Source organism: Mycetomoellerius zeteki, unplaced genomic scaffold, assembly GCF_001594055.1.
Source record: "Mycetomoellerius zeteki isolate Tzet28-1 unplaced genomic scaffold, Tzet1.0 scaffold182, whole genome shotgun sequence".
Classification (NCBI taxonomy): domain Eukaryota; kingdom Metazoa; phylum Arthropoda; class Insecta; order Hymenoptera; family Formicidae; genus Mycetomoellerius; species Mycetomoellerius zeteki.
In genome coordinates this window covers 1624069-1696157 of record NW_017256778.1, presented here as the reverse complement: position 1 = coordinate 1696157, position 72089 = coordinate 1624069, and the positions used below count along the sequence as shown (strand labels likewise).

Sequence of the window (72089 nt, the reverse complement as noted above, 5' to 3'; positions counted from 1 at the left end):
TAGAATAGGAACTATATAAGCTGTGAATGTTAGCTTTAAATAATTTAGAGACAACTAAAGTTAAACTCCATGACGAAGTAATATCGAGAATGAAGTAAAATAAAAGTCAGAGATGGATGTAAATATTTTCAGTTATATAATAACAACAATATTGGGTCGATTTTGTTAGTTCTCTCGAAAGGTCAATAATTTTCATCTTGGAAGATCAAGAACTTTCTGTATACTTAACAGTGTCTTGCGCCATGATGCTGCGCTTATTTTAGCGCCGAGACACTACCGTGTCTCCAGATATATGTATTATTGTAAAAAATATCCATCTACAATATTTTTTTCCGCTCTCTAAATTCTTTGGAATGGAATCTTACTCTAAAGAGTAAAATCTCACTCTTGAAGATTGAAAATTCTGCTTTTTCAAGAGTGACAGAATTTTTACTTTTTAGAGTGAGATTCGCACTCCAAAGAATTTAGAGTGAATCACTTATTAAATATAATAATTTGAGCCATTACAGTCTACCAAGAAGAAGCCTAATATTGGGATTTCTGTATCTGGACCGGACGAACATTTCTTCGCATTAACATCGATCTATTGACTCATTGGAAAGCACCGAGAGAAGAGTGTCACGGCCGACCCGAATTGACGGCACGTATACTTTCGTCGCTAAGTCCGAAAACGTGAGATGAATCTGCGGATTAAGCGACATTGAGTCCGATATTGCGAGCGACTTTTCATAGAAAGTGTTGGGCGATCGTGTGCCATAAAATATACAATTATACCAGTTTGGAGATTTATTACACACGTGAGCAAAAATAATCTTATATCAAACATTTTAAAAACTTCATGTCGTTCCCTTACTTCGAAAGTCATAACTAAAAAAAGTTTTAGTTTTTTAGAAAAGGGGAAAAATTATTTTTTAATTTAACAGGAAATTATATTGATTAATCAAATAATATCGGCAAAAAGAAACTCTTAGAAATATAATCAAATATCATTTTAGTTTCACAACTAAAAAAAAACACTCTTTTTGATGTGTGGCGATTTTGATATTCTAGAAAATTATAACAAATCCAAAATAATTCATCAAAAATGACATAATTCAAAATATCATCAACAGTTTATATTTACCTTGATCAGCTAAAATGACTAAATTCAAAATAAAACAATGTCTTCTTTAAACTTCAATCACCAAACCTGTCTTAACTTTAAACGTTCTTTGTAGAAGTGAAAAGGAGACTCTTCATCCTCCTTTTACAAAAACGACTCAAATGTGTCATTCTTGTAAAAATTATGATCTCTTTGAAAACCTTAAGAACGAGTGCTATTTGGCTTTTTTTATAAGACTTTTTTTATAAGAAGTTAAGTTATTTTACTTTTAATGATTGATAGAATAATCTTTATCTAACTCTTTCATAATAATAACCTTGGTAATAACTAAAAAATTACATTTTTTTAGTTGTGTCAGTTATGTTTTGAAATAAAGGAATAAAAGTGTTAAATATGTATTAAATTCTCGAATTAGGATCGCTTTTTTTGATGGGATGTAGACTTGCATTAAAAATCGATCGTGTTACTTTTTATTCGTTTATCCTATCATCTTCCCTGTATATTACGATTTCGATATGATATACTTATAAGCTCCTTAGCTTTGCCAAGTTCAGGGATAATTGCATCGCGATGTCGCGTGCCTCGTGATACTCATCTGATAGATCGGATCGCGCGATAAATGAGGTAATTATTCGCCGGTATACTAGTTAATTACTGCAATGTATGTTAACTAGTGATGACGCGACGATGCACTTGAATTTTTACGATCAGCGCGATGTTATCCACGCTTTTATTTTTCGTGTACACGCAATCGAGAGCAAAGTAGATACGTTAATAAAGAATCGTTCCGATGTTATAAAACAGGATCAACGATCATGAACAGTGCTCATAATATTATTGCAAAGCGTGCACCTGCGAAAGAAAAACGCTGCTCTTTAATATTTCTATAGCGTCGAAATTTAATGAGAATTATAGTGGTGTTTATATAGGGTGTGTGAAACAAATCTTGTAATGATACCATAAAAATAAAGAAAGTTACAATAATTATATCGTATCGTTATCGTATATGCCATAAATCATAAGTCATCAAGTAATTAGATTATTATGCGTTCTCCATTTAATTATTACACAAAGTTATTGATTGACAATAATTGATGACAAAATTATTTAAAAAATTATATTTTAATGCTTTCATATATTAATTTGTTGTAAGTAAATGATAATATAATCAGGCAATGATGATAATAAGAAATAGAAATTATTAATTATTAAAGAATGTTGACAGTTAATTACCGACTATTACTGTACATCAATACTAATTAGCGCGATAAATAAAACGTACGCTACTGAAACTTCAATGAATCGTCTTGGGAAGTTGACACCGCCATGTGACGGCAATCTACTTTGATCTAGATTGGTTTCTTCACTGTCGGATCTAGACGCGGATCCTGACCTCCGTTAACCGGGTATCAGTGACCTCGCCAGTCGGAACTGGAATTTACACGATCGTAATCCGATACAAGACTACCCGCGCACATTTCCAATCCGAGAGAATATTTCAACTTACTTTATTTAATTAAATTAATAGACGAGCCGGCATGTCGTTTCTCATAATAACTGAAACTGAAAAAATTAAAAATTTACTTAAAAATTCATTTTCATAAGAAATAAATGTTTTCACTGATCGATACTCTCTGTTGGTATTTTTATGTATTTTGTTATTATCTTCGTGCATATTTGAAACTTTACAACTTTAATTATTCAAAGTTTTATCGCTTTTTTATCCTATTATAAACAGAAATTGACCATCCGAGACTCTCCAAAGATCAGAAACGCATTTTAAATATACACATTGAAACAGTATTTTGACGTTATTACTCGTTAATTTGATTATTAATTGTATCTAATCGTTTCTGTTCTAACGATTAATGACATCAAGTTCCTAACATTTTATAGAATTATCTGTCCGCTGATGTCATGCTCTCAGCAGTTTATCATCGTTTCTCTGTTCATTATCTTTTATGAGGAAGACTCATCCCTAAAGTATTGCGAGCGATGAACAATAACTTTCAAAAATTCTAGTGAAAGGTAGACAGATATTGTTAGGCAGAGATTACAGAAAGAAAAAAAATAGATATAAGGATCCAGTAAAAGCATTTACGATAACTTGTAAGTTAAGTTAAGCTAAAGAAAGTAAATATCTATATATCTATATATAAACACTGAGAAAAATATTCTGATTAAACTAACAAAAAAGATTAGAATTTCTAGGTCTTTGTAATATTGTTCGGTTTTGTAAAGTGTTATCTTTGTAAGACTTTGTTTCAATGAAGGAGAGTCTAAATATATGAGGAGCAGGCTTTTAAAATGCATTTTGTCCAAAATTTCATTTTTTGAGTTTGAGATGGCGTAGTGTTCAGTGTTGAAAGACTCATATTATAAGCTACTCTGAGATGTTTAGAAAGCATTTTTTCACCATTAATTTATGTGCTAAAAAAACAGACATTTCAAAGTGCATAGTGTCTTTTATAACTAGAGAAAAACAAAATGCATTTGTTTAAAATTTTTAGCAACTGTTTAACAATTTTATTTAACATTTTACATTTTACTAATTGATATATTGTTTTCTGTAAAGCACGTAGTTTTCTTACTTTTCTTATGTGCTTTCTTTCTCGTTTTTTGAGAATTATAAATTACCAAATTTTGAAAGTCTACTCCTCATATACCAGATAATATCTCTAAAACTTTTATCGAAGCTTTTAAAAACATGTTTTTTGAAATTCCATGAACAGATCATTGTCGAAAGTCGTTACTTGAAAGTCATCGTTATTTATGATGGCTAATTACAATGATTAGTTATTTTGAATAAATTCTTCTTGCTTGTTAAGCAACCTTTGACATCTCTTTATAATCCTGTTAAAGTGCGTTCTGCCGAATTTTATTGCATAACACACATATTCGACGTGAATAAAGATATAAAAGCCAATAATTGACCATTCTTGCGTTCAATGACAAATAACAAGTATGCTAAATGGAATAATTTTCATTGCACAATAATATGTGTAAAGTAGTTTTATGAAACTGCAACTTGATAAATGGCCGACAATGTTAGTAACAATTAAATCAATATCGATGCAATACGTTAGAATTAAGAAGATGTCAACATAAAGAATTGAAAGAATCGCAATTTGTTAAATGTACTAAGTTTAATCGAAATAAAATGATTTTCAAATAAGATTCAGTCTTGGCCATCAATGTAAATTGTAAAACTTCAATTTATTATATTTTCTTAGAAAAAGCGGTAACAAAAGCCAAACAAGATATTAAAATTGTTATAAAAATAAATATCATTTTTTTTATAAAACTTCTTAATTTATTTTTTTTTAGATATAAAAGGTCAATTTGTAGAGGTGATTTATAATAAATTTATAATAATAATACTTATAAGTATAATAATAATTATATTTATGGTCAAGACTGTATATTAAAAAACGTGTCAACATATTATAAATTATACGATACTCTCCGCGAAATTCAAACAGTTTTTGTTCATCTAGACTACCGAGAAGCAAGTGAAGATATTTTCAGCAATTAAAGGGTTAAATCTGCTCTTCATATCGGAACTCGAGAAACTAATTGAGAACCGCGAAGTGCGCTCCACGAGCGCGTTAACAAGCGTAATTGTTCTTGAATACAAGGGGATTTAATTACACGGCACCTTCGTCCGCGCACTGCACCATGCGCAGTGTATCTGGTATTAATGACAATCGCAAAGGTAAGTAATTACGCAAAGAGCGGTCGACATATCAACAATCGCGCTTTTAGCCTGATTCCACATCATTTGTTTACAAGCAAACAAACCGAGGCAGACCGCAACACGCCGCAGGTTAATTAATCGGTCGTATATGATCAGTCTGTGTAACATTGTCCAGAGATCGACGTTGATATCGATCTGTCGCGATATTCTATTAGGCGCAGAAAATTCGAATACGAGAGAGCCAAAAACTTTCTAACAAAAATCTAAAGGCATCGACACGAAATACAGTACGATTTCGCGTTGATGGTGAAATTTGAAATTTAAATGCGTATACGTGTGGTGAAGTTTGCGACAAACTTTGAATGAATGAGATTACTAAAAGTGTTACGAATATTGCAAAATTATTCTACATAAATTGTAAGATTAATATTGATGAGAGTAATATTGAATAGGATTTTTCAAGAACTTCGACATCCTGAAAAGTACAGTTTTGAAATGTGTAAATTATTATTCTGCATTTTTATCGTACACTAGAAAAAAGTCTGGTAATAGATATTAATTATTAAACCAATAGTTAATAAATATTATTGAATACAATAATAATAATCAACTATTTAGTAGAATAGAATAGAAAGAACAGTTTTGCTAAATCTAAAAATTTAGTTAGATACAGATTTAAAAATAATTTTGTTTGGACCAATAATTATGTAGGACGTATAAACTGGATGCTGGAATGTTAAAATTTTTACAGTATTGTCGTCAATGCTTATAAATGTATTAGAAGTATCAAATTTTCTCATTTTATTTTAATTCTTTTTTAAAAGAGAGTATATCTCCTTTTTATTGAAATAATTTTCTGCCCAGGTTCTAAATCATTGCTAAACTTTTTGTATTTTCAAATACAATGTGTGTGTAGAAAAATCTTTATTTTTTTCATTCTGTTAAAAAATACATCCTTAAGCGTTTTAAAAAATCATTTTGATGATTCAACAAAGTATTTTAAAATCTCCATGTAACTATAAATTTTTAACACTTCAGCAAAACCATTCTTTCCGTCTAATAATTAGAAGAATAAGATATAATATTGTAGAAAAGTAAAATTGGGGGGTATTGGTTTTGAAATTATTTAAAAAAGTAAATTAGTAACCATCAAAAGTTTGGTAACTATCACCTAGGCTTGATTATTATCACCAGGTTTTTTTTTTCGGAGTAGCGCAGAATTTCGGAGTGTACAGGATAACTCTGAATCCAATCCATGTGGAAATATATTTTTTTCTCGTTATATTCGCGATCGTCCCGGGGAAAACCCCAAACCACCGGCTACCTCAATTTTCAGTCCCTGCGTAAGATACGTGACGTTCGCGATATCCGCGGGGACCAATCGTCGAGGACGATCGATTTCCGTCCGAGCGCCGGCGGCGTGTTTCCGCCGCGTGTTTACATCTGTGTATACATATATGTACACATAAACGAAACAACGCACTTACCACGCTTGCGGATTCGCCCGGGGAAGCGCAGATCCGTTGTCTCCCCTCTCTCGATTCTCGCTGATATCCGATAAAGCAATATCAATTTATCGCGTCTCCTCGCGTGCGTTCGTGTGGTCTTCCTCCTTTTTCTCCTCCTTCTCCTCCTCCTCCTCCTCTCGCTCGCCGCGTCGTAAAATTTCTCTCTTCTCTGATCCCGGAGTAATCCGCGTGCTCTCAGGCCTGCACTTTCTCACGGAATAGCCGAGGAAAAAGAAAAAAAACCGATGAGACGAGGATGCAACCGAATGTGTCACACTCGCGCACAACGCTTCCGTTACTGAGATCACACCGATCTCTTCTTCCTTCAGCCGGCGAACTTTTGTCCGTGTCACGTGGAGACCTGTTTCGGGCCCACCCGTCGTCTGCTTTCTCTCTTCCTCTCGGTCACTCTTAGTATGATCGAAGTAACGTCACTTTCTCTCTGTCCCTCCTACATTCGTCTCTCTATCGTCCGTTAAATGTCACAGCTTTATTTCGCTGTATCTTATTCAATAATAAACTGTCGCGCTACGTTCCATCCGATCCTTCCGACACTTGTTTACGAAAATGTTTATTTGAATGTATTTCCAGGTATTTCTGTCCCACCTCCTCTTGACTTTATTTCGCATTAACGTCCTCGATCGATTTTCTCGAGAACAACAAGTCCGCTCGCTCGATCGCTTATTCGCTCCCTCCAAATGCCTTTTCTTCTTTTCCCCTACTGTCTTCACTTCGTCCTCGTGTCAATTACTCTCGCACCTGTCCGGCTGACAGACCGACACCGCCGCCAGGCGCACTTTCACGAATCGCGCCGCTTTCGGAATCGCATGTGCGGAATCGCTGCCAAGCGAAACACACGGCGACACTGAGCGATTCAGCGAGCGCTTCGGGAAGTCGATCTCTTCGATCTTCCTCTCGCGATCGCTTCGCCGAAATTCCCGCCGACCGGAAAAGGCGCTTCCGCTCGGCCCACTCACACGATTGATCGATTTCTCGATCGATACTGCGAGCTTTCCCCTCCTCCGGACGTTCACACTGGGTCCAAGACGATCCCGCGACGTTTCATCGTTTCTTAAACGTGATTGTTCTTACGTTTCGTAAAAAAAAAAAAAGAAACAAAAAGAAGAAGGGAAGAAGAAATCTCTTCGGAGTAGCGAAATTTTTATCTTCCTTTGTTTTTTTTTTTAATACAGAACGCGTTTTTTTAAAACGAGTTCCTAATTCGGGGAGACTTTTTCCACGCGGAGTATGCAAAGCGGAGTTCCGAAAAGGCCGAATGCTCACAGAGCTACCTTCCGTTCGGTGCAGGCGTCGAGTGGCGACTGTCGTTTCTTCCAACGCTCGGCCTGCCTCCGGCCTGCCTGTCCCTTCCCCCTCCTCGAGACCATCGGGAACCAACTACACACAGTTCACGGATTTATGCTATTACCACACCGTGTTCCACCCCCTGCGGCCGGTGCTCTTCATCCACCCGTTGGCCTCTCCTTTTTTTTCTGAACTCCGATACTTTCTCGAAGCCCAGAAGGGCTCGGCGAAACTGCTAACCGATGCGGCCAAGCAGGATTTCTCCTTCGAACCATTCGGCATTCGAAGGAGTTTACTGAAATCTTGTTAAAAAATTGAGATTTATCTCCCTGAGAAAGCTCAGATTTTTGGGTATTTTTATTAAAAATTTTACGTAAGATTAGAGACTACTTTAATGCAATTTTCAAATAAATGAGAATTTAAGTGACGCAAATAAACTACCATATATTAGAAATGAGAAGACAAGAATTCTACATAAGACTGTATCTGTCCTTTTCTACAATAGAGTCACAAAACCTATAATATAGGATAGGAGTATAGGAAAGATATCACTACAGTATCAATAAACTACTCTCTCTCTCTCTTTTCTACTGTATATTATCTTCTACTATCACCTTGATTTTTTCATAAAACCTTGCGAGAGAGTCATGAGGACGTACGTAAGTATACATACATGTATATCATACTTGCTAATAGATTATACCGTTTTATATCAAGAAAAAGGATGAAAGAAAAAATGTTTTTAGAATAAAAATATATATTTTCAAGGATAAAAAAGAAAACCCCTGAAAATTTTAGATTTTTTCAAAATTCTGCATTCTCTGTACATAAAAACAGGTCTATTCTTTTCAGCTGAATTTCTTGTAGCGTCATTCATTTTTCCTCTTTTTCTCTTCATATTGGCAAAAAAAGGAAGAAAGATGAACGATACAAAATATTCAACTAAAAAAACAAATAATTAAACATATAATAAACGATAAGAAATATGTAAAAAATAAACGTACTTTATTCGTATATTAATTGTCTTCAATAAAAATATGAATTCTTGTAACATCTTTCCCCAGGCCCCTCGTACTAGAGCTTCGGATATATGATTCGATAAAATATCTCCCTTGAAGGGTCAACCCTCTATCCCCATAAATACGAATATCCAAGCGAAAAGGATCACGATCGTGCTGTACCGCGCGTCGCTGGCTCATGTGCACGTGTACGGTAATAAATACAGAAAAAAATCAGACGCGTGGATATATAGGGACATGACAATGATGGGGTTTCCTCTCGGAACCGGAAACCCATAAATGGACCTTAATTTAAAAATAATTATTTGTTTTAAAATCCGGACGGGGAGACGTATAAAACGTTATAAAAGCGCACGTGTCTCTTTCGCCATCTTCGAATCCACTATTGCACGTGCATACATATGAATACGGATTGAGAAATTTTTTCTTCTGGAAACCACATAAATTCTTACCTCAGATATCATTGTCTGCTAGGTAAAATCTTATCTGTTACGTAGAAAATCTTAGGGAAAAACTCTTATCTGTTATGTAGAATATTTTATCTGTTATGTAGAAAATACATTATGAAATACTCAATAACTTAATATTTAAAGATATAAAATCTATGTAAGTTTGTATTTAAAAAATTTACAAAATACCATGATCTTCAGTTGCTCCGCGTTTGAAGCACGTGGTCCCGCGTGGCCTTCTCTCATATCCGCCTATATATGCACGTACGTGCAACGCGAGACTTTGGACCCTCTCCTGGAATAAATCAGCCAAGGAAAATCTGCCGGAAGGTATTAACGTCGCGGGGCAGCCCTTGCGTCCGAGAGAGGGTTAAGCCCGCGCCCTTATCGCGCGTCCCTGAATCGCCGCGTGGTCCCAGGGGGGATTTTCTTGTTCTCTGCCTGATCCTGCCTGACGCGGACGATCCAACTGCCCGGCTGCAATCCTGCCGGTTGTACGACGCCAGTGGTAGATGTGGGACGGCGAAGGAGGAAGGTAGGGGTCACCGGGGAGCCGGGGGTACGGTTGGCCCTTATCGGAGGTCGCGCATGACGAGACAAGCTAATTGTGTTATCAGCGTGCAACGGACGCCGCCGCGCCTCCGCCGTCGCCCCTCAAGCTGTCGCCCTTTCGGCGTGCACATAGCACGCGTGTTTGTTTTCCAAACGGTGCATCTGTTGCAATCGCGTATGACGTGTACGCGTGACTCCACTCGCACGGGAATTTCTTCGACATTTCTAAAAGCACCGAAAGTAAACTTTGCGATATTTTGCGAGAAGAATTACTACACTAGAAAAAGAATTTGGTTGCATTAATTGGAGTTCTGATGGAAAGTGGACAAATTAGAGTTTTCTGGATAAATCTATTAGAATACTGATCGAGACCATTCTAACCAGATGTCTAATATATTATTAAACGTAATGGTATTAAAAAATAATTTTAAATAAAAAGAAAAACATCACAACTAATGGCCGCAGCACAGATTCTTGCATAAAGCATAATGCATAGTGCATAAGGGAATCAACCAATCGAAATTCTTCTTTTCCATGAAATGGGAGGAAAGGAAAGATTCTGATTAGTTGATTCGTTTATGTACTATGCGTTATGTGTTATGCAAAAGTCTGCAGCCTTAAAAATCTGAATCTGGATATTGTATGATTGTTTTTCTACATCATTTTTGTACATCAACCTCTATTACTGTTATAATGCGGATAAAGTTTTATTGGCATTGTAGTGGAGTATTCATAACATGCATTGTTGATGTAAACTTTTGTTGATGTAAATTAGTTTTTAATACCATGACGTTTAATAGTTTTGTAATTACTAAATGCAGTTTTAAATATTGTTTCAAATTGCAGTTTTAAATATTGTTTCAAATTGTATAAAAATCTGAAAAAATTTTTGTATACTTATGAAAGTTTTAACAACGAGTTTTTGCTATCGTAAAAGTCGGATTGTATTTTATATATTTTTTACAGATTTAAATTTACCTATCAGAATTTGCAATCAAAATATCGATTGTGACTTCAAAGTCTAACTTGGCCTTCGGAAGGTTGAGATGCCTTTTCATGCTGACGTTCGACGCTTATTTTCAGCGTCAAAATAGATTATATTATCAAAATTGACACTGAAAGTGCATGATAAAGATGTAGCGTCATTGTATATGTAGTTCAACCTATAACCGAGCGACCTGACACACACTGGAAGTAAAGTCAACTTCCAGAGTCAAATTGAGACCACGTAAGCACAATGACGCTGCTTTTCAACATGGGTTTTTGACAATGATCCTTTGTTTCACCGGAAAGAGAGAGGAGCCCTCGAATAATTCTTGTGATCGCGAAATACGGAGTCGAATACTCTGCCAGACTCCAAGCCGAGCTCCGTTACTTATCGCTCTAGGTAACGCGATTATTTATTTGTTACACATTAAGAGTTTAACGCAATCCCGACATGCGCGCGTGGCAATTACAGTAGCGCGCGCTGTCATCGTACGAGCGATCATTAAAATAATTACAGTTGTCGACGCGGTACCGTAGCGATAAGAAAGAGCGGCCGTCGGCGAATTATTATTGTTGCAACTTTGTTGCAACTGTCCACGATAGACAAAACGGCCACCGCGCTTTCCGCCCCGAGGATAAGAAAAAGCGCGCGAGGGAGGATCCGCGCAGTGTCCGACTTAATTACGGACGAGGCATATGGACCGGACCCCAGTCGCGGTCCACTCACTCGCCTCGGTATGAATATCGCATTAAGTCGTGAGTGAGAGATAGCTCTAGGCAGGGGTGGGCCCCCGACGGGAAACTACGAATTTAATAGAATAATAAATGGAGCTCTGCGTGGGCGCGCGCGGAAGAGGCAGCGGAACGACGTGCCCGAGGCACAAATCGATTCGCCAATCGTGATCGTCCTGTACAGAGCAGTCCACGGTAAAGTGTTTAAGTAAACCAAAAAGTGGAGAAACCGGGAAACCACTTCGTACAATTAACTGCACCGTGGCTCTTTCGTGATACTGTTAGAGGTTTAAAATTTATTACAGATACTTTGCCACTCTTTATTCGAATTTTAATATTGTTTTACTCGCTCGACAAGAACCTCATAACGGGAACCTTCTATATTTTGAGTCCTGAGTTAATTTTACAGTGGTTGACGAAACGTTTCCGACTAATGTAGTAATTTTAATTCATTGCTCAAATAACAAATCTTTACAAATAAAGAATTAGTATATAATATAAGTATTTTTATATATAGAGTATTTAAAATATCGTGTTTTTAAGTTGATTATAACAAGAATTTTAAAGCGACAGAGAGAGTTTTAAGCCTTGCTTAAAATCAAAATAATGTTGGTGCAACCGGGCCTAAATCAATTTCAAGAGCATAGCATTCCTTCTTTCTTATTATCCTACCTTCTGTCCATGTTTATATTTCCTCGTGTTTAATTTATAATATAAAGTGAAAAACAAATTGACAAAAATTATCGTAAAATTATAGTCTTTAAAATACTCCCTTATTTTAAAAGTGATACAATAGAAAAATCATAATTTTTATTACATGATTAAGTTATTAAATAAACATTATCCTTTCAATCATCAAAACTAACTTAATTTCATAAAAAATCATTAAAATCGTCACAACTCAAAAGGGTAGTTTAAAAAGAATCATCATAACTTACAAATGATGTTTTTTTTAAAGAAATGGTGAAAAAAACATAATAAAAATGACATTTGATTATCCCGGATGTGATAATATTTTTCGCAATGTAGTTCTTCAAATCGTCGATCGATCAAATTTAATTCGTAAAATTATTATTATTATTATTCCTATTTGATTGTGTTGCTCTCTGAAAATAATCGGCGTGCAATCACATATCTGAAGTAAATGTATTTGAAATAAATTATAATATTATATATAGAATTATTATTCCTAACTAAACACCTAAATTTGACTGTAGTTGTTTTTTATTACTTATCCATATAATCTTATTTCCAACTTATTACATTTGATTATGTTAAGAATGTATATATTCTTTTCGCCGATATTATTTAATTAATCAATAATTTTCTGTCAAGTTAAAAATAATTTCTTTCCGGAAAACTTAATTTTTTTAATTTTATCACCTTTAAGTAAAGAAGCGAGATTTTGGCAGTCACTGTATATTTTTTACAAAAATCTTTTAATCGTGAAACGAACGAGTTATTAATCGTATTTTCCTCATACACATCGTTTCTTCTTTTCTTTTCACTTTCCTGAGTCATTTTCCGATTGAGAAGACTGAAATCTTCGCGGTGTCGTCGCGGCATATAGGTCTGTGGAGTAATACCTAAATTAATAATTGCGCCTTCCCGCGCGCGCGGTAATTATGTGTGCAATCGCCGCGCGTGCAGGAGGGACGAGGGTGCGCTGCAGAAGCAGAGAGCGGCAACGGGGAAGCTCGTGGGTAATTGCATGCGCGCATTCCCGCGTATCAGTATGCAAGCATGCATAAGCGTGCTCACATACGGGGTCGGACTCTCTCGGTGCATTTGCCATAATGAATCCCGCCGGCACACGCGCGCATTTCCGTCCGCGCGCGCGCGCGCGCGCACGCTGGGATACACTCGTGAAGTACTCGTTGGAAACGTTAAGCGAAAACAATAATATAAATAAAAGATACGCACTACGCGTGTATTCGAACCCTGTGAGTGAGTTGTACGACGTGTAAATGCGCGTAGCGTTGAAAATTTATACATCGAGTCATATACGAGATCGAGAAAAATGTAGATCAGCGTCTAAATTTAACATCCATCGTAGGCTTCGTGTAATAAATGTCTTGGTAATTAACATTTAGATTAGATTCCTGGTACAATTAGGTTTTCTTCGAGATTATCTGAGACTAAATCTAAAATTTCATTATTAATTTCGTTATCAGCATGAAGTTTCTAATCTAATCAAACATATTTTATAAGGTAAGTATTTTATTTAAAATATATAAATTTTAGATTGGGCACAAGACAATAATTAAATTGGCTTGTACAATGATATTTAACTAAACAAATAAAAAATAAAACTAATTAGAATAGAATAGAATATTTATTCTCTTCAGCATATTTACAAAGCCAAGAAGGGTATATAGTTTACAGTTCTTCTTAATTCATTCATCCATCCATACCTTTTATACTTGCTTAATTGCTCATCTTTCCTACTTCCCCTATCCTTGTTATTTGCTATCAGTTATCATTTATACACTAAACATCTAAAAATAAAACTAATTAAGAAATCGTAGAAAAGGAAAGGATATTATTTTTTAATTTTGTTACTTTTATTAATTACTTTTTGATTTTATTACATTTTATTAATTTTTATCATCTTTATATAATAATTGCTTGAATATTCCGAAATAAAATTTGAGCAAGTTATTGTTGTTAATTGGTGATTAAACCTTCGATTCTTGATCAATTTGCAGTTGACAGTTTTCTTACAGAGGCAAACTCACAAAAAATACGCAAAAACGCGCGTTGCTGGTTATCATCGAGTACACGCATCATCGGGCCATTCGTGTGTACAGAGACTAGCGACTCGATGCATTTCCCATAATGAACCCGCTGGCACGTACACGCTTGTATACGAGTATTGCAGCGGGGGAATCGGGAGCGAGGGACAGAACAGATCGAGCTGTTGTGGAGTAGCCTCTGTGATGTTACAGGTTCAATGCATTAGTTTGCCTAAAAGGTTTGTGCCATCAGTCTCTAAATGTCCCTCTGTCGTTTGCCTCCGCGCTTCCCTCTCCCTTTCTCTCTTCCTCTCGTTCTCATACTCTCTCAATTTGCACGATCTACGTCCCTCGATCTCTCCCGGTCGTTACCGTTTTGCTCGCGCGAACACATTCTCCAGGGAAAAGGAGGGCGAACACAACCCCCGCCGGCTCATAGCGCGCGCACACACGCGCGGTCAACGATCGCACGTAAATTAAGTGCGTTGCATCAGCGGAATTTAGATGAGTTAGTGCAGCGCGTTAATTCGCGCTAATGGACAAGTTATGAAAGTTTAATTGTCGGTTAGGCACACCCGCGGCGGGTCAGCGAAAGTTGAGAGGATGAGAAACATATACGGAATTGACAGAGGGGAAGGAAAGATACTGTTGCTTTCCGCGCCTTTCGAGATTGAAAAAAATTTCCTGAATGTGGGCAAGCTTTCTTGCCGGATCATGTTAACAAATATGTACGCTATTAAATATCATAGTAACTACACGTGGTAACTCAATTCCTTGAGTTAAATAACATTTTGTTACTTTTAACTTTTATGTATGTCCAAATGTGAATCAATCCAATACAAATATAAAATGCCTATGTGAGCCTCTGTTATGGTTAGTGCATAAATTATAATTTATAATATATAATTTGCACTAAATAACCGGAGGTACATTTATTAAATGAAGCAGATGATTCTTTCATTGAAAAAAGGGCCTGATTGCATTAATTGGAATTCTAGTGGAAAATGGACAAATCAGAGAGTTTTTCATAGTGAAATCTTTTATATAATTGTATAAGATTAATAATTCTATACACTTTTTGATTTTCTATTTCTATTACAGATAAACTAATTATTTTATTTACATATAATTTTAGGAATAAGTACTTTTAAATGTCTATTTTATGAAACTTTTGATTTCGTCAATCAATAATACAATAATACAATTTTGATTTTTTACCATCTTTTGGAGTATTTCAATCCACTGTGAAATGTAAAAAGAAGAAGAAAAAGAACAAGGAACTTATCCATTATAACGTGCATCATAATCAAACAGATCAGAATTTATATACACGTCTGTTCCTATATCAAATATCCTTTGCTTTGATTGGCCATCTAGAAGAAAGAGGATTCCGCGCCAAGATCCAATCAGAACGCGCAGTATTGTTGTGTTCATTCAGATATTACCAATAAAAAATTCAATAAATTACTTTTTAAAAATTTAAATTAGATGTAGCTCAACATATGTGGAACTTCAACGTACATCAAATTCACTCGCCGAACGTCCATATTAACATATGCACTTATTGTTAGTAAACAATAAACTAAATTTGAGTTAAACTTAATACATTTTCTTAAGTTAAATTATTAATTCCACTGTTTTAGTTAAATTAACAATGCATTGAGTAAAAGCAGTAGCAATTTATAGAATTAAAAATAATTCAAATTGTATAGTTTGACATTATGAATTTAACAGTGTGCGTTCAATCACTGTCGATTTGAAGTTATGCGCAGTATATGAATCATAAATGCCTGAGTCAATGGTCATCTAAGGCTGAATTCCATGAATACTTTAGACTAATTCAACTCACACATGGTATCAAATTCATCATACACGATGCAATTTTTGTGTTATCTGCAGTGGAAAAGAGATATGCTTTACATTGATTCATTATTAACAGATTAAAAACGATTGTCCTGGACGTCATAATCCATACGATAAAATATTACAGTACATTTTAAAAATGCATGTACATTTGGTACAAACAATATTTGTTTCTGTGATAAGGTTTCCTATCACATAAATATTTTATATCAATAAAAGATAAAAAAGCCAAAGAGAGATAAAAAGCCTACGCAGTTGTTATTGCGCAAAGTTATTTATTTACTCCTCAATTTTATGTACCTAGAGAGAGAGAGAGAGAGAGACAATATTTTTTCTTCTATTTATTATAAATATACACTGTTTTTTAGTACAAGTGAAACATAAATAATTAAGAAAGACTGAGATGATATTTTTTACGATAAGTTCTTTGCAGTGTTTTAATGCTTATTAAGGATCGTTATTAAATTGACAATCGTCAAATTAATTTGTGACATTATTATTTCAGTTTGCGATTGCTTTTCAAATTTGACAATAATTTCTAGGCATAGCCTAGGTTAGCCTCTAATGTTAATCTGTCCTGAGAATTAAATTGATCAGTATTAGACCTCTAAGGATGAACTATTATTCTTTCCTAGACGAAAATTCAATCTATTACACACATGTGCAGATGAAATAATTCAAGCAATAATTTTTAACTTTTCTTGGATAAAATTCCGAACTATATGCACACGAAAGAAGTTTCAGGTAATCGAAGTTAATATGATTCGATGCAGCAATCAGCAGGCTCTCAAGTATTGATAGATGTATTCCCTAAGATGCCTTTTAGAAAGAAACGTTATGCAACGTGCTTTCCAACTCTCGCAATTTCGCGTTATCGATAGACCTTTAATGCTCCATGGAGCTGACCAGCTGTTTCGTGATTAGCAATCGCGATTTGTGCGCACTGCAATTGCGGCGATACGGCCGCGTGTACCGTATGCTGTTCTTTGCTTTCTCGCCCCCTACTCCCTTCTCAATTTGGTCACGTGCTTTGTATTACGCAAAGCAGAATCGCGAGATAAATCCGTGCTTATAATTTCTACAACGAGGTGATATAATCCGGCTGATCAACGCGCGGTCCGGAACACAGAGTGTGTGTTATCGTGTTATGCTTACTATGCTCTTTAAATTACTCCCAGACAACAAAAAGTGTCTAAAATCGGGTCATAAGACGTTTTTTGCGTCTAAAAGAATTAAAGACGTCTTATGTCACAATTTTAGACTTTGCGTTGTTTGGGCTGAGATTAATTTAAAAATGTTAAAGATGTAAAAGATGTGAAAAATACATTTTTGTTAATAAATTATAGGTACATTTCTTCCTAAAGGATAAGTCATCTTAAGGTAAAAAAAAAAATAGTTACGTCCTAATGACCGGACATGTGCGTATGTCCGGACGCGCATAAAATTTATTATTATTAACTTCAAATACTATTTTTTATTACCATATTATGGTATTTACACTCTAAATTTTTTGGAGTGAAATCTCACTCCAAGAGAATAAAAATGCAACCACCCTTTGAAAGAGTTAAAATATTTCACTTGTTGAAAAAAGAAATGAAAATTATTACTCTTTATCAAGAAATGAAATATTTTTTCTTTTTCAAAGGATGGTCGTATTATCATCTCGGAGTGAGATTTCACTCCAAGAAATTTAGAGAGAGAGAGAGAGAGAGAGAGTAAAGATTACAATTAAATTATAACATATTTAAAAAAACATTTTAGATTAATAATAATACAAACGAATAAAGTTTTGTATAAATAGTTGGACATAGGTACATCCTTGGTACATTTACCTTAAATGTATTATTTATTAGAACAGGTATTAAAAAAATCTTTGCGAAAAATCTATACATATTCCATATAAACTGAGTTGAAAAGTCCTGTACCATTTTGCAATTTTCGCAATAGTTAACAAGATATTAATTATTAAAAATCGCTGAGAATTGGTTTTCAATATTTTTTACAAATACTATCAATTTTACAGAAAAACAATGAAAAACAAAAATTGCTTATTTTCTTCACATTTTCTGAGAATTTTTTCAAAATTTTTTCAGAATTTTTTAATATCGCATTTTCTTATGAAAAATAGTTGCCAATTAGAAAACGCAGTACTAAAAAGTTGATAGAAAATTCTGAAAAAATTTTCTTAGAGCTCTATATGAGAAGAAAATAAACAATTTTTGTATCTTGCTGTTTTTCTGTAAAGTTGATGGTATTTGAATAAAAAATTATTGAAGATATTCGGCAATTTTTAGTAATTATAATAATATCTCGTTAACCATTGCGAAAATTGCAAAATGGTAAAGGACTTTTATCTACTTTAGTCCGCTCTATTTACTTATTAAGTTATACAAAAGCGTTTGGCAAAAAATTGCGGGATACACTGTATACATGAAATAATTGTACGTATCTCTTATTTTAACCTAGACTACTACATATCCAAAGCATATTAAAATCTGAGTGTAACACTTCTGTAGGTTTACTTGTGAGCAGTACAGTTTTCCGAGAGGTCATAAATACTTTTCTCGATGAAAGTGAACGTTTTACGAAGAACTATAAGCTTTACGAGCCCTTTCGAACGTTCTTAAATGTTCTTATAACGCTTTTAAGGATTTCCGACGTTGTGCAACACTTATGTTGAGCTTCACTTTTTGTAAAATTTTTTTTTCTTCTATATTTGACATTTTTATAAAGGTATGAAGACTTTGTGGAACTTTCATAATATATTTACAAGACTATAATAATTTATTTATAAAACTCACTACACGAATTGTCGCTATAATTTTAACAATATCGTAATAGATAAAAATCTATTTTGATTCTATTTACTTTTCACAGTCGATTAAGTGTTTAATCTTCGATATTATAATCGCTTCCTGCTATCAAATGAAAAAAACTTACATTATTATCGAAGATCATGTCATTGTCAGAGTTGCACCTTGCAGCTGCGTACGTTGCAATTGCAAATTGCAGCTCACGGTTGATTCTCGAGTGTCCGGTGGGTACAAACACGGAGGTAAGATACTTTATTGTTTTACTTATCCTTCGAGTTGCCGTTCAACGTATAATTATAATCGGAGATGACACATTACGCAATGCTGCAGCATGCGCATCCAGGGAAAAAGCGCATGCCTTTTTTTCTTGAAATTTATCGCCTTCTTCTGTGTAGTCGTCATTCTCTGGATAACATTCGTAGGGAGAGAGAGAACATGTGGATGCCCCGTGTAATTGCGCCTTTTGAATGGCGCCTTCGTTCCTTTCTCCACCGTTGCCCAGACGACCTTGGCGGTGCGATCGAACAGAAAAATCCGATTTGCTTCTTTTACCGATGCTATTACTGATTCGATAAATTCCCAGGGTAATCGTCGACGAGACGTCGGCGCGAGTAGGAAGATGCTGCACGAGGAAGAAATCAATTTTCCAAGTGAAATTTATTTCTTGCCGTCGCGGTAAAGATACGAGAGGCAAAAACGTCTCCGCTCGACTAAACAAGTGGCTCTTAAATAACTTTCTGTTACGCAATTTCTACTTGTATTTTGCCATCTTCCGTTATTACACGCGTTATTGCTTAACAGGTAATTACAAGTGGATATTATATTTAAAAAAATTGCTCTCCTAAAGAAGGATAAAAAACGTGTTAATTATGCGAGGTATCTCGAAGAAGAAATCGTATGTCGCTGGCATGCATCTATTTTATTGAAATAACATACAGTAGTTCAAGAAATGTAAAAGTTTCTCTGCTGCAAGGTATCTCTGCTGCAAAAAGATATTTACACATTACAGAAGAATGTTTGATATTTATGATCATAATTATTATAATAATGGCAAAATAATTATAGTTGGGAGTTCCATTTATAGTTATATCACGTTAGTAACAATAATTTATATCTACAGTTCTACAAAAAAATATGTAGTCACAACACCAAAAATGACTATAAATTATAATTATATTATAAATTATGGTAGTTACAACAATTATAATTTTTTCAGTGCACATGTATACATATCAAAGATTACACACACACACACACAAACGCATTAAAGAAAATAAACGAAGATTGGACGAGTTTTCGCAAAAGTATAAGTCAGAAGAACGTAATTTCAAGATATAAAGTAATTCAAAAAAAGAATTCTAAAAAAGCAAAGATTTATTTGCGCGAGTGAAAAATATGCGAAGATATCCCACATAGCGTAATATCACAGTAATATCATTTTTCCATTGCAATATTACTATGGAATCTAGCAGAAATATTATTGAAACATTACTGAAGTGTCATAGTAATATTACAATGTCCGCGAAAATGAATCACAGGAATATTACTGAGATATATCCCAGAAATATCATTGTAATAATATGTAATATTTCGGTGATTTTTACGTACAATGTTTATATTTATGTAATATTTATTGGGAAAAATTAAAACATTTCAAAGTATTTTAAAAGAATTTATTGAATTGATATTTTTAATGTTATTTAAAAAATTATTCCATATGATATTAATTAGAAAATAATACTGATCTTCAATACAAAATGACTATACAATATTATAATAAACTGAAAAAGTTATAGTAAACTAAATATCACTTATAAAATTATGTGTGTGCACATAATTATACATCAGTAATATTTCTGTGATATTATATTGTTATATGTAATATTTCTGGTATGTTGCAATATTACTGCGATATTACTGTTATGACATTACGTGCTATGTGGGATTCTCCCCCCTTGAGAGAAATTGGCTCTATCCATTTCCGGTCGTGTTTGTTATAATAAATTCGTCAAGTTGTGCAATGTTTTGTGAATCAAAATTGTTCAAATCCATCACTCTGTAATTCCCATTGTTTCCGTTGCGAACGATAAGTAACAAATGTGGAACCGGCTATAAACGCAGAGAGTTTGCGCGATGAATCAATCGGTTCGGCGTATTTCTTACTACCTATTGGAGAACTTGTACGTTTCGTTTTCACCTGCACAGCAGCCTTCTTAAAACCATCGGAGATTTCGCGCGAGATTTGCGCAATGAGTTATCCTCCCTTGTATTTATATCGCGAGGGAGGATGGAGAGGGAAAGGGTTGTTTATGTCTCTCCCTCGAGAAATACGAGAGGCAACGGGTGAAACACTGGCATGCGCGAAGTAACAAAGACAGGGACCCTGCACGGAGCGCGCAGAGATTCCCACGCGGAATAATATTTTCTTTTGAGAAAGGAAAATACGACGCGGAAGAAGAACAGACGCGCGGTCTTTTGGCCCGTGAAAAACGACTCGTTTAACAAAAGCAATCTCATGCTGATCTGTAAATCATTTGTTCGAATTATTTGAGAGTGCTATTAAACGTGATAATAACAAATCTTTATAAGCGGAAAAGATATCTTCTGTTAACCGCAATGCTGCAATTTGAAATAACTACAGTATGCAATCGAAAAGGATGAGAGAGAGAGAGAGAGAGAGAATTTTTAAAACAATTTGTGTATTTTTAATTGAGAGAGAGAGTAGTTCATTGGCAAAAGTTATTATTTTCACCTCAAATTTTTTTTAGCAAGAGCGAAAAAGCTTGTATAGTATTTTTTATTCAAATTATTAATAAATCCTTTTTTCTCAAAAATTTAAGAAAACTTCAATGTTTTGATTAACAAAATGTTTATAATATAGCATAAAAGTACAATTTTTATATATTAAAATAAAATGCATTGACTGGTTTTGCAATTAAAAAAATTTAAGCTGATTATCTTACTTAAAAAAAAGTCCGATAAGAAAAAAAATTCCTTCATTTTTAATTGTGTTTTTGATTCTAATTTTTATATGTATACAGATAAATTAATATATTTATCATAGAAAGTTAATGTATTATTATTATAATATCTTAAGCAAGCTAGATAAAGGAAATAAAATAATAAAATAGACGCTCGAAGGTGTATGGATGGATGAATGAGGATAAATTGGTAAATTGTAAATTAAGTCTCCTTTTTGGCCATATTGCTGAAGTGAATAAAATTATTCTATTCTATTTTTTTTTTATATATATTATACCTCACATATCACACATGAAAACTTATAATAAATCTGTTACAAATAATAACATATCATGTCTTATTATAACAATCTTCAAATAGTATTCTGTACAATGAATGAATTCAAAATAAAAGAATTAAAAACACAAAAAATTTGGTACAAAGTGTCTGCTATTTTTATTAAAAAATAATATTTCATAATCCTTTTATAAAAATCTAATATTGACTAATACTGAAAGATAGTAATAATTACTTATTTGAAGTATTAAAGACATTGTTTTTTAGTATTCTAAATAAGTAATTAATTACTGTCTAACTGTCTTTCAATAATAAATTGGCCGGTATTATTTGAGCAGTATTAAAGTTCTGTAAGGGAACTGATGGATACAAATGCATTTGCAACAGTAAGGATTTAGGGCTTTAACTTCTTTACACTTTCTTCACTACAATAGTAGGGATTTAACTTCTTTTACAATTAGATCCATTTTTCTCTTTAGACTTTATAGGATTTGTAATAGTTTCAGTTTACAGTTTTAAAACATACAATTCATAACTAAGAAGCTAAGGAGATCCAAGAATTTTTGGAGATAGGTGTTTTTGAATGTCAACTACTTAATTATGCGATATCAATTTATATTAATTTAGGTTAATATTCCACAAATTAACAATAACTCTTTACAAATAGTATATTTATATGTTCTTTTATTCACACAATTCAGCATGAGTGATAAACTTATGATCTGTTCGCGTTACTTGAAATCCTAGAATATTTTTGCATTTAAAATGAGATGGATATATATTTGGACGTTGAAAAGAGAGAAAGCGAAGACGCTGAGTGCAAAAAGTGCATGCAATGCGAACAGACCTTTAAACAAAAAAAAATATCTATTTGATTCATCGATTTTTCCGATTAATTCGAATCCATCGGTAGTAAAAGTGCATTTCGAGTCAGCCTTGATTCAGCTTTTTACCGGACAAAATCTGTGTGCCGCTTTTGTAACGGGTTAAGCGACCTTCTCCTGGCTTTCTCGTTTCGTGCCTGCGGGAGTTTCGTTGGTCCGCGGGGTTATTTTCGGTGGTTGCCGCCGCTTCGCAAAACTGCATTTCCGGTATGCGCTCACGGAATGCACCGACCGCCGGCGAACCATACTGTTTTCGATCGCATTTTCGCATCTCTTGCCGTCGTCGCCGCCGCAGTTAACCCAGTTACGACGACGGTGATTACTTATTGCTTTATAGCGGGGTCGCAGTTATTAACACACTGCCATTCGCCGGTATACTATCGTATATACGCTGTCGAACACTAGACTCTTTGTCGGCGAAAGAATTTTAATATTAACGCCACGCGGCATCGCGGCGCGGAATTGCGTCGTCCTGGCGCAAGTCGTTCAGATCGGACTCTTTTATTTTACGTGCAACGTAAATACGGACTTAGCAATCAGCCGCTCTGATGTCACGCCGAACGATGTCGTATATACGTCAATTAATTCTTTCTGAATTTATTTCCCTGGCAGCTCGTTTTCACAATAGGCAGATCTACCGCATTATTTCCTTATTAAGAAAAAATTCTTATTATATAAGAAGCTGAAAGAAACAATAAAATTTAATATTTTACAAAAAAATACAGTTTTATCTACAAAATGCTTTTTTAAAAATTTTCTTACAAATGTAATATATATATATATATATATATATATAATTTCGTTAAGGTACAAAATCATAAAAATAAAAATTTTTTTTAAACAGCCATATGAATGTTAAAGTAGCTTTATAATACTTTTTTTATTTTTTGTCGATGATTTTTCACCAAGAGAGTCCCAGTAATATAAAAATTGTACAATTTTGAGCATTATGAAAATGTTCCCTATTTTTTGTTGAGTAGTGTAAATTAATATAGAATCCTAGAATACGTTTCCACGATTATACGCATAAAATACATCAAAAACTTCTCTAGCCTAATGTACATTAATGTTTTCGTAGAAATAATAAACGTATAATAAGCGTCGTTATTCGTTCACTTTTTCAGAAATGTTTTATTTCAGAAAAACATGTATTTTCTTGGAAAAATACAAGTGAGTTTGAAATACGAATAAGCGTATCAAATGGTATTAACACAGTAATGTTCATTTCTACTAATATAAACAATTTAATCTCTTTAACTCACTCTCAAGCTTTTTTAAATTCTTAAAACTAGAAAAATATAAACAGCAAATTAAACCGAGATGAAAACTAATCTACACTGATAGCTGATCTACATAGTATAAGAATGGACATAAATCGGATTTAACTATAATCTTTTGGACTAAAGACAAGATCACGTTTGAAAGTGAAACGAATTCCGGTTTCAAGAGATTCAACCAGGATATGGGGAAAACCGTCAATGAAAGTAATTACGGTGGTGAGAGATATATAATTTCCAAGAAGATTATATTTATGACTCACCGCTTAACATCCGGATATTCGAAAAAAAGCGTCCTAATGCGTTTTGAATTTCTTAGAGCGGATCATCTTTTTTATTACTTATCATTTTTCTAACAAAGTTTAACGGATACTCGGTATATTTCTAAGACTTCGTAACTATTTTTATATATAAATACAAAATTTTGAAGAATAAATTTTGAAGAATAAATGAGACAATATTTTATCGAACGTTTTAGAATTTATTTAACAATATAGATTATTTTTAAATAATGGCATTTATAGAATTTCTTTAATAATATAAATCATTTTTAAATACTTCTCCGAAGAAATGTTTACAAGATATTACATTTATCGAGAAATACATGTACATTCTTGAATTTAAAATTCTTTAAAGGAGCATGATTGTACGCATGCGAAGTTCGAGTCGGAGTCGAAATTCCTCCGGGCAATTAATTAACTCGTCTATTAATTACTACCGTTAAGTAAGAGCAGCATTTAGAATCAAAGAAGCACAGTACTGAATGGAATCTTTATGACTGCAAAAAAGTATGAGAAATCAGATCTGGTGTATTTCAGCAAGCTTATAGAGTTTTCCCTTGGGATACACTGGATGTACATAGTTTTGCACCGTACTAGTTGCGTGTAAGCGCTACACTGCACTGGAGTGATGCACACCATAGTGTACATTACTTTATTATTACGCTAAAATCTTGCTCCCGATTGACTTCCATTTTCAAATTTTAAATATCACACTGATTCTACGCCGTCCCTTTGAGACGGTGTAGCAAAATCCCATTTTGTGCAAAAAATTTGCACTATACCGTAGCCACGGAAACACGGTACACCGAATGAGCTTACCACCAGCCATGGACACACAGTACCTGCACTGTTTGAGTTACACTGGTGGACGATAGTGCAGTTAAAAGAAAATGCTATTAGTTTACTTTGGTCCGTTCTCTCTTTTCTTGTTCAATCACATCGAAATGCACCGACTCGACATACCAACTTTTTATCTTCGTAAAGTATATATTATAAAATTCATTGATTTTACAAGGATTTTTCGAATGTTTGCTCTAATCTAATTAAGAGAATTTAATTAATCAACTTTTCATATACTTTATCGATATCAGATTAATTTTCTTAGACAGTCGAAGTTATTTTTTGAATTTTTGTGAACTCAGACGTGATTCGCGATACGTCGACGGAGCTCATGGAATCATCCGCGATGCAGGAAACAGGAAATCCTGAGTGGTGAAGCCGAGCAGAAACGTCGAGAGAGCACAGAGCCTCCACTGTCTAGGAATTCTCGGTCTGTGGAACGAGATGAAGCGAGCGGTAGCGGTGACCAACCGCCGCGACCAGCTGCTTTCTCCCTGCGAGGAGGGATGCAAATGAGGGAGTACGCGTGCATACCTACTTATCTTCCTCGTGTCTTCTAAATAGCTCGTCGCAATGCGTACATCTCAGTGGTGCATACGTGTCGTTTTTATTAGCGCCACGGGCTCCCATTAATTACCAGACACTGTCAAAGTAAGAACCTGCGTACATAAACGAATATTTAATGAAAATTACACGGAGAGCTAGAATGCACTGTGAAAAAGTACGAATGCATCTTCCAACTGACGTAGAATCAAACCTTGTTTGACGAAAAATATATTTCTAAGTTAGAAGTAGTTGAGAAAATTTTTGAAAGCTTCTCAAAAATGTCTGAATCTTCTTCTATTTGTTAAAAGGAAATTATTAACAGAAAAAATTTGAAACTTAAAAGAAAATTAATGAAATGTACAGCCTTTCTGTATTTCATCCTATTTTTCTGCAAGTCTCGGGATAATGAGAAATAACTTATATATTTAAAAGAATATTTAAAAAGACAAGCAAGGATGTGTATACATCTGACCTCTTCCTTAATTTAAATAAGTTTATTTGTTATATTGGATATTTTATATATTATTAAATATTGTTGTATATTATTATGTAAAAACAGTGAATTTTGTGCTTAGTAATTTAATTAAATAAAAATCTTATCGAGTGAGTTTGATTTATTAAATCAGTCCTATATGCAATATATTAAAGTCACAGCCGATATGAATTCTCGATAAGCTGATAAACAAATTAATATGTTGTTAATCCTCGGACAGCGGAAATCGTGATACTCTCACGCACGGCGAACGCAGAGTCAAAAGTGACCCAAGAACGAAATTGTTTTAAAATTTAAAACGTTTGAAAAACAGTTTTTTATTATAATATGTAGTAAATTATTTCAAATATGTAGAAAGGGAAATAAAAATACATATTTATCATAGAAACAAATATCCATTTATTTTCTTCACAGTTAGTGATACACTAAGATGAGACAAGACGATATTTAAAAAAATATTATCTCGTCTAGCAAAAATATTGAAAAATTAATTCTCGCCTCGATCTCGTTATCGAGATCGAAAATAAATCTCGTCTCAATTTCGATATTCTCGAAAATATCGACGTTTTTACAAATTTTTCAATTTAAAAATCTCTGATTGACTGCGTTCAGCGGAACACAACAGTTTTACAATCGTATTATGATTATCTGCTGAGATAAAATCATATCTTTAAATCTAAAAATATAATCCAATCAATGCGAAGAAAACTTCCAACAGTTGCAAAATAAACGTTCTGCTGAACGCAATTAATCGGAAGAAGGCAGCGTGTACAATGAACGGCGCGCATAGACATAATATAGATAAACCATGCACTGCCATACGTATGCCAGACAAGGATATCGATGACTAAGGGTTGGTTTATAATAGACCGTAAGCTGTTAACTTTTTCCGTAATGTGTAAGAATTGACCAATCATAGTCGAATGAGAAGAGAATAATCGACTATGATTGGTCAATTCTTATAGATTACGAAAAAAGTTAACAGATTACGGCCTATCATAAACCAACTTTAACGCGTGTGAAAGGGTGGGAACACAATCTGACAATGAGTGTTCTTTCTCTCTCTAACAGAAGAAAATGGGGGAAACGTTAGTGGGGGGTATAATATAGACATAGGGTTAGCCTGGATCTACAATAGGTCTTTAAGCCATAAGAAATGGACGAATCACAGTCGCTTATTTTCCTCGCATTCGGCTGTAATTGGTCAAATTCTTACGGCTTAAGGCTTAAAACACCTATTGTAGATCCGGAATTACGGAATTTTGTATGAGGTAGCCCTAAGTCTCGAATATTGCATGCATCACTATTCACAGTTGAAAAAAGTAAACAACTCTAACTCGCGGATCTCGCGAGACCCTGCGTTCGCCGGTGGAAGGTTAAACCCGGGGAAATATAAACGCCGGGGAAATATAAACATGGACAGAAAGTAGGGATAAGAAAGAAGAAGGAATGCTATGCTCTTGAAATTGATTTAGTAGGATAAAGTTTTCGACATTCACCTGGAAAGCTAACACAATAGATTTCAAATGGATTTTTCTTTTAATGATCCGTATTCTTACGCAAAACCAAGTATGTTAATTAGATAATTAGATGTATGAGAATATAATATTAATCATTTGAAGTCTAACAATTAAAAGATTAAAAAAGGGCCATTAGAAATCAGCGCTGTAATAAGTGCGTAAAGATTGATGTAACAATATATCTTCGTATAATTTATATGCATTAATTTATTAATCGAATGTTTCGGCTACTTTCTAACCATCTTCAGCGATAGTGACGTATAAAATTCAAATTTAAAAAAACATGTATTCATCCTGTGGTTACACTCCTACACCGAAATTCCATAATCAGTTTGAATGTTGGATGGTCAACGGTATTTTGACCTTAAAATTAATAATTGAAAATTAGAGTCGAAAAGATATTAATAAACTTACAGAAAATTGATGTGAAGAATCATCTCAGGAGCACGTCAAAAACAAATTAAGTCATTACATGAATACGAATTGCAACGATAGTTTTGTACATAATTGAAACTTTAGACAAGACGACGATAACTAATAAATTTTATTAGCATGTTCGAAAATTAGGGCCGAGATATGCATGATAATAACTATCATGCATATCTCGGTCCTAATTTTTTTAATTATTTGCTTGTATTATGACTTGCAGTATTGTGCGTGTCTCCTTAAAAATATAAAATACAAATTATATAGCATTTTTAAAATCCCTCCATACTGTACAAACGATAAAACGTACTGTACACAATAAAACGTTTTGAATTACAGTATATAATGTTTCTTATGTACTTATGTTTATTACATATATATCTTCAATAAATATTTGAATATTTTTGCTTGATCTTTTAATTTATCAGATATTGCTAAGGTAGTTCATACCCATTTAGACTTATTCATCGACTTTGATGAAACAGTCCTTCGCGGTAAGGCCATTTTATTTATAAAAATGAAACCTGGAAATAGCAAAATAGTTAGTAAACATTTCCTTTTATTTTGAGCAGTTTCATAGTTTCTTATTTGTAATGAATATATAATACTGATCAATTAGATTTTAGATATACACGAAATCAATGAAGATAAAGAGAACATAAGTGTCACAGACTATAGATCTGGTGAAAACTTAAACTATGCCATCACTGATGTCGATCATTTTGGAAGTAAATTTACTATTTGGTTACCGTTGAAATATTCATTTGATAAACATAAATATAAATACGAATATGATATAGATTTACCTCTCGATTATAAGTAGGTATATGATGTTTTTTTCAAAAATTATAGATTTTATAGAAAATATTGAAGTAAATATTTTATATATATGAGGATATATATTTTGTATAATAGTTATAAAATTCAGATTAAGTATGAAACACGTAAAGGTTCTTCTGCACTGTATTGGTTGAGAAGTGACCAAACTTCTGATGGCACACATCCTATGCTAATAACAAACAACAAGGTAAATTATAAATGAAAAATAAGTGAACTGTAAATTCTATCGATGTGCACCATATTGGTAACTCTACATTTTTAGTTTACATATACTAGAACCATATTTCCCTGTCAAGATTCACCATCTGTCAGATTTACATACACCGCGGAGGTAAGATCTTAAGTATAGTTATTACTTATATTTTATACATATATATATGTATATAAATAATATATATGTATATATACACATATATATAAACATATATATACACATATATGTATCCAAGATGTCTCATCTTTATGACATTTCCTCTTATGAAAGTCATACTCTTGAAATAATTTTCAGTCGAAAGTCTTAACGTAAAAAATGTCAAAATTATAATAGTTTTAAATTAACAGCGATTAAAATTCACTAATCACAGAGATGATATTTCGCGCACTCAGGCATGACAGTATGACAAGTAGGAATAATAATAGCACAAGGGCTCTCTTTACGTGCCATGCAATATTTTTATTAGGAAATTGTTTCCACTTTTGTAACGAATCTATTTATATGTTACATATATACAACAGCAAAATATTAAGATATGTGTCAGCTGTTAAAATGGATTTATAACCAAAATTATTTATCTGGTATGGTAAACATTTTTATTTCGGTAGATAAACTACTTTTGACGTGAAAAGAAAAAATGTATTATTAAATTCATAATTAATTTAATTTGTTATTACTATTCCAGTTTTAGTTTGGGATTGCGTTTCAAATCCAATACTAATTATCAGCGTACAGTTTGGAAAAGAATTGGAAAATGTGTTTAAAAATTTAATGAGTGAAACGATACTTATGTGATTATTAAACTTTCATGATTAATCGCTGTTAATATAAAAAATATTATAGTCTTGATTTTTGTATCAGGATTTCTGTCTCTAAATTACTTCAAAAATACGTCTTCAAAAAAAATTCGGTACAAGTGGGACACCCTTTATACAGGATGTAGTAAATAAGTCTTTCTATCTAAAATATATATACGCTATTTTTAGACATGTGGAAATTATTTATTTACAAAAGTTGTATAGTATCAAAAATACTACAATATTCTACTAATAATTTTTCTGTGCATGCAGGCGGTTCGGAAATATCATGGTTATCGTCACTTTTTTGGAATTACATAGTTTTCTTACGCAATACAATTCCTCTAGAATTATATATTATATATATATTTTACATACAAAGGTATTAAGATAGAGATATGAAAAAAATCAAGTTTGCAAGATGTTTAATATTTCAAATGCAAATACGTAAGGATAAAGTATAAAACTCGTAAATCATAGATTTTTTTTATATTTTTGTACTTCAATATTTTCATATGCAAAATAACTACAGGAAACATTACGTAAAGAAAATAACGTAATTCCATTTCAAAAAGTGGAGCGGTTACCACGAAATCTCTGAAACGCCTCTATCTAGAGTAAAAAATTACTATTAGTGTACTGCTGCTTTCTGATGTTATACAACTTTCTTAATTAAATAATTTTTATATCTCCAGAAATAACGTGAAAATATTCTAGGTGGTCAGAGTTACTATTCCACCCTGTACAGATATAGTGCTTGATTAATGATTATTGATATTATTTTAAAAGATTATAAGGAAGCTTTAAAATAAAAATGATTTTTTTTTATATAGAACACAAAAAGATATTCAGGATGTCCTAAAGATCGGAAAAATGCTTAAGGGGAGATTCCTGAGATCATATTAAAGACGAAAATCCTAATACTAAAATGTCGAGGGAAAATATTTTTTTCAATATAATAAATATCAATAATTAGAAATATTAGTAATTGTATTTTCTCATACATAATCTTTACGTCGATATTTACAAAAGGCAATAATTAGCTTTCACTTTTAGCAATTTGCATCGTACCATATTTGAACGTAAACTTTAGACGATACAATTCACCATCTTTAAATGATAATAATTAAAAAATTGTTATAGCCTTGACTTTTTTTGGGATTAGAATTTTCGTCTCAAAATAATGTTACGAATCTCCCCTTAAGCATTGTTCCGGTCTTTACAGGACCCCTTATATTTATAATTTTATAATGATATTTTACATATATGCTATTTTAATTACAGAAAAGACAATTAAGGTAAATAACGGAATCCTGGCAATTATAATAAAGCTTTTATTAATTTCAATTTTTTTTTAGATTTCTGTACCAAAAGATTTAAATTTCGTTGCAATATGTGGGATTAACAGTAAACAAATAATAAATGTTGGCGACCGAAACAAACACATATTTTTTGAAATAATGCCGATGCCATCATATGCAATAATTATAATAGTTGGTTTATTAGAAAAGATAACACTTTTGCCACATCAAGATAACATCACTTTATGGGTCGAAAAAAAATATATTAAGCGAAGTAAAAAAACATTTGCAAATTTCAGTAACTTACTCAGTATTGCCAAAACTTTGTGTGGTCATCACTCCAAAGGTAACAAAGTTAAAATATCAACTAATTCCTATACTTTAAAAAAGATCGGTGTGGATTTGATACCATGAGGTGTCTATGTAAATATCAATGTGCACTGTGTTAGTATTAATATTATGTGGATATAATGCCATGGGGGGGGGTTATAAAATTATACCATAATGGCGTTGGCATAATCATCAAGGGATGTGAATCCCACACTACGTTCATGTTAGTATTAATACAAACACATTGAAAATTATTGTATATACAACATATATGTATAATATGGTATTAAATACAACATGGTATTAAATTCACTCGATATTTTTTAAAATATACTAAATTGTACCAAATTATATGTAAGGTATCTGAGCCGAGTAAGGCCCAGCACTAAATAAGGCTCACTTTTAAATTTATTACTTTAAAACTCACTTTAAGCCTGTATATGTTTAAAGTATATGTTTAAAAAATGTGTTATAGAAAGTAGATAAAAAGGGATCAAAGAATTGGAATCGATAGGAACACGTTTCTTTAATATAACAAAAACTTGTGTGTATAATTTTTTTATAACAATCTATTTTTATGACAATCCACTGCAAAATTTACCAGTATATACTGTTTCATAATTTATTATAATTCATTATAATATTATTCAACTTCCTTACTATGGAAAATAACTAATGAATCAATTTTTTATAATAAGTATTTTTTTAAGCAATGTACTTATTAAATAAGGCTTATTAAATAAGTTATGTGATTATTATTATTATAGTTATTATTATTTGTTTATTATGTGTGGAATTTATGCCGGAGAATAACGATTTTCAATACTGCTATCTTTTAAGAAGCCAAAATTGCATTCAAATTGCTAGAAATTTCCAAAGATTAAAGAGCTAATTTCAAACAAAATTAAAGATAATTGTAATATTTGAAACTAGAATAAGTCCTAAGGAATTTCCTTTCTATGATTAATAATCATTTTAAAACTGATTTAGAAAGGTAATGTTTACTTTCTTTAAAACGGAGAATTTTAGGGCACCTTTTGGGAGTGAATGAAATGAAGATTTGATTCTCACTTTTATTTCTCTATAAAATTTAAAAAAATATAATAAGTTAAGTGGGCCTTATTCGATACCTTATATTAAGTACCTTATAATGATATTTTTTGTGAATTATTAGTCTTTTAGTTTTATTGTTTTGTAAATATATATTAAAAATGATAATTGTAGAATACAATATATGTGTGCTTCCACCCAACATCCCAGAAATCGAACTACAATGTCTTTCCATGATATTTGTGTCATCAATGTTACTTAACGAACATTTCTTTATACTGTCCAGTACGGTTGCTCAAAAAGTTGCTCAGAGCTGGGCAGGAGGTTTAGTAACGTGTACAAATTTCGAACATTTGTGGTTAATTAAAAGTTTTAGTACCATCATATCTAGAGAAATTATACATCGTATGTATGATGAACATATATTTCGTTATGAAATGTCATTTTTGGAAAGAAAAACCATTAACGACCTGAAAATTAAGGTAAATTGTTAAAATTTCATACAAACGGAAAGTCAAAATACATGTATTGAATGGATAAAGATTGATCATAACAATTTACACTTTTACAAGATTACAGAGAATTACAGATTTTATAAATGTACTAATTTACAATTCGCGCATACATATATACGCATTTGTATTCCTACATGCACATATATATATCTGTGTTTCTACTTCATTATTTTTCTTTAAATTGTATTAATATTACAGATAAGTTTATATGGTACTGATTCTCAACAGAGACTAGTACCTAATTTGAACGATATTTTATCCAAAGACATCACGAAATATGTACCTGATGAAATAGGATATTTTCTTTTGAAATGCTTACAACATTACTTAGGACCAAAAATATTCGAACAATATCTTAAATCTTATATGAATAAATTTTATCTTAAAAGTATAAACACTAATGATTGGATAATTCATCTGTATAGTCATTTTTTTAACCAGCGTAAGGTAACATTTTATTGTGTAAATAAAGAATAAACTAGAATATCAGCATTTTTATTCATTGAATTATCGAATAATAACTTTTATGATTCTACTAGCAAATAAATTCTATATTGAGTACGTGGTTTTATGGACTGGACTTAACACGTATACATAAAATATATCCCCATCTGTTTTATCAAATAGAAAATCAATGTTGCCTGTTAGCGGAACAGTGGATCACGACAGAAATATCTAATAAACTTTATCCTTTGTTAGCTAAACTAAAATTCTATAATAATCTTGAGAGAATGGAATTCTTAACCTACTTATATGCATCGCCTACGATTCTACCGATTGCAAAACTAAAATGGCTACATTTTATGCTTCCACTTCAGGATCAAACTTTTCAAAATCGGTAAATACGTTTATGTATATCTATACTAATATTGATTTACAATTGAGCAGCAGTATCTTGCACACGCATTTCGTAGATGTCTTTTGCTACTTTTGTACATCAAAAATAAATGGTTGGAAATGGTTTATCCCGCTTTGGAATTCACCCGCGAATGTTGTGTACCAACGTTTGTGTGTTCAATATTTCGTGATTTATACGAATTGGAAGAGGCGCGTCACTTGGCGATCTCAGGATTTACAGTCATTGTGGAGAAGAAGTGTAAGATGCTTCCCCAAACCATAGAAGAAGTGGCATCCATTCTTAAAATTAATTTAAAGGATATATGTATATTAAACGAAAAATTATTCTGCATGTAAAAACGGGACAATGATTCTTGAAATCAAGAAGAAATCCAAATGAGTTGGTCGAAATGAAAAAAAATTTTTTTAATTTAACAATTGTTAACAAAAAATTAAAAAAAATTTTTTTTATTATACGATTTTTTTCTATTATATGATGTTTGCGCGAGCTTACAATTTAAATACGACAATCATATGTTTAATTTCATTATTAGTATGTTTAATTTTACTTAATGCACGAATTCAAAATAGAACAGAGATGACATCAAACGTATATCATGTTATAATACGTTTGTCACAGTGATCTTGATTTTCACAGATGAGAATTGTTTAATATATCATCGAAAGAGATATATTAGCAAGTTATTTTCGGAACACTTTCGGTAATAGTGCCAACAACCTTCTACATCCTCGCCATTCTTTTGTTAAAAGCGCGGACGTTCCATTGGAAAATTTCCAAAACGTCTTTCATAGTGTCGCATGTTCGTCAATCGAAATCTGATCGTAAAACTTCGTTTTCGCAGTTGTCGAACATTTCCTATCTGTTGAACTCTCTTCCGGAGCTGCGTCCGTTCATGAAACGATCGCGGGAATTAGCGTTAGCAATAAAACACATTTAAAAATATAAGAAAAATGCTTATGCAATTTTATTTTATCGATAACGATGTTTTATCGAAAGACGGCATTATTTCTTTGTTGAGTATCTAATTTAAGAATCCGTGCATTTCTCTAATGTTTATAGATGTGAAGAAAAATTATGAAGTTTAACTTGAGAATGGAGGACCCATGTCTGTAGTTAATAAGCATATCTCCAAAGAAAAATTACAATTTCTCTATATGACAAGATAGAACAAATGGCGGCAATTGTTTAAAAAATGGTGGGATTTCTAACTTTTTAATTTTTTCTTCTTGATATTTATCTCAGTCAGACTGACGTACATCACTCTCGTTAAATATGGCAGATCTATGCGTTTGGCTGCATTGGGACCGCGCTGGTACTTTCTCCTTCTAATTCTAAACTTCCTCGATCTTTATCCCGTCTTTTACCATATCGAAATGTGACAAAAAGACGAGATAAAGGTCGAGAAAGTTTAGGAAAGTATCGGCGCACTCCTAATGCAACCAAACCCATAGATCTATCATATTAGACGAGAATAATATATGTCGATTTTTTAACTGAAGGACATAAATATGAAGAGAAAGAAGATGAAAAGATTAAAAATTCCATTATTTAGAACAATTTTATTTATTTTACTTTTTCATAAAAAATAATTTTTCTTCGGGATATTAATCAAACAGAAAGACTATCAAGACAATTAAAAATTTGAATTAAAATCAGAACTGAAGTTGAAAATACATGGAAAGAACAATTTTGTTGAAGTATTTAGAAAAAACTAGATTTGAAAATAATTTTGTCTCCTATTATCAAAATAATTATACAGAATGCTTAAGCGTTGAGATGAAAGGATTTAACATTGTAGAAACCAATTTAAGCGTCCTATATAATTATTTCAAGGATCGAAACAAAATTATTTCCAGATCTGTATCTAATTAAATTTTTTAAGTATTTCAATGCAAAACCGTTCTTTCCGTGTATCATAAAAAAATTATTCTGTATAATAAAATTATTTTGAAATAAAAAAAGATTATATAATTACGTAATCATACTTTATATTTATTACATAATTTCTACATTGCATCTATTCTTTTAAATTATCTAAGAACCGGTTTTATTAACGTCGAGTAAGTAATTTCAACTGAGATTTAATTGATTCTCTGTGTTTGTACTCTTGACGGAGACAGCTTTAATTGGCATAAATTGATTGCGGATATCATTCCTGTCATTGTTCATTTGTCAGATAATTCGGGAATGTCATGTTCAGTCGCTACATTTAGGTTACACTGACAGGGAAATCTGCCGACAATCTGTGTTAATAATTAACGATTTAATGGTGAGTCAAGCCGAAAATAGAGAATCGATTAGGGAGAAAGATGAAGCCGAACTGGAGCTTCGCAGACTCCGAGAAATTGCCAGGCTTGCGGCTATACATTACAACGGCGAAAGAAAGTTTCAGAGAAGAACGGACCTTTCGCATGTCGTGCACGCCAGTTTACACTTTGTTCAACTTGTAAGGGATCAAACGTATTGAAAAATTTACATCGCTCGTGAGGTGGACGTAACTTAATCTTCTCATATGTGCACAATGTTTATTCCGGAGTGAGAACTGAAGCCGATAGGAAGTAATCACGCGTTATTTTCAATGTGAAAAATATAATTAACCTTCCGTCCGCAATCATATTTTTATTCCCTCGGTCTGTAATCTGGGTTTTTTCATAAAATTCAAATTTTTTTTATTGTTCTGGATTTTCAAAAATGTGAAAAAATTTAGGATTATTTTTCAACATCTTGCTATTACATAATTACTAAATAATTTTCTCGATTATTTTAGGAAGGAGAATCGGAATTAGCTCTTTTTTATTTCATAGAAAATTGAGAGTGAATCTTCGCTTGTAAAAAAAGATTCAAATTGTAGATGGAGAATTAAAAAGAAAAAACCTTGAATTGAAAGTACAGCTTTGGCCATACGTATATAAAGTTCCTTCAAAAATTGAATTAAGTATTCTGTATTTAATGAAAAATAAATTTAAAAAACAATTTTATCAAAAAGTAATATTTATTTTTATAACAATTTCAGTATTTTGTTTTCTTTTAATTTTTATTATTGTCAGTATTTTTTGAGGGAATAAATTAAAGGTTACTTCATACTTATTGCCAAAGTTATGTCAAAAGATACACGCGTTTATATTGTAAGAAGTAACGAATTTGTTATGTATTCTTATATGTACTGAATCGTTCACTAGGTAAAGTAAATTTAAAAATATTCTGGCACACGTACAAAATAAATGCATCATAGGAATATAATATTTCGTTATCGTCTCTTGCACACGATAAAAAACATGACACGTAATATCTTAAGAAAGCACATCGCTGTCGTTACGTGCCTCCATCCCAAGATGAAATAATTTTATGCTTGAAACAATGCGACCGACCCAGTTTTTCGATTGGAATTTCTTGCGCTGTGATTCAATATAACGATAATCGTGACATTGATATTTTTATTATGTAATCGGATACGACATGTACATCGAGCATCGGACACGCATCAGACGTATTTACGCGTGCCACGCGTGTACTCCGCGAATTTTAATCGCTTCAGGAAGAAAACCGGCGGCTCACCGTAGTATTCAATTACCCGCGTTCTATTTCAGCTGACGGTTTTGTCACGATCGGTGGAAACCTGCTAAGAGCATCGTTAACACAATACATAACAGCGAATATTGAGAATATCTCTTGAATGTCTATGAAAACTATAACTTACAGAGTCTTTTTTTCATATTAGCATTTTCTTCTCGTAATCTATATTTATTTAAATTAAATTAAATTAATTTTTTGCTTGATTTTTATAATAATAATAATAATAATAATATTATGATATTAGGCTAATTTTAAGGAGTAAGATAAGTAGTTTCTTTAAACACTTCTAAATATATAATATATTTAGAATAAATAATAAATGAGAACAAGACATGAAAAAATCAAGTGATAGCGTTTTTCACTGGTAAAATTGGTGCGCACTCAGTGCACATTAAAGCTGTTGTACACTAATCTAAATTGAATGTAAAAGTGAGATATCTCAATTAATAAAATACCTAATATATATTTTATCAAATACCACAATAAAATGTATTGAGGATTTTACAGTTTAATTTATTTCTATATTTTTATTAAACATACATCTTTACGTCGATTTGTGTACAACGGCTTTAAAGTGCACTAAGTGCGCACCAGCTCTGCCAGTGAAAAACGCTATAAGAAGAAATGCTGCGGTCAAAGACGTATTAGATGTGACTATATATACATAATGTTGTAATAATTCTATATAGTATATGTAATTTATTTTAAATACATTTACTTTTCGATTGTTTGCGCGCCAATTCAGGACTAATCAAATTGAAATAATAATAATAATAATCACAAATTAAATTTAATCGTCAATTTGAAATAAATGTATATTTGAATTAAATTATATATAGAATTATTATTCCAACATCTATCTTTGATTGTGTAGGTTTGATTCTTTTTACTTTAATATATTTAGAATTATTTTAAAAACTATTTGTTTGTTAATTAGCTTAATACCTTATCATATACTTATTTATTTTTCTATATTTATTTATTCATATTACTATATTTTTATTTTATTGAGAAGAAAAGATATTTCTGCGTATCTTGTATTTACTTTCATTACTGAGATTATTCTTGATATTTTTAAATTTACTTCACTTACTTTGATTGCTTGATAAGCATGTCGGAAATACCATACGATGAAAAATCTTTTTAGATGATGATGTCGGCTATCGAAATTTTCCATCATGTGCATCACTATATGAATCAATGTGCGCGAGAAAAAGACGACACGATTCCGTCATTGCCGGAAGAAAGAAATCCTATTTTCTTCGTGTATCCCATCTGCATGCTATTGAGCCTTGTTCTTATGATCCTCTGGCTTGTTAGAAAAATAGTTTCCGACAGACCTATGATAGTAAATTATTTTCCAAAATTGTTAGATGTATAAAATATGTATAGACAACAAATTTCTTAGCGGTTAATTACAATGGATACAATTCTTGACACAGTTTAAAAAACTTTACAACTGAAAAACTTGTGTTAAATTTAATAAATTTTACGTGTGTCTCAAACAAATTTTGTGTTAATTTAACACAAGATGAATGTGTTAAAAAACAAACATTAAAAATTAAAATAAAAATGCACTTTAGCTCAATTTGGAAACAAATTGTGGCACAACATATTTATTCAGTAAAATTAACATTTACAATGTATTAAATTAATATATGTTTATTTATCTGTTATTTATTTATTTTAAAACTTAAATTTTAAAATTATATTATTTCTATGTTACTTTTACTTTTTATGTTTTGTTCATTAATTTATAAATTGTCTTATTTTAACACTAAGAATGCTATGAATTTAACACAAGTATCAATTTAACATAATATTCAAATAACATGTTATTTGAAATAAATAAATATGATTGTGTATAATCACATAAGTTAACTCTCAGATATGTTAAAAATTAAATACATCATAAATAAGTTTTAACAAAGACTGGTTTTAATACAATTACAAAATGCTTTTTACTGTGTATCTTTGGAATCCTAATGCACAACTCTCTCTTTCTATCTAATAATAACAATCATATCTCATCGCTGATAAAATGACTAATTTCAATTATAAACTCAATATACTTTCTCATTACTCAGAATTAATTGTCACAATACAGATGTAATGAATAAAATTTTAACTACGCTAACTATATTAAATAATTATGTCGTTGCTGTGAAAATAAACCCGCAAGCCTCTCACAATATGCGCAGCAGGAGCTATTCTGATGCTTGTGACAGGAATAATGGAGATGAAACACGCCGATATGTACATCGACGTTACTGAATTTACTGACGAAGAAATACTGGAGCATCCTGTCTTTATTCACAACTTTGTAATGTGCATATTGTCGATCTTCGTTATGATTCTGTACCTGATTCAAGCGTGGGTTCTTTTCGACCAATGGCAGTGGGTGCGTGAACATATAACCAATTATTCATTATTACATATTATATAAGATATATGTATCTTTTTTTTTAAATTATTAGTTTTATTTATAGGTGGTATTTCATAACAGAAAACTAAGGAAAAAATAAAGATAAGCTTTTTATACACGCTTTTTATTATATTACATACAAGTAGGAACGAAGAATTTAAATGTTATACATAATAATTATATAATTTTTCGATGTGTGTGTATTTGAGTATGTGTGTATGTATGTGTGAGTAATCTTAACAATAGAATCGTCATTTTTAATATTTCATTCGATAGTATGCTTTGAGATATTGAATTGTTTAGATGCTTTTATATTAGCTAGGAATATCTTGAGTATCTCATATTACGACTTTCATACTTTGCGATTTCACGATTACCAAATCTAATCTTTACAGTTAAACAAATCATTATATCACGTGTTTTCCTATGAATACGATCTTACTCTATCACTGCATGCAGATTTTATTACCCAATATTTATTTTTGTATAATAAAACAAAATTTAAAGACTAACTTCAATAAAATTTGACAACATTTAATTTCACAAATCTTTTTTTGCAACGACTGCACGCACGATCTAATAATGAATTTTCTAAACAGGTTTCACACCAAGAGTAAAAAGTTCATGATAGAATCAAACCTATCCCATAATAGACGACTTTACCCTAATTTTTTTCAGTAACCTGCATAACCTTTTTTTAATCTCTCTTGAAATTCTTAATTAGATCAATACGAGACACAAATGTTTGTGGTTTTAGATTCGAAAGGAACAAGATACAAGTACATCAGATATGCGAAGTTCTGATTCTAGTATAGATACCAGCGAAAGCGATTATTCTATGATAGAAGAAAAGATCGATGAACACGATGCCGGAAAGCAGATTGGTGAACTGGCACCGATTCCTGCCTTGGAAGAATTGACCGCCCTCGCTGCGATCTCTGATAATGCTGTAAGAATGATTTAAGAAATTTACCTTTTACTTACAATTCTATAGTCGCCTTGGATCTTGATACAGGCCATGTTTTTCTGCGCTGAATGAAAAAGGAGTGTTCGTATTTAAATGCAAGATAAGGGTTTCCATTTTCAGTCTATAGAATCTACGACATATCGGCCGTTCTAGTTCTAAGGTTATCAAATGATCAATAGAATGAATCTCTAACTTATTTCAATGAAGGTGTACAATATTTGTGCATGAAAAAAAACATATTAACATATATAGAAAGACAACAATTCTGAAAAAGATTGTCCTGAGAAAGATAAAGATCGGTAATTTTTATGATTTGTAATAAAAATTTTAAAAATTTTATTTTCTCTTTAGGATGTGGATGACGAACCAATACTTTATTGCTGTTTCGTCGACTGGTACAATTATGTTAAAATGAAAATGGAAAACAAACCAAAACATGAGTTTCAAGTAATCCATGTCATGTGACATGCCTGGAATTATTTATAATAAGGATTATTAATAATTTATTAAGAATAGCGATTGCTGATATATTATTTTTGTCGCTGCTTTTCTGAAGTTGAACAAGTATTCATTGCGCCATCTTGAGAGATTCTGAAATATCAGCTAGCGAAGCTATTCAGCTCTGTGAATAAAACAGCTAACTTGTACAAATTTAAATTGTTATAGAATAAACAAATTTCTTTTGCATAATATTTGCTCACGTAATTAATTGTATTAGAAATAATTTTACTATAAATAATAACAATTTCTTTTTCTTTTTGTGGCTAACTTGATAAGATATAAATAATTAATTGAAATAAATAACAGTAATAATAATAAATGTATTTATGTTATAAATATTTCTTTTATAGCTGTTTTTAAAAAATTTCTATATTTAAAATACTTTATATTATCAAACGATATATTTAGAGCTGTTAAATTAATACTAATATGTAAGATTCACGAAACGTATAGTTGATATTAACAATGGATTACGACACGATGATAACCCGTAAACCCTTTTGCACCTCTGAAGAAGATATCCATGAAAGCTTCAAAAGTAGATACCTATCATTAATACTGTCATATTTTCATGGAATTACGATGATAATTTTATGATGTCAATATTCAATGAAGAACGTTTCGCGGAAATGACTCATATTAATAAGAAATAATTCCTACACGCGCGTTCATTAAAATCTTTTCCAGTGATCGAATCGTCCTAAAGAAATTAATACTTTATATTACTACTTCAACTAATTACCGAGGAACAAATTTTGATCAGTTTTTTGTTTCTCAATAAGTAATAGGTATTTCTTGATGGGTGTTTCCTTTTACACTGAAAAAAGTATTTTTTTTTTTAATTTCATCATTCTTCAATTTTTAGAAATTCAATTTTGAATGTCTTACGTAATAATATGAATTCGTAATATTGTAATAGGCGAAAAATATCTTACAATAGATACCTTGCAAATTTATATTATGTAAGTACAAAAGCATTTATTGTTTCTCTCTCTCTCTACATGATGCAGTATTGATATGGAATAATATGTCTTTTTTAAATATTATATAGAAAAAGAATTTTCAAATTATTATATCTCGAAAACGAAAAATCGTATAATAAAACAAAAAGAATTTTAAATCTAAAAGTTGGTACTTTTGCGTGGCATTAATAAAATTAAAAAAAAAATTGCTGCAATATCATACAACGTCATGACAACTCTCAGAATCATCGTTTTTGCAATCTTTCAGATGCCATTTTTCTCAAAATGTGTGGATGGTGATATATTTTTAATATTACATTCTTTTTCAGCAACTACAAATATATAAAAATCACCATTCAATTGAAAAATAGAAAATCTCGTTCCTCATTGTTATTATATCAGTAATATGTGTGCATTTAATCATATTTATATTTATATTACGAATTTATTTCCTATATAATAAAGAATATATTTCTACAAGAAGAATTTTACAAATACATTTGATGGATCATATTAAATTTAGCGAGAGACCGTAATGTTTTTAATTTATTGTTTTAATTTATTTAACCTTTTGTAAGCTAGCGATTTTATTTGGAATCGCCTCTTTTATTTTGTAAATTTCTTGCACGATTTTTTTGAAACTTGGTCTACAAGATAATTGATAATGTTTTATATATAATTATAATTGAATAAATAATATCACATTGTTAACTAATATAGCTCGTTTAATTTATAATCTGAATTGGCTTCTATATTGATTGTTTGTAATTTACACGAGCGAATTATAGTGATACTAATTCTCTTAATTTATAATATCTTTGATAATGTTTTGTTCAAATCTGAGGTCAAAAAGAAAAAAATTCGAAATAGTTGATCCAATATTATGGCGGATAAAATTTAAAAAAATAATTTGATTATATTATAAAACTCTCTAGTAGCACAAAATTCATTGGCGATACATTAGTTAAACTGGGGATATATTGCGCCAATATTGCGTCAATGAATTATGCTACTTATAGGATCAGCTTTAAGAAATTTTTAATTGCGAAATTTTTTCTTTTAAAATTCGACATTTTTAAGCTACAAACTCAGCGATATCAAAAACCTCCTAAAGCTAAGTTCCACAATAATCAGATTATTTTTTAAAATTTGAATTTTAAAATTCCGAAATCAGAATCAAATTTAGTAACCCTGAAAATAAGGTCCTTTTTAAATCTTTTTGTTAGAAAGATTGTTCCGGTCCTCAAAGGGTTGATATTGATATTAATATAATTTAACATAATTTAATTGCTTTTAATGCAAACATTTATAAGCTATGTCCGATCCTAATAAAAATTCTTTAATATCCTGCGATATCTCTATGGTGGATATATCGATCTCGCGAGGACTCGGCGAAAACTCATATTATATCGCAAGTAATCGGCGAAAGGAGGCTAATGAACGCGAACGCAAACGGTCGTGGGTAATTTACAGGCAAAAGTATAGACACGTATGTCTGTGTCTGTGAATGAGCGGTGGCGGAAACAAAGACAGCGAAAACGTAACACAAATATGCGAGCCAGACTTGTGTGTGGGATAGACTATATAAGTATATAAGGTATTTCGAGATCTCTGTGACTGCGTCGTATCCTTCGCGCACGTGGATAATACATGTTAAAAAATGCGCGTGCTTTCATATATCGGGCAACAGATGAATCTCATTATTATGCGTGCTCGTGGTCTACGCAACTATTGTTGATTTACATGGCGTGTAAAAAGAAAATTTTATTCTGAATTTTGAGACTGTTTGAATAATAATGAATTGACTTCTTTGAATTTTTAAAAATATTATCAATTGTCTGGGATTGATATTGTCATTTATTAAAAACTTGTAACATTGTTTGTTTACTTAAATTTAAGAAGTCATTTTTATAGAATTTTAATTAAATGTTTAATTTTAATAAAATCAAAAAATTAAAGTAAGAACCTTTTTTTAAATAATATGTTGAAATTATTCATAAAATGAATCAGCCTCGCATTTTTTAATATTTTTTTTAATCGATACGTCATCGCGTAGCAAATGCTGTGATGTCACGTTCAAGGAGTAGAATCGACGTAATCCTTGAGTCACTATTATCCGATTCTTGGGTTCTCTTTTATCTCACAGATAACGTTATCTCATACATAATTACATCATTGTAAAAAAGCAAGTAGTTACTAAATGATATCTTCGTATTTGCGATAAAACGAGTTGAAATATAAATTGTCATTTTAAAAGTCGGGCAGCTGATTAAATGTATAACAATGTATTATTTTTAAATTAATTAACGAGTTCGTAATTATTTGCGCAAATTTCAATAACATTTTAACTAACGAGACAATGTTTATTATTATGTGATGGATTACTTAGAGAAATTAATCTGGAACATTGTAATTTTTGTAATTCATAGAAATGTAAGTTTGATATGAAATATTTTAATTATAAAAAATGATATCAATATGTTTTAGTTACTTGAAGATATCTCGAATATATGTTTTTGTTATATATTGTAGTACTTTAAAATTAATTAATTTAGAATTTATGTAACGAAAAAATAAAATGTTTCAAAAACATATATTATTCTTTTGTATTTAATCTTTTTCAAATTATATTACAAAGAAAGTTTTACTTATTTTTTTATTAATTCTTTTTACTTAAACAAAAACTTTCATGATATCAAACTATAACGTCAAAATAGTGTCAAAATGATCACTAAAAGTTACTCTTCAATTAGTTGCGAGTTATTTTAACGCGAATTTAACGATATCATGACGTGTTATTCTGTTTGGGTAATTCTTTTTTTTTTTTTTTCAAATATAAATATTAACTCAAATGAGTTAAACTTTAAATAATCGTTTACGAAAATGGATAAATACGTCTTTATAAAGGAAACGTCGTCATTTCTTCGGCTTGTACGTGTGAGTCTTTACAATTTTGCTGACACGACTTTACCATTTTATCAATCACCATGTCATCTTACTAATCATATTTTAATTCCGTTCTACATTAAAACCCATGACAAAACATTATATGGTAGCATCCATCAAGCGGATTCACGGAGAAAATGAGCGCCACTGGACCATAGCGTCTGTATTCACTCGATGCGTGAACACCATGATGTGATGTAAAAGTCGGCGTGTTTCCGTCGATCGTAAAAATCGAGGCTAGCTGACGCGCCTGCACAATGCGTGGTCGGTCTTCAGCATCAGTCGTCGTTGAACCCTCGTCTCGCGAGCATCTACGACCGTTCGGTGAATCGAAAGCGTGAACACGTAAGTATGCTCTACGACACGGAATACGCCCGACGCCGACGTGCGTGAATGAATGAACGAGCTTCTTTCATGTTTTTCATAAATCGAGATCGGGAATTTTACGGTAAAGCTACGGACCGCTGTTTTAAGACGCACCCAACGCTTGCTCCAGGCTCTTTGTTTGTACTGTTCTTTTGTGTGCTGGTTTGCCGACTAGCCTTGACCGGTTGGAGTGAGATATTAGAATAAGACGCCAAACGTTGCTCCGTGTATACAAACACACAATAATATAGTACTATTTGTTGAAAGATAGAAATTGTCTGTAATGCTAAATATTTAATTTTTATTTCTGAAAATATTTTGAAGAATAAAGAATCATATATATATAATTTATAATTATATGTATATAATTTACAATAAATATAGCCGATAAATTTATAATAAAGTGTACGTAAATATATTTCTATTTATTATTAAAAGAGAGATATGATACTTTATTTAAAAAAAACGTCAATTCTTTTTCGCAAATAGTACGTCATACCAAATGATGTATTCGTTTACGTCATACCAAATGTGACGCTTTTATGATATCTTTATCTTAAGTAATGTAGTTTGCGTAGAAAATAAGTCCGTGAACTTCGAATGTATCGCGTATTTGTATATATGCAATACTATGATGTAAGAATACCAGGTGTATATATATATATATATATATATAACATTCGCGTGGATACGCAGTCATTTAAAGTAATGAAAACATTTGTGACTAATCAGAAACTAGTTCCAAATTTTATAAGCCAATATAAAGCCATTGTTGGAAATTTGTTTAACTGTATTTATCAAATCACGTTTAACTGTATTCAATTTGCACAATCTTACATTTGTTCTTATGTCATATTTATAGTACGATATTTTTTAATCAATATTAGTCACGGAATATAAGAAAAGATACGCAGACGTTAAGAATGAAGAAATATAAAATCATATCATATATTGTATGTCACCAAAATAAATTTACAAATTTCGGAGTACTTTATATTATATGTACAATTTTATTTTTAAAAGTAATATAATTATTTATGACAAAATAATTATTAGCGATATTGGTTAGAAATATAAAAGATACAAAATATTTATTTTAAATTACAATAATACAAATATTGACATCCAATGATTTTAGAAACTGTTTTTATTATTTCTGTAAATATTTTTCTTTAAATCAATTATATATCTTTGTTTTGAAAACGTACAGCCTTGAAAGAAAAAGAGTCTGAAAGAAATTATAAAAACGGAGTCAAGGTAGTGGTGAGTCGTGAAAGTATTTTCCTTTTCGGTACAAAAAGTGTGTTCCTTTCTTGTGTTACAAGACCGCGATTTACCTTTTAACATTTGTCTCGTTTGAAACCACAATTAAAATTTTGATAGTTTAAAATAATATTTGATAAAAGCTTATTCTTTTACATTAAAATAGCTAATTAATAACATCATGCAATAAAGTAGACATAAAAAAAGTGTAAAAAAAGTTCTTAATTGTAAGAATAAATTTTCATCCAGAGTAATGTTAATGTAAGAGAAAAATATAAGTAGTATTTTTAAAATTATTCCTGTATATTTAAAAATTTTTTTAAATAAATATTTCTCATAAGGAGAGAGCCAAGTAGTGTACATATGGATTTTGCATAACTTTAAATATATTTAGTACTATAATTCATAAGCAAGTACATCGCACGACGCAAAATTCAAACATTCCTGAGAAATTTGAATCAAAAGTTTCTCATGCGTCTTCTGTACCTATACTATAAATATAAACGGCAGTTTCTGCTCGATTGATGTGAAATGAACCAAACAATCACAAATAAAGCAAGGTCATGTAATATAAATAAAATTTATTACTTGTTATGCTACACTTGCTATTCGCCAACTTCGTTCGCGTACTCGTTATAGAAGGCACATGAGAAATTTTTGATGCAAATTTTTCGCGAATAACTTAAATATTGCGTCGTGCCATTGAATTAGTGAAGAATAAAACAATAACTAAAACAAATTTAAAGTTATACGGAAAGAACAGTTTTACTGAAGTATATATTTAGCTAGATTAGATATAGATCTGAAAATAACATTCTTAATCTAGCAAAATAATTATGTAGGACGTTCAAGCTAGTTGTTAGAATATAAAAATTTTTGCAGCATTAATCATCATGCTTGAATTTCCTACACAATCGTTTTCATAAATTTTTCAGATTTGTATCTATTTAAATTGTTAAATACTTTAGTAAAATAATTTTTTTTCATATAGGAGGAAACTGTGATATATATAAAAGAATTATATATGTGTGCCGGCATATATCTGTTCTTTTGTATATAGTTATTCTTGCTGAAGAAATTACTAACATTTTCTTTTAATGTAATTGTCGTTGAGAGAAAATGATTGAGAAAATAAATTCACTGAACGTTGCTATATCGATTTCACTTGATTCACACATCTAAATCTAAAAATTCATTACTTCGTTTGACTGACTAACAAGCGCTTCTTACTCAATGACGGTATAAGCATTCAGAACATACGTTGTGCTATTTTAGTTTTGTTGCATTCTACCCATCTTGGGTATGTCACGGTCATCATACGTGCCGACCCACTCAAGTCATCCAACGATCGAGAGATGACGTAAAGTTTGTATTAGTCCAATTAAGCATGCATAATATTCGCTTATGGCGATATAATATCATAAAGCAATATTTGCTGATATTAATTTGTTGCCACGTACATTATTGATTTAGTAATGAATTTTAAAAATTGTTACGATTAGTAATAACATAATTATATAATTTTTGATGTATAATTATGTCACGAGTATATTTATATTCTCATCTTCCTCTTCTGGGAAAAATCCATGTCACATTATACATTGTGAATATGGATTAGATTAGAAATGTAACTTGCGAATTGTTGATCAGTCAATCGAATTGATGAATCAACGATTCGTAAAGTTCGCAAATCCCAATATAATCCGCGTTCATAATGCGTAGTATAACATGAGCTTTACGGAGTTTCGAACTGAAACCGTTCATTAATCCGTGAGTAACATTCTCGAGAGTTACCCGATGTATCTAAATATAACATGGAAGTGGATTGTTATTAAGTTTCGGTGCGCGTGCCCCTCGATTTCATGTTACTTCCGATTCAATAGCTTTCTCTTTCTCTCTCTCTCTCTCTCTCTCTCTCTCTCTCTCTCTCTATACGTTCAACAAATCATATTAATTATTGATAAAATATTTTTATAGCACATCTCATACACACACGCACGCACGCACGCACGCACGCACGCACGCACGCATGCACGCACACACACACACATATATAGTATATATTTATATTAGTATTTAATTCAATATTAAAGCATACATAAAATTTTTATTATGCAAAGAAACAGCGTCAAATTTTGCTATAAATAATTTCTTCCACGAGAAGGCAAGTAAAACACATAAAAATGTCAACACACAAGAACTACGGAAATGATCAAAGAGTTGAATTTAGACTCGCGGTTATTAAAATAGTAATAAATGTCACGATGATATATTAAGGTCATTGTGGTCACGACATGTCATCGTAGACTATACGAACACACAATTGGTACACACACGCTGCGTGTCTTCCGGTTTCTGATAAACTATAAATGTAAGATTCTTGATATCGCTAATTTTTATCAGGAACATAATGCAAGAAGTATTCATACAGAGGAAAGTTTTATTAAAATAAAATCTTATTTATAGAAAATACATTAATTAGCAATTTTGTATAAATTTCTCGATTTTGTACAAATATTTTTTTAATTTTTTGTATGTCCAAATAATACAATTTTTTATTTTCGCTTTTTAAGATACAATATATTTTAATCATTACACATTTTTTTAGGTAAAATAATTTCGAGAAATATAGTTTATTTTATTGTTTGTTAATAAATTGTTAATTAATATTCACTTTATGAAAATGGAAGTAAGGCTTTTTTAAAAGATTTCTTCCATAGACAAATATTTTGTAATTGATTATATAATAAAGGGGATTTTTCACGATAAAATGAGATAAAGAAACCGCTGATAGTTCCGCAGCAGATATAAGAGAAAAAAAATTCGGTCTGTGTTCTCCGTTTGCCAATTTTATTTGAAATAAATTGATTTATACTTCTCTTAACCTTTTTTATTATACTTGTATGTATTTATATATGCAAAATGTAATTGTGTTTCGCGAAGTTTAATAGGCGTATGCATTAGTCACACGTGTTGTCAAACGACGTATTACTATTTTACAAGTTGCAATTTATGTTTTTTTAAAAGCGGCACTTTAACACCATGTACTTCCGGTTTTGTTTATACGACTGTAGTATGATTATATCGATTATCGTGTCTCCATTTTTCTTTACGTTCATTACGTTTTTATGCGACTTACATTCTGTGCTTATGGTCATTGTATTTGCATTTATGCGACGCATTTTCGGTGCCCATACACGTATTCGTAACTCAATTTTATAAATCTAGATGTAATGTTTTTTTCACAAGCGAAAGTGCATCTTTTTTCTATTTTAATGAATAGCATACATAATTAATTAATTTCTATATTATTTCTTTTCTATTTACAGATCAGACAAAATGACTACAATTACGAGGTTGTCGATCATAAAATTCCTTGAGCTTGTAAGTATATTAATAAATACAGAGTAACGCACAAGATGTTATACTATTTGTTTTATACATATCGTATTTACTTTTAATAAAATTGATATAGACTTATAATTACAAAATTGAATTAATTACCAAAGCTTAGAAAATTAAATGGCATGACATTTCGTGCGCTATCTTTGTTTAAATATATTATTATATATTTTTAATTATTTACGACACTATAAGATTATTGGATGAAAATTTCAACTTCAACAGCATTATTTTATCCTTGTGAGAAAGTGTAGATATACATCAATATGGACTTAAGAAACAAATTACAGTATAAATCCTCTTATGTACTCATTTCAATATAGATTTTATACAGCACTATAAATGAAAAAAATTATGATTGTGATAAATCAGATTTTCTTATTCAACGCATAGCCTTAACCGTATGATGTCACATTACAAAACATTAATTAACATAACTAGAAACGCATACAGATTGCACTTGCAAACTAGAAGGATAAATTGCTCTAAAGAGCTCTCCTATTCTTAGCATGCGAAATTACGTAGAAAACTAAATTCTCGAGAAAGTGCATGATTCAAGCTGCATAAAACTATTATAGTGTTTCATGCATATATTTCCAACCACAAGAGAAACACTATCCTCGAGGTTGCTTCGTACTTCTTTAAGAGCTCCACCATGCCCTCGAATTTATTTTTAACTTTCCGATCGATTGATTCAATTTCTTGCGACGTTTATTGTAATTTAAATCATGCTTTCGAAATCAAGAAAATTAATGCCTCGAAGCTACGGGGCTTCATTGTTGGTTGCGCGACATTCCGCGCTGCATATCTTTCGCGATTCGTAAGACGGTGAGAATGGAGAGTGACATAATCCGCGCTTATTACCACAAAGATTGTCCTCCCTCTTCTTATTACGGTCCGCTTCAAGTCGTCCGGAAGTCGATTGGTGCAAGAAGCTTCCGTTAGGATTCTTTGAGTACTACGTGCCATAAGTCCGCGTCTTTTGTGTAATAAGCTCGTTTATATTTATATTATGATTTATGAATTAATGTGATCGATATGTATAGATGAATTAATATGATGGATATGTGTAGATGAATTTATTGCACTGCTTTCTTGACACACGGGTAAAGTACAGTATTTATATTGCTAATGTATCGTGCGATATAATGGCACTCCTTAGTGACGAAGCTCTGGCTGTAGTAAATGTAAATGCGACGTATGTATCACGTGCTTATCAACACGTGGGTGACCAAGTCCGAGTGATTCTTTGAGATATATTGTATTCGGTGTTAGGCGAATGTGTTCATCGCATCGAAGGCTGACTTGTGCAATTTTAATGTTGACGCCATGGATGACTTCAAGATGAAAATTATATATTGCGAAATAAAACGCCCAGAAATTTATGGCACATTTCTCGCTTACTTACCTTTTTTCAACTTTCGTTACTTAACAGTTAGCCAGAGAGAGATAATTAGTATTATTATTTAATTTCTTATACATTATTATTATATTATAATAATCATTAAAAAATTCTATATCATCGAAATAAATATCGACTTTTTTCAATTAAAATAAAAAAATCTAAATTTGTATAAATATTGTTTTTATAGATTATACAGTCTATGAACTTTTGAAGATCTTTGGTTGAATCAATTTTGAGACCTGCCTTAATCGAAGATGTTGTGTTCATACATGACATATTTTATGTAGACGTTATTCTTACGTACTTATAACTGTGTTAATGATCTGGCGGACTATATCAAACGATCACATTTATGACCTGTTGTCTAGAAATAAAAACTTGCCAACTGGGACATAGTAGTGGGCAGAGTAGTGGGCAATATTTTATTTATGATGATATTGAAAGAGAGTCGACGTACCCTCTCTGAATCGACCCAGTTTCGTAGGCGATATCCGCCGTACCTTCACTTTGTAGCAAAAAAGACTGCTAGGTTCCGTATGAATGATAAAAGCAAGAGATAATTGAGAATACGACAAAGTTTTATTTCTGATGGACCTTTATTTTCGATGAAAAAAAAGAAGATATTTTATCTTCTTTTTTTTTTCATCGAGAATAAAGGGCCATCAACTTCTTTTATTTATAGCGCATAGGCTAAGAAAAATTTTCATCATTAAATGTACATTTCGGATTACAGCTCTTGGTTTGCATCCTTATTGGGTTGCACTACAACTCCTTCAATGGAGGAGATCAACCTACCGCGATGATAACTATGGGCACCTTTGGAGGCTATCTGATTATTCTGGTCGGCTTGTTTATCGGCAGCGTGATGGGAACGCCAGTGAACCGCCGCGTGGTATGTTTCAACAGATATTGTAAGATAGATTTTTCATCAGATAGAAATCGTAATATAAAGTTATACAGGGTTACCCATGTAAAGTGTAACAAGCCAATAACTCCAAAAATATGGAAGATACGAAAAAACGTTTTAATCAATTAGTGTAAAGAAAACACATAGTTACTTTGAAAAATTATCCATTTTGCCTACATATATTTATGGCTTATCATACTTTATATAAGCTACCCTATATATAAATGGAATGCGTGAAAAATTTGGAACACCGCGGGAATCAAATGTAGATCTAAGAAAACTAGTAAAATTAAAGAAGCTATGTTTAAATTACTCTCTAATCGACCAACAAAAAATAACAAACATAACATTGATGTTACTTTTAGTTGACACCAACCAGTGTCTTTATACGATCAACTAAAATACGACCAACGGGTCATAATTTGATACATTATTTCTTAATTTATATGTGTACATCTACATAACAGATCACATAATTAATACAGTAATATACCTATATAAATTAAAATACATACATTAATAGCTTTATAATTGACAGAGTATCATACATAGATTTTTACAAATGCAACTTTTTATCTTTTAGGATCTTTTCTTCTCACTCATTGGATGTGCTTTGTTCGTCACTGCGGGCGCACTTAACATCGACTACTTCTCGAAGCTATTACACAGATCATCATTTCGCGATACCGGCTTAGCCAAAGGCTCTCTCAGTATTATTGAGGGTGTCGTTTTCCTCGTGGACGCGTTCCTCACTTTTCGGGGGGAGAACTGAGATTTGAGTCGCTTTTAAGTACAACGAGGGACTGCGCGGTCGGCAATCGGTGTTAATCACATTCCGCGATCGGCGGAAATCTTTTCTAATCTGTAAAGGATTGGATACTGCCAAAGAGTTTCCCAAAAGAAACTTTCTTTTCAGCGGGGTAGCCAAGTGTAGCCGAATGCGCATCATACGCGCGGCGTCGCGAAGTGCCGCCAATTTCTCTGAATTATGCGAAACACGAAGTTACGAAGCTTCGCGAAATTCACTTGTGCCATTTGTCTTGCACTTCGCACGAAGTGTCCGTTTCATCGGGATCAATCCACCTTTCTTACACTTAACTTGTCAGGATTCTGATATAAAATTTTCAAAAATTTAATAAAGATAAAATATACAAGACACTTTCTCTTATTAATAAAGAAAAATTTCTGGGTTATATATATATTTAAATGGTCATGCTTTTGAATATAAATGCGACTTCGCGATGATATTTAACCGATGATAGTACAAAACGTGCAGGGATCATGACAATGATACATTCTTGCATATTATGCAGCCTTGGCTATAAGTATAAAGCACCTTCATTTTTGTTCCTTCACAAAATGATGGTATTAAATGCCAATAAGGAAGACTAATAAAACATTAAAATTATTTAAAAAATAAATATTATTTTTGAATAAAAATATTTTTTAATTTATTTTTTGTTAGAATGTCAATTTTGGGGATGCTTTATATTTAATCGAGCCTATACATTATATACGTTATATGTTAATATTAATAAGCGGCAGTCCCTTTGTAAAAGCCAGTTGGTATTATAATCATTAATAATGTACTCGTACTGATATCGCACTTGTAAGTTTAAGTCATACTATTTTGAGATTTGACAAGTAGCGATAATAAGAAAAATAAGGAACGATAACATCATGACATGTTTTTATATACAAATTATACAACGTCATTTGATTGTATCTTGGCGCTGGAAAAATTAGTTATGTCCGCCATCCTTTCATGAGTATTCGCAAAATATTTATCTTTTCTTTCTACATTTTTACATTAAGACTTCAACAATAAAGAAAAATTATTGAAGACATTTTCGTATCAGCATTCCTACCATCCATACCTTCCTAATGCTTCCTCTTTTCAATCGATATGTTGATTGAAAAATAAGAAAATATTTACAAGTGTGTTATCGCGTTGTGCTAGATACGCGATGTTATATAAGGTCTGTTTTTTATTCCTGCACTAGACGAAACTCTTTTTCTCGCTTTCACCAAATATCAAGTATATACCTATCTCACTTTATTTTGCGTACTTATCAGAATTACATCGGCGAACTAGCCAAGAAAAAGGTTCAATCCCAACGTGCTCAGCTTGAGCAGGCCTAGGGCGGAATCCATAGATTTTGCTCGAGATTCGAAATGGTCTTAAACTAGCATGAACCAATCAGAGAACTATATTAATATCTTAAGACATTGCTTGAGATTAAGACCGGACTATGAATTCCGGTCTTAGAGCAGGCTATTTAAGTTAAAATCGATCTCTGCCGAACATATCAAGGAATATCGACAACAATAATGACATCTCAAATGAATATCCATTTCTAAAAACATATAATAATTTAATGTTTACAAACTATATATTGGGTGTTCCGTAAAAACCCGAACAACGCTTAAGGGGAGATTCCTGAGATCATTTTGGGACAAAAATTCTAATATCAAAATGTCGAACTACAATAATTTTTTGAATTATAAGCTAACTTAAATGCTTATAAGTAAAAAATCATTTTACTTTTATAGCCTTTATTATTATTTCTGGATTCTTTTGAACATTCTAAGATGAAAATCCTAATACAAAAATATCGAATAATCTTAGTTTTTAAATTACACACTATCTTTAACCAATTATAATTCAAAAGTTATAGCACCGACGAGATTCTATTAAAGACCGTCAACCCTGGACAAATTTTCGGCGGTATAAAAAGGGCCCCAAGGGCCCGGAGGTAATCGAAGAACGCTGACATTATCGACAATTGATATAAATTTGCTATTATTAACATAAATATTTGACTAATACATTATTAAATTCATGATATTTTATTACATAAATGCTCTATAAATAAATATACATATTTGTAAAGCTATAATATCCTATATATTGCTGAAAAATTACAATTTTTTCTCTGCAGTTATTATCTCTGTTGATAATCGAACTTTGACGATAACACTGAAATCACAATTTTAAAGAAAAATCGAGTATTATTGAGTTTTAAATGCACGTACACCGATAAACACGTCTATCTACTAAACTAATAAATCATAAAATTAGTACAATAGTTTTTTTTATTCTTAATCACTTCAATATTAACAAGGACGCGAACTCCCATAAGGATATCGGTCTTTAATAATATCTCGTCGGTGGTTATAGCCTCAACTTTTGTATTACGGTGAAATCACACGGTTCGGAAAAAGACTGCGGAATGGAGAATGCGTCATTGAAGCAACCAATCAGCGCTATTCAGCGCTATTCGGAATAGTGCTGATTGGTTGCTTCAATGACGCATTCTCTATTCCGCAGTCTTTTTCCGCACCGTGTGATTTCACCCTTAGAATTAGATATTGTGTAGTTCGCATCCACTTCTTCAGAGGACAGTAATGTGCGGGGACATTTTGCGGTTACAGGAAAAAAGCCCTCGTGTCCTCTCTCAGGTTTCTCTACAGAACGCATTTCTAGTTTTATTCTTCAACGCGGGAAGCGTTGAAGTTCCTAACGTGCGCGTTATTACACAATAGGGAACTTGGGGGAACAGGCGACCAACAAGCACAACACGCTTCGTTCGATACATCGAAAGTGAGCAACCGGAATGGCCGTGATCAATTAAATTTGCTATATAAATAATTTCATCTTCTTTCCTACTTTATTTAATTTTATCCTCTTCGGTCTAAAAGTACGTCTCACGATTCGCTCAACTCAAATCAAACATTGATTTATAACGCCTATTACGTAAAGTAGTTAAAATTACGTTACGCAGACTCGAGGCCTTTCGAGATCGCGTGCAAATCTGCTCCGAGAATCGACCGGCCGTTCCAAGTCGATAGTGCGGTCAACGAGAGACCGTTCGCACGCGCTTCCGTATGTATGTACCCGCATATGTGTGAGTGGTGCGGGCGAGCAGTGAAGCAAGTGAAGTGAGTGAACACCGTCGCCGTCGCGCGTTCCCTTGGCACGGGAGAGTAACCCGTACTTTATTTTGCCAATTACGGCGCCGATGCGCGGTTCAGAGCGTTAAATGTGCGTGCAGGATGTCGAATCCGGGCGGTAGCAGGAGGAACGGGGCTATGAAGATCCGTCTGACGAGTGAGTACGGCGATTCCGTCTCTTCCTCGGGGGCGTCGTGCGTCTTCGTCGTGCGAGAAAGTCAGGGCTCTCATGCGGACCGAACTACGGTTCGCACGCAACACGAGAGCACCTGCCCACGCACTTTGGCCTGTTTTGATAATCGACGTGCCCTCGCGCACGCACCGCGTTCCTCCACGCGGGGGAGGAGCCCACGACGAGCGACGCGTAAACGTCAAACCGTGCCTGCTTGGTCTCCCCTCTGGAGACTCACCAGACCCACGCCGATAACGCGTGCCCTAGGCGAAGATCACGATTTTCGTCCTGGCCCTCCGGTTGCTTCAGCTTCCTCGGCGGCGAGACTGCGACTCGAGGCCCCACCGCGAGCACTCTCCGGGAGACCGATGAAAGCGTTGTTAATTCTGGATAGACGGTCGTGAAGACCATTTAATGTGTTATTCATTCGCAATGTTCTTAACGAAGCATCCCATTTTTACCTGAACTCAATATTACTTTTCTGGCTATTTTTATCATTAATGTTCGATTATTATTCCTTTGAAAAGGCCATTCTTTCATTTTTAATAACATTTAACATGAGTTACAACATCATTTGTATTTAAATGAATCAATTTTAGACATAACTATATGATACAATTATATATATTAATAAATTAATCGTAGTAGTAGTTAAAGAGTCTATATTAATAAATACGAGATGGACAAACAAAAGGTACATTACTACAGAACTTAGAATTAGTATATGATGTCCTTAAGAAGGCAATGTTCTTAACAAAACTTTATTTCTAGCTAATATTATCTTTCGAATTAGTTTTATCATTAATGTCTGGCTATTCTTCTTTTATTCTTTAAATAGGCTATTCAGTCATCATTAACGATTATTTAATATGAATTATAACATCATTTGTACTTAAATTCAAACCAATTTTGTCATAATAGCAGTGATAATTGTATGTTACAATCATATTAACTGTAGCAATAATTGAGAGACTACTTTAACAAATATAAGATAGATATAAACAGGAGATACTATAGAAGTAGATTATTATCGAACGATTTTATAAAACCTATCTGATTAGACAATAATGTAGAACTTAGAATTAGTACATATACACATCCACACACATACATATTATAGTTACATAATTAATTTACTAAGCACGGGGTGTTCCATCTTCAGATAAACTATGTGGTAATTTGTTGGATAAACAAAAGAGTAAAAGAATGATAACGTAAGAGAGTAAGACTGTGAGCTGAAGTTTATCGAAAAGTGGAAAAACCCATTCTAAATTATATAAATGTATCATTATTGATTCGTGCACGATGAAAAAAAAATAGTAGGACTATGACTGCGTTTAAAAAAGCAAAAAATTATCAGAGCTATTGCATTATTTCATTCCTTGTTTTATATCTAATGAATAAAAAATGGTACAGTAGCGCTAACGACGCGATCCCTGAACGCAGGCTAGAAGTATTTTAGTTTTTGCGTGTGCAAATATACATTTATATAATGATTATATATGTTTTAGTTTTGTGCGCCCGCAATCTCGCTAGAAAGGATTTATTTCGTGAGTATTATTTTCTATAAAGAGTGTAGCATATCAAAATATAAATGAATATAATTAAAAAATATTTCTTTTTTAGGTTTGCCCGATCCCTTTGCTAAAATAACTGTCGAAGGTTCTGGTCAGTGTCACAGTACAGATACCTGCAAAGCCACTCTTGATCCTAAATGGAATCAACATTATGACTTGTGAGTACTTTTTTAAGGCTAAGTACAGAGACGTTAAGTGTAAACACGTAAGAAAATAACTATTACTTGTTCATATAGATATATTGGAAAGAATGATGGAATCACCATATCTGTGTGGAATTATAGAAAATTCCATAAAAAACAAAACGGAGGATTTTTGGGATGCGTACGCATATTATCAAATACTATCCAAAGACTTAAGGACACAGGATGTATGTATTTGTTTTATATCATTATTAAATTTTATTCTTACTTAATAAAAACACGCAATATATAGCATCTCGTGTTTAATAGATACGTCCTACTTGGCGAAAAATTGGAATTAAGAACTAAATTAAAGGGCAGTTTATTTTGTTGAATAAAAATAAATAATTTCTGTAAAGCACACACACACACACACACAACACACACACACACACATTATATCTTTAGAATATTTAAATTAAATTTTATATAAACACTTTAAGTATTGACAAAGTTATTGAAATAGTTGATATAAAAGCTCAAAAATACGGCTAAAGAATTAAATAATAAATGTTTCTTCCTTTTAATGTTAAAATAAAGATTTTCAATTATGATAAAGGCAATTAGGCACATTGTTATTATATTACTTATTTAATTTTGTTTTTTGGCATATTTAGTTTTATTATTAGTGAAATAGTTTTATGTGGCATTCTGTAAAATTAAATGAACTTTAAACTTAACGAAACTAGTAATCGTGAACTAATTATCAAAATTGCTATTTAACAAAGTAAAAATCGAAATTGTTGCTTTCTGTATTTCAACGCGTATTTTAAAAAATTTGAGGAAACGTTTATAGATTTAAGCGTTTTAAAATAGCCTCTTTAAGTACAAAATCTATCATAAGAAACATCTTTTTTTATGTATATTAATTTTAAGTTATTTTACATATTGCAAAAACATTTTATAAAGATTAGTTAGCAATATACATACTTTTAGATCAACGTTTGGACTTATGTAAAGCGCATTCTGATGACACGGACGTTGTCAAAGGGCAAATTGTTGTGTCCTTGATGTCACGGGATGGTCATAACGGTGCTGTGAGTAATACAGTCGGTCATAACGCCGTGGTTGATGTGCTCGGAGATCTGAGCTGCCCGAATGATCTACCAGACGGTTGGGAAGAAAGGAGAACAGAAAGCGGTCGACTTTACTACGTAAATCATCACACGAAGAGCACGCAATGGATCCGTCCGAATGCTCGGTAATATTTGCCATCTACTCAGGCCCAAACGCATTGTAAAATAACTTTATCTAATATGACTTATTTAAACGTTGCAATTTTTGCTGAGTTTTTAATATCGAAAACGTAATCAGATTCAAAATACAGAAAACATTTTTAGTTAAAAATATAAAATATTTTCAATATTTAAATTGGTGCAGAAGATTCAACTATCCGTGTATCTATCTAAACAGAAAAACGATTTTACTGAAATATCTGAAAATTTAGATAGATACAGATCTGAAAATAATCTTGTTTGAACATCAAAATAATTATAAGATGCTTAACTAGTTGTTAAAAATTTTTTGTAACATTGGCATGAATGTCTAAGCGTCCTATATAATTATTTTGATGGTTCAAACAAAATTATTTTCAAATTCGAATCTAAATTGAATCTAGCTAAATTTTTAAATAAGATAAACGTACCTGTTAGTAGACAATTAAGGGACGCGTGACCCAATTAGTAGTTCATTAGTTATTTAGAGTTATACATATCATTAAAAGCTTAATATTTAAAAGTTTTGCCATTTTTCAATAATTGGGTCATGTCTACTAACTGGTACATTTATCTAATTTCAAAAAAATCATTATTTACGTATATAAATAGCAAGTGAGCTATATTGGATAGTAGGTCATATTGGGCGCAGTTGCTTTATAACATATTCAAGCAATATCATTGATAGGCCTAACAATGCTATTATACCAACGACACCGGAACCACCACCATTGTCGTCATCGGAGCCTACGTCACCCAGCAGTAGCGCAAGCTCGCCGAATATAAGAAACGAGGGAAGTCCCGCAAGACATATGTCTCCCGAATGGACTGGCGGGGACAGTACATTAAGTCAAACACCCAGCCGAGATAATTCAACGCAAAATACTCCGAGAAATACACCGACGCAACAGCAACAGCAAAATCGCAATCAGCAACAGAATCAACACAACGTAAGAAACGCGACAACGTCGGCATTGTCCTTAAGAGATCGACGTATTATTAGAGGAAATGATGAACAAAACGGCAATCAAAATGCAAATGGAAGAGTAGAACGTGGCCTTAACAGTGGTGGTCAAATTCGAAGGCCTAATCGCAGCAATAGAAACAGAAATAGCGTTATGTCGAGTAATGACAGACGAACCGATCCGCCACAACCGCCGGACCTACCTCGTGGTTATGGTACAATCGAATTATTTTTAAATACAACGTAAACTGAAGGACTTGTTGCAACAATGAATTAATTCACATTTTAAAACAAATTCACATTTTAAATGAACTTTGAAGCTAAAGTGAAAAATACATATTACATCGCTGCGTTTAGCAGGCTCAACAGTTGAGTGAGCGTTTACTGTTATTGGTATATTTTTCTAGATTATCTAATTAGACTTTTAAATCTGGAAGAATACATCAATAGCAGCAAGCGCTCACTCCATTATTGAGTCTGCTGAACGCAACCATTATTATTACATGCTCAGCTGCGTGTGAGTTAGTCAAGTAGATATAATATTGATATTTTTTCCATCATTTTAACTTTAGAGTTTTTTTGCTTCATTTTTACAAGATGTGAGTTAGCCCTTGATGTTGAAAGCGAGTATGGCATGGCAGATAGCGCACTGGTCTATCATGCCAGAAGTCCCGCGTTCGATCTCAGTAGGAATCAAAATATTTACGCTCGTGTCTCGGCAACCTCCCGAGAGTATCTTTGCCCACAGAAATACCTCTCGAAAAATTCGCCGTTCGAAATCGGCATTAAAACTGTAGGTTCCATGCTCGTGTCAATTGAATAATCAGCATGCGCACCACAAGTATATGAGAGAGATGTAATACAGGCCAGAGGCCTAATGTAAGAAGAAGAAGAGAAAAATTAGTCCATTGTTGCTGCAAGCTCTTTAATTACATAGGAAAAACGATGTATGCTCTAAAAAATATCGATATTGATTTAACACTATGCGATGTCTACATAATTCTCACTGTATTGGTACTAAAGTAACACTATAATCCGCAATACATTATGGATTTAAACCTAAGGGTTTTAAATCCACATCATGATGGTGACATACAGTGAGAATTATTATACCTTAGAATTTATCGTATGTCATGTTAAATTAATATCGATATTTTTTAGAGTGTAAATATAGTAAAAAGAGATTCTATTGCTTGTGTAGAAATGAGGAAAACCCAGCAAGGCCAAGTATATTTCTATCACGTACCAACTGGATCTTCTACTTGGCATGACCCAAGGATTCCGCGCGACTTGCAAGCTAACGAATTGGCGAACGAACTGGGTCCTCTTCCTAGCGGATGGGAAATGAGGCAGACCCAGAGTGGACGAGTATATTTCGTAGATCACAATAATAGGACAACGCAGTTTACCGACCCCAGACTGTCCAGTCAAATAATAAGCAGTCTACTGAAGTAAGTATAAAGACAAGTCGAAAGATTAAATGTAAGTGTTGTAATTACGCACAAGAATGTCAAATAATTATTCTGTCTACAGTAGAAGACAAAACAATAATGTGAACAATCAAACTGCGAATAATGCAAATAATTCGGTGACGAGCGAAACCGCTGAAGCGGATACAACGAATTCGTCGATGGTTCAACCTAATACACCACAGCAACCAACAAGAAATGAAAACGGAAGTAACAACAATTCTCCAACAAGTGAGTAAAATTTCTTTCAAAACTTTCTCTAAAAAAGAAAAATATATTATACGCTACAGAATAACTGAAGCACTTACATCTTCGACTTGCATTTTACATGTTCGATAATACTCGCACAATACGGATCTCATAATTAACTTATTTCCACACAAAAACAAAACAAAAGAACATTTGTGTACGTCCCGCAATTTTATCTTATCTGTCAACGCGTCTATCTAGTCATTGGAGGTCTGACTGTTAATCAGTCTTGGTTGTTTTGTCACTTGGGGCAGAATGCCATTTCATTTCGGAAGAGTCTTGTTCATCAGGATGAATTATCGTAAAAAGTCGCATTATCGAGATTCTTAATCCATGGATAGGGTTACCAATCGTACTCTTTTAAGAGTACATGTACTTTTTTGAGATCATAAAACTTTTTGGTCATTAACTTTTTATATTTAAAAAAATTTTATATTTAAAATTATATTAATAAGAATTGTCAATAAAGTTATGTTCTAGAAATTTTATTTTAATAAATGCCTAAAATTATTTTATTAAATACATAAAAAATATCCCCTCTTTTTGTTCTCGGATAATTATCTTTTTTAAATGTACATATGTATACTCTTTTTTTTTTCTTGTGATAATCTTATCCATGAGTATAGATGAACAATGCGATCATAAGATGAACGAGGCAAAATAAGAATTTGTTTGCATTTCAGTGGAAAGCGCCCCATCTCAAAATGCTCAAACAGTATCAGAATTACCGAAGGAGCTCATGGACAATGAACTTCTTCCGAAATATAAGCGTGATTTAGTAGCAAAGTTGAAATGCCTTCGAGCGGAACTGAATGCTCTTCAGCCTCAGAGTGGACACTGTAGGTTAGAGGTGTCGAGGAATGAAATATTCGAAGTGAGCAAATTTTAAACATCTACGCGATCTTATTTTAATAATTTAAAATAAATTTTATTAACCCAATGAATTATTAAATTATTATAACTAAATTGTTATTAACGTAAAAAATTGTTCTAATAATTTAAAATAATTTTTTACATTAATAATAATTGAAATATTTTAGAATTATTTCTAATTTCTAAACAAATTTTAATTGTTATTAACGTAAAAAATTAAGATTTCGTTTTACGAGTATATATCCCGTCTATAAGCACCACTTCGTTCTTACAGGAATCATACAGATTGATAATGAAAATGCGTCCGAAAGATATGCGCAAAAGGCTCATGGTCAAATTCCGCGGCGAGGAAGGTCTTGATTACGGCGGCGTCGCACGCGAATGGTTATATTTATTGTCTCATGAGATGCTAAATCCGCAATATGGACTCTTTCAGTATTCAAGAGATGATAATTATACGCTTCAAATTAATCCGGATTCAGGCATAAATCCAGAACATTTGTCATATTTCCATTTTGCCGGAAGGATTATAGGTATCGCCGTCTTTCACGGCCATCACGTTGACGGTGGTTTCACTACTCCGTTCTATAAAATGTTGCTTAATAAAGCTATAACTTTGAGCGACATAGAAGGAGTTGATCCGGAACTACACAGAAGCCTTACATGGATGTTGTAAGTGACATTTTTTTTTTTAATTAAAAAAAGAGAATTTTATTAATATCTGATTTATATACTTCTTCATACTATAAAAAAGTGTATGTAAAATTACATAAACAATATATTGTATAAAAATTATACGATTTAGATAATAGAAATATCTAAAATTATACGTTTATATTAAAAATTAATATTTTTATCTCTAATTGTGTAAATATATTTTTATATTAGACGAAAAATTACAATAATAATAGTATATTTTATAGTTTTTTATGTAAATGTATAAATTTTTTAAATATATAACATAATGGTAATGCCACAAATATTATATTTACATTTTTAAATTCGTACATATTAATCTCATATAGCTTAAGAAAAACTCTAATTTGCTAGCAAATTAACGAAATTACATAAATTTATAAAAAACTTTACTTTAAAAAATTATAATTTTTAAATATAATTTTTGTAAATTATTTAATTATTATAAAGAAAAATAATTTTATTTGCAAGAGTTGTAATTTTACTTGCATGTGTGTAAATATACATTTTTACTAGTGAATCTCAAAATTGCCCTATAATTGTTGTAATTTTACATGTAATTTTTTTACAGTGTGGAGATAATTCTAAAGAATATATTTAATTTACTATATTTCACGTTATTAGGGAAAATAGCATAGACGGCGTGTTGGATGCTACTTTTTCCGTAGAGCACAGTAGTTTTGGCGTATTGAAGAATCATGAACTAAAGCCAGGCGGTAAAGATATTCCGGTAACGGAAGAAAACAAGAGAGAATATGTCCGCTTATACGTAAATTATCGATTTATGCGCGGTATCGAGCAACAGTTCTTAGCGTTACAGAAAGGATTTCACGAACTGATACCTCCCTTGTTACTAAGACCGTTCGACGAACGCGAATTGGAGTTGGTTATTGGCGGTTTGGGCACTATCGACATAAACGATTGGAAAATGCACACTCGACTTAAGCATTGCACTCCCGATACACCGGTTGTGCAGTGGTTCTGGCAAATAGTGGAATCGTATGGTGAAGAAATGAGAGCGAGATTGCTTCAGTTTGTTACTGGCAGCTCCAGAGTTCCGTTACAGGGATTTAAGGCTTTGCAAGGTAAATTTCATATTTAGACATATTGCGTTAACAAGGTGTCTACTATTTCGAAAAACTTGGAAAACCTGGAAATTTCAGGAGATTTTTCTTTTTTATCTTTAAAAAAAAAATTTTATCGGTTCAGGGAAAATTTCGTGGAATTTTATTTTTAAATTTAAATTCTGCCTCTTTAAAAATATTGTTTTTTTAATAATTTTTTCTTGATAATACAGAACGTCGACAATTGATTAGCAATAGATACATATATTAGCAATAAATGTACGCTCATACACATGCACTTACATTTATAAACATTTTCGTGTGTCTCATGAATTTTTATAAAAGAAAATCAAAGTGAGACAATACACAGCAGAAGAGAGTAACTCACTGATAGTAGTGTGAGCTTTTCCTATTCATCTAGAATCCTTATAGTAAGAATCTGGCTAATGTTGTTAGTTTGACAAAACATGAAGTCATAAGTAAAGAAAAAAAAATAATGTGTGTGTATTATATGTATGTATATATACATTTGAGACACCTATTAATTTTGTCATATTTTGATGAGATCAATAAGATAAATGACAGTATTGACCAGACACTCAGTATAGGGACTCTATACTTATCCTATATATTTACAGCTCCAATTGTAAAAAAAGATAGATACAGTCTTGTGAAATCTCTGTCTTCTACTAATTTAAAATATTAATCATTTTTATCAGCGTTATTATAATATATGCATTCCAGTTTATTTCAAAGACGCAAAAAATTCTCTAATTTTAACTGGAATTTTGAGTAATACATGAAAAATCTGGAAATTCTCACAGAATTTTTTTTTATAAAATTTCAATAAATACCTTGATAGACCTTAAAAATATAACACGTAGATAATAATCACATATTACATTTGATTGTGTAGGGTCGACAGGAGCGGCAGGTCCACGACTCTTTACGATTCATGCCGTTGATGCCCCGAGCGAAAATCTCCCGAAAGCACATACTTGTTTCAATAGAATAGACATACCGCAAAATTATCCAACTTATCAGAAGATGCTTGACAAGCTTACGCAGGCGGTTGAAGAAACTTGTGGCTTCGCTGTGGAGTAATATGTTGCAATTATTGCAACTTTAGCATGATCTTTTCTATAAGTCCATATCAGGTTATGTGTTGAAGATTGAGAATTGCGAAACAAAAATTAGAATTTAATCACAATCGGATGAATTTAGTTTTAATCCATTTCGTTCTGGTTAGTTAAATTGATATTTATTTCATTGATAAAAATTATTATCTTTTATTATATATTTGAAACTTTTTTGATAGCGAAAAACTTATACAATTTTGTTCATGCAAGTTACCAGTAAAAAATTTTTTTTAATTAGGAAAAATTCATTGTCTTAATTAAACATGCATAAGAAACACAATTTCTATTCATTAAAATAGAATGCACTTGATTAATTTTTTAGCTAAAAAAAGGATTTTAGCTGATTTTGACATAAAGTTTCTGTCATTATTATTGATGATACAACTGCATTTGCAAGTAGGGATTTGGAGATGTAACATCTTTTGCACTTTTTTATTACAATAGTAAAGATTTAACTTCTTTTGTATTTTTTTTCATTACAGAAGTGAACTTTCTTTTACAGTTAGATTTTTCTTCCTGGATTTTATAGGATTTGTAACTGTTCAGCACATTTCCAAAACGTTTAATTCATAACCAAGAAACTAAAGAATTCAGTTCCAATATCTAATTTTTTTTACATATTTAGATATAGCTGCTTTTGCATATCGGCCATTCAATTCTAATCTTCAATCGCAATCCTCAATTTCCAATTTGATTTTACGCTAGTATACATTTTGGTAATCCTAAATTCCTATGCTAGATGTGATTCTAAAAATTTTATCATTGAGAAAAGGAAAAGAAAATTATTTATTTTCTACATTTACAAAACAGTAAGAAGTAGGAAAAACCACTGAGTCTTAAGCCCATGGCACACACAAAAACGTAAAGCCTTAAACACAATAGACACAGACAACAACGAGCCGTCCAACCAGAGCTCTGGGATATAAGTTCGATATTATATTCCAGAGCTCTGATTGGACGGCTTATTCCCTGTTCCCCGTGCGCATTGTGTTTCTAGCTTAAAGCAGCAAGACGTAAGCATTAAGCGAATTGGCCAATCACAGAGACTGTAAGGCCAGTAGCGAATCCAATATTACGATTTTCATATTACTTACGTCTTACTTATGTTTTTGTATGTGTCATGGGCTTTATAGGAATCGTTAATATGTTAGCTATTAGCGAAATTGTTTCGTATATACAAGTATCTAAATGGCCTTGCAATTATAAACTTTGCATATCTTACATATTTTGCATTCTACGATATACATCTCTTTTTGAATAACGATTTTTATAGAAAACTGATATGTTGGCCTTTAAATATTTATTATCTGGTTAAGAGCAATTCAATGTAGGGGGATTATTATTCTTCTCCAGTGATGAATTACTGATTAATTTTAATCAGTTTTCTGCATTTACTAATGCATATATATCAAAGGTCAATTCACATCTTTCTATCAAATAAAATTACTAATTTCGTTTAATTCATCGAAGTTAGCTTTATTATTTTAATTATGATATAAATATAAGATTAAGTGTGCACAAGTATTTCTGGGAGAAAATCTTCCAAAAAAGTTATGATTATTATACATGTTCATACTGTACAGATTTTTTTACTAAAACACAAAACACGCAATATCAGCGTGAAAAAATTTCGAAGTTATGAACGTAGCAATATATGACAGAAAATCAATTCGCATTTAAAAGATTTCAATTTCACTTTGAGACCTGGTTCCATTAATGTAAGATTAACTTTTCTCGATTCCATTTATTCTTTATTTTCTTCTAATTCTAAGAATTAAAAAAAAATAAACAGTAAGTTAAACCAAAATTAAAATTTATCTTACGTTGGTGAAACAGGCTTACGACACGTATCACAATAAACTGCACAGTCAATTAATTCCATATCAGTTATCTATTGGATAATAGAATTTAGTATCACAAGCGAGAAGTACATATATGTATAAAATTAATTCCATATCAGTTATCTATTGGATAATAGGATTTAGTATCGCTTAGAGATCCCCAAGTAAGAGATTGAATACCATACGTTTGAGATAGATTATGCATCTATTTCATTCTATCTTAAGTATAGGTTCTGCGAAATGTGATGGATCAAACGTATGATACTTAATCTCCTACTTGACAATCTTTAATATTGCTCATTTGTAGAGACAAACATCAGCTAGACACAATGGAAATCTAGTATTTTAAAATGTATTATTGGGCCTTGCTGTCCTAAGGAAGAAGTAGAGAGTTTGTATATATGTATAATTCTGAACGCAAGTGTTAAACAAAAATTGTTATAATTTATAAAGAGTATAAGGACAATAAAAAGATAAGACTATTGAGATATAGTACCAATTAAATATCAAATCTTTAATTTGGAATAATAGATGAAATATATATATCAAAGTAAAAACATAAATTAATATATATTTTATCTTTCTGATATGATACGTTGTTACTATATACACTCATGAAAAGAATTGATATTTTAAAATTAATGATGTTTTATATTTCGAAAAAGATTGTAACACTTTCGTTCGGAGCTGTCATAACGCAATCGGCAAAATATTATCTATAGCTGTGCGCGACAAGATCATTGTTGCTTATTAAGAGTTAATATCACCGAGTGCGTTAGTAAGATGTAAATAATTTATTAGAGATTAATATAATAGAATGTAATATCGTTTCACGTGCAGATCAAACAGCAATCGACACGTTGATTTTAACATTGACAATTAAAATCGTGTACTTTAGCTTTAATTTAGAGCGCATTTATTTAAGGAAAGAGTTCATTCGACGGGTTTATGTAAGCTTAAAATGTTTCGATCGAACTGACTCTTTTGTTTGAGAACTTCACGAAACATGACTATACCTTACTAAACTGTCTTTAGTAAGATATAGCGCTATTTTTTCTTATTTATCTCACGAAGCTTTCATTTAGTTCAGCATGTGACGCTGTTGTAAAAATACCTAGTGCATGGATCATTGTTTTGTATAATTATTGCATTATTATATTTGTATTATGCACAAAACTGTGATGAAACATATCGTAGATCGAAAGCATGCAGTGGAGAGGGCACTGAAATCTCACTTTTCGGTTTTAGAAAATTTGCATAATTTTACGCTCACTTTTATACAATATTATAAAAATTAAATTGTGTACACACACACACACACACACACACACACGTACGTGTATTTTATATATATATATATGCATATATGTATGCATATGTATGAAGAAAGCGTCTTCACACCTTGTTTAAGTTATACGACGTATCATCCGTTTTCAGCGCTTGAAATACGATCTGAATACTGAGCGTTGCTATAACGGACTATTACGACTCGAGTAGGATAATAGATACAGCTGTTAGCGTTAAGCTAACGTTATTGTACGCATAAGACGAACACTCCTAGCGATGTCTATATCTGTTGCCTTAATTTCAAATGTACACAAATTCTCGTATTTAATACTTTACTCCACGGTATCACAAATGCATCCTCGATATTCTATAAGCGACATAATATATGCTAAAGCGAATCTACTAATTTTTACATTTTTTTATGGAATGTATTTCACAAATATGATGTAATTAAGAAAAGCTATTTTCGATATCTAAAGATCACAATTAACATCACGGCTATAAAGAAAATTTACGAAGATACAGAGAAGTTTCAGTGAGAATTTATATTTTTTAGTTATGAATGTCAAAAAAAAAAGAATAATAAAATTTTTATATTTGAAGAATATATTTTTACATCAAATTTTTCTTTATTTGAAACATGTATTCAATGTATGGACAGTCCATTAGTGGAATGAATGATTTTTCTTTTAACTTTCTCACTGCTTTTTATAATTGTTATCTTGTCGATATAGCAATAAAGGCCTTGAAAGTGCCTTGTGGTTGACGTTAAGTACTTCAAAAATATATTAATAATATTTTTTGACAAATATAATATAAATTTTATCCTCTTTTCTCAAAACTATATCTAGATAGATGCACACGCACACACATATATATATTATATATATATGTGTGTGTGTATGTGTGTTACGACTGTCCATTTATACTACGGCAACCACATTAGTTGTTAAAAAATGACAAAGTAATAATAAGACCATGATTCAAGTAAAAAGTAGCCAAAGAAGAGAGAGTATCCTAAAAAATTAAAAATCTTTCATATGGAAGAAATCTTTTTATTTATATTATTATTTCAGGTAACTAAATTATTGATGCACGATTTACAATTTTTAAATTTTCCATACCATCATGTTAATTTCTTTTTTTCTTTTAAATAAATCACATTTTATATACGTATTAATTTTGTTAAACATCTAGTATGGAAGATTAGATACGTTATCAAAACGTTTCTTGGATATACGTACTTTATGAATTATATTCAATTAGTAGCCAATAAGGTTTATATAGAGCCGTTAAGTAAAAATTATCATATTTGACGAAGGTTTTCTCTGTTATTCATTGAATATATAATAAAAGAATAGAGAAATTATGAGAAAAAGGAGAGATTCAAAAAGAACTCGAGTGACAATATTTAGGACTCACAGAATACGTACAAAAGAACATCGCATACTACACTTTGCACAAAATAATCTTGTTCGTAAGAGATAACTATGAAAAAGTTTGTGGATCGGCAAGGATGCGCGAACTAAAATATATCAAGAATCCGCAGTTTGTTTTATTATGAATTATCAGATGACTTGAATCGCTTTTTGACTCTATCGATTCATTCAGGTGATTTTGTCATCAGAATCAGCTGAAAGAAGGTCTGCGCACACTAAATGTTGCATCTACTTGTAGAAATGACGTAGCTTTGTCAATTCAACGAGATGTCGGTAAAAGGTTAAATAATATTAAAAGTAGAAAATAATAAGTGGATAGTAAATTGTAGAGACCGTCTTTTTATTTGATATCGACTTTGTCGACATCAAAGTATCCGTTGGTTCTCGAAGTTTATTTTTTCTACTTTTACGAATAAGTGAGCCGATTAATATGAAGAAAAGAATTATGGCAAAGAAAGTGATGAAGAGTTTACGCTCGTTTTTGTGAATTAAGATTAGCAGTTCTATTTCTGTATTCTAGCAATTCTAAATACGAATTTGCAAATTAATATATATATAACTTAATATATCATTGTTTACAATTAAGTTATAAATGATTGCCTCCTTCGCAGTCTGTAATTATGCGAGATTATGCGTACTATATTATATACGGATGTATTATTATTATTATCATCAACCAATATCATATTTGTTATTATCATCATTTACTGCGCAAGCCCTTCAGGAAACAAGTGTATATAACTTTTCCTTTTTGTATTCCGGATGAAATGTATATTTTAATAAAATATCCAAAGTATGGAATCTTGTAACGTTAATACATTAATTTTTTCAACATTAATTTGTCTTGGCATCCCATTATGAAATTATAAATAGATTAATATTGTTATGTGCGTCTCGTTCGCTACTTATTTTAATATTTTTATACAACATTGCCTACATAAAAATATAATCATATTATATAAAAATATCGTTTATATAATATAATCGGTTCATATTAAATAATAGAAATCAATATAAAATTAACTAAATATAATAACAAAGTAATGTAAATAAAGCTTG

At 31.8% G+C, this 72089-nt stretch overlaps 4 protein-coding genes across 5 annotated transcripts in view; 3 read left to right on the top strand and 1 right to left on the bottom strand.

The window, feature by feature from the left end:
- Positions 1-6497, bottom strand: part of LOC108721828 (uncharacterized) — a 55386-nt gene extending 48889 nt beyond the window's left edge. Inside the window, exon 1 of the mRNA XM_018446600.1 lies at positions 6287-6497. The gene's annotated coding sequence lies outside the window, so the exon portion shown is untranslated. The remainder of the gene's footprint in view (positions 1-6286) is intronic.
- A 29879-nt stretch (positions 6498-36376) lies between these two features.
- Positions 36377-41623, top strand: LOC108721704 (uncharacterized). Its single transcript, XM_018446380.1, has 5 exons — positions 36377-36639; positions 38914-39114; positions 39949-40167; positions 40949-41140; positions 41510-41623. The coding sequence occupies exons 1-5, from the start codon at positions 36460-36462 to the stop codon at positions 41621-41623; spliced, it is 906 nt and encodes a 301-aa protein (XP_018301882.1). The 5' UTR covers positions 36377-36459.
- Positions 41624-45716: 4093 nt separating this feature from the next.
- Positions 45717-54326, top strand: LOC108721719 (uncharacterized). The gene is made up of 4 exons (XM_018446403.1): positions 45717-45912; positions 50526-50580; positions 52737-52895; positions 53494-54326. The coding sequence occupies exons 2-4, from the start codon at positions 50536-50538 to the stop codon at positions 53680-53682; spliced, it is 393 nt and encodes a 130-aa protein (XP_018301905.1). The 5' UTR covers positions 45717-45912; positions 50526-50535; the 3' UTR covers positions 53683-54326.
- Positions 54327-56815: 2489 nt separating this feature from the next.
- On the top strand, positions 56816-66533 carry Smurf (SMAD specific E3 ubiquitin protein ligase). 2 transcript variants are annotated; one of them, XM_018446395.1, is made up of 12 exons: positions 56816-57021; positions 58548-58586; positions 58663-58771; positions 58850-58983; positions 59732-59996; positions 60698-61188; positions 62175-62424; positions 62510-62673; positions 63375-63565; positions 63839-64236; positions 64885-65345; positions 66241-66533. In XM_018446395.1, the coding sequence occupies exons 1-12, from the start codon at positions 56967-56969 to the stop codon at positions 66426-66428; spliced, it is 2745 nt and encodes a 914-aa protein (XP_018301897.1). In that variant the 5' UTR covers positions 56816-56966; the 3' UTR covers positions 66429-66533. The 2 variants fall into 2 exon arrangements, with proteins under 2 accessions (XP_018301897.1, XP_018301896.1); XM_018446394.1 differs by having other exon boundaries at positions 62507-62673.
- The last annotated feature ends 5556 nt before the right edge of the window (positions 66534-72089 follow it).

Bases quoted from the DNA above. Each gene is read 5' to 3' on its own strand.
- LOC108721704 (XM_018446380.1), top strand. From the start codon at position 36,460: ATGGTGAGTCAAGCCGAAAATAGAGAATCGATTAGGGAGAAAGATGAA. The intron at 39,115-39,948 runs GTAAATTATTTT...TAAACCCGCAAG, and splicing joins TTTCCGACAGACCTATGATA to CCTCTCACAATATGCGCAGC. The intron at 41,141-41,509 runs GTAAGAATGATT...TTTTCTCTTTAG, and splicing joins CTGCGATCTCTGATAATGCT to GATGTGGATGACGAACCAAT.
- LOC108721719 (XM_018446403.1), top strand. From the start codon at position 50,536: ATGACTACAATTACGAGGTTGTCGATCATAAAATTCCTTGAGCTT. The intron at 50,581-52,736 runs GTAAGTATATTA...TTCGGATTACAG, and splicing joins TCATAAAATTCCTTGAGCTT to CTCTTGGTTTGCATCCTTAT. The intron at 52,896-53,493 runs GTATGTTTCAAC...TTTATCTTTTAG, and splicing joins CGCCAGTGAACCGCCGCGTG to GATCTTTTCTTCTCACTCAT.
- Smurf (XM_018446394.1), top strand. From the start codon at position 56,967: ATGTCGAATCCGGGCGGTAGCAGGAGGAACGGGGCTATGAAGATCCGT. The intron at 58,772-58,849 runs GTGAGTACTTTT...TTGTTCATATAG, and splicing joins TGGAATCAACATTATGACTT to ATATATTGGAAAGAATGATG. The intron at 64,237-64,884 runs GTAAGTGACATT...TCACGTTATTAG, and splicing joins AGAAGCCTTACATGGATGTT to GGAAAATAGCATAGACGGCG.